The sequence below is a fragment of the Pseudophryne corroboree genome, chromosome 5 (genome assembly GCF_028390025.1).
Source record: "Pseudophryne corroboree isolate aPseCor3 chromosome 5, aPseCor3.hap2, whole genome shotgun sequence".
NCBI lineage: Eukaryota > Metazoa > Chordata > Amphibia > Anura > Myobatrachidae > Pseudophryne > Pseudophryne corroboree.
The window spans coordinates 730403714-730475802 of NC_086448.1; the positions used below are offsets into that span (position 1 = coordinate 730403714).

General features: G+C 47.3%; 1 long non-coding RNA gene across 1 annotated transcript; it reads right to left on the reverse strand.

Annotated features, from left to right (window-relative positions):
• Positions 1–1687: 1687 nt before the first annotated feature.
• Positions 1688–53957, reverse strand: LOC134929389 (uncharacterized). The gene is made up of 3 exons (XR_010178532.1): positions 52963–53957; positions 37487–37581; positions 1688–1893 (listed from the first exon to the last, which is right to left on the reverse strand). It is a non-coding gene; the product is annotated as an uncharacterized LOC134929389 (long non-coding RNA).
• Between the last annotated feature and the right edge of the window lie 18132 nt (positions 53958–72089).

The following is a 72089-nucleotide window of genomic DNA, read 5'->3' on the forward strand; positions in this document are numbered from 1 at the left end:
CGTCTATGTTTTGCACGACGATTCCCCCTCCCTTGTCGGCAGGTCTGATGGTAATGCTTTTTTCTGTTTTTAATTTATTGAGAGCCTGCCACTGTGCTTTGTTCAAATTGGAGTGTCTTTGAGGTGGAGTGGCCGTGTAACGGGTCATAGAATCATCCAGAAGTCTGGTGAAGGTTTTTATACTTGAATTCGTGGATACTGGATCAAAGTTGGAACTGGAGCGAGATTGAATGAATTTAGCCGACGGATGGGTCACTGGTGCAGATGACTTATCCTGAAAGAATTCTTTTAATCTTAGTTTTCTATTAAGACGGTGAACGTCCATTTGCCAGTTGAACTCATTATGGGACACTGTTGGCACAAAGGAGAGTCCATGATTTAATAGGTCCTCCTCGTTTTTCGTTAGAGGACGGTCTGAGAGATTAAAGACAAGATTTACTTTTTTGCTTTTGGCTTTATGGTTCCTTTCGTTTTGGCCTCCACGGCGGGTTCTGGAGTTTTTGGTGTTGCGGCCCGCCGTGTGGCAACCCCTAAAGGGGGTCTACGGCTGTTACCTGGACCATCAGAGTCAACTCCTGTGAAATCACTGTCGCTCTGGGATGATTGGGGTCCCGATAAATCGCGTTGTTTCCGCGACCGCCAGTGTGGTTTGGAATGTTTGTTATATTGTCTTGTCGGTTCGGTTCCTGTTAGCCAGCGGTACACACTATTAGTGTCGTAATCCTGCTGGACCACCTGCAGTTTATTTTTCTTAAATTTCTGTAATTCTCTTTTGTAAGCGTCCACTTGTGTTTGTAGCTTTTCCCACCAGTGATCGTGTTCGTGATCATTCAATACTGAAGAATTCGTTAAACGAAGATCTGCAATCTTAGTTTTTGTGGATTTAAGCTCTTTGCCAGATTCTTCAATTACAAGTAACATCAGGTCTAAACTGCACTTGTTCAGAATGGCAATCCATCTTCTGCAAAAATCTGGATTTTTTCTGCCAATAGTTGGAACGTTGCGCACTCGGAAACCTCGCGGAATGAGTTTGCGACGAAAGTAATCAGACAATGATTGTCCATGTAAGGTGTAATCGACCTCTTTTTTCTTGAAACGTAATAGCGTATGGTATACGTCTTCTGCTGAAGTGTCCTCAGGATCTTCCTCATCAAATAAGATGTTAGCAGCCTCTTCATCTGTAAAGCAGAGGGTTTCCCCGATAGGTGTTTGTAATGCTGCAAATCCGGTACCATCATTTGTAGTGGAGGAGGTCGTTGCCACGGGTGATTGCTTACTCATGGTGCTTCAAATGAAAAAATCGCAGAGATGTCTCACCAAAAAGAATAAAGAAAAAAAGAAAAGAAAAAAAGGAGGTGTGTAGAAACTGGATTGCACCAGTTGCTGCCGGATACGTAGATAATATCCCCTTGGAAAATTTATAGAGGTGCCTTAACCCTGGGGTGTCCTTAGCTCGGACAGTCCAATTCATAGGGATGCTGCTGGATCGGCACTCTACATGATAGTGATAACAAGTACCTGCGTGCCCTTGTGTAAATAAATAGTCCTCTAGATACTCTCCTGGCAGAGAGAGCAAAACACGGCACTGCAGGGTTTTCAAATAGCTGAAGTTTAATTCAACGTTTCGGGACCCAAAGTCCCGTCGTCAGGAAAATATCATACAAACAGTGACATGTGAAGGGCTTACCTTATATCCCTGAATCGTCCATATCTCCCCCTCCTCCTCATTTCCAGATGCACGCCGAAGCCGGGGCGCCGTCAGCGGGACGGAAGGGGCGTGTCGCATATGTGTGACGTCAGCTCCACATGTCCCTGCGGTTGCTAGGCAACCCCCATACACATCCTATGGTTGCTAGGCGCCGCTCTGATGCGAGTCCCTGTGATCGGCGTGTTCTGTAAGAGACATTGGTGGGGAGAATAGACATAAACATACACCCAGTGACAATAGAAAAACATTTAAAACTACATAAAACACAACATGAAAAAACGTGACATGAGTAGCAAAGGCCAGTGGATATTATGACCGCCAATGATTCCTAGGGAGAAAAGTAATTATGTATTCATGCACTGAGGAAAAAAGCTCACATCTATTTGAAACCCACAGGTGTATCCAACAAGATTATAAGGCGTGTATTAAAATTAATATAGGGGAGCACCCCCTCGCTGGACCGTGACCTGTGGGTAACGAGCTAAGTGTGCAAACTATGGTAATGAAATAACATCAATACATTTATGTTAAAGAGTTCCACATAATTCTTTCATTTAGGCCGTTGGGGGCTACCGTGTTGAGACGGAAAATCCACGAGGCTTCACGACGTAAAAGTGTCTTGGTACGGTCCCCTCCCCTGTTGGGTGGAGGGATTTGATCGATGATCATATATGTTAGGCTTGACAAAGGATGATGATGATCTCTGAAGTGAGTAGCAACAGGTTGATCGTTAGGCTTGCCATTTATAGCGGCTTTAATGGCAGAACGGTGTAAAGCCATTCGCTCCTTGAATTTACGTGTAGTCATACCTACGTAGTATAGCTTACACGGACAAATAAGCACATAAACTACAAACCGAGAATCACAGGACAAATGGTGTCTGATTCTGTATTCTGTAGAATTATGCGGGTGTTTAAAGATGGAACCTGTAAGGAGAAATTTACATGTTTCACACTTTGGACATCTAAAGCAGCCCATTTTGCCATAATTGGAGCGTTTGGGAGAACTGGTTATGTCGGTATGGACCAAAATTTTCCAAGGGGATATTATCTACGTATCCGGCAGCAACTGGTGCAATCCAGTTTCTACACACCTCCTTTTTTTCTTTTCTTTTTTTCTTTATTCTTTTTGGTGAGACATCTCTGCGATTTTTTCATTTGAAGCACCATGAGTAAGCAATCACCCGTGGCAACGACCTCCTCCACTACAAATGATGGTACCGGATTTGCAGCATTACAAACACCTATCGGGGAAACCCTCTGCTTTACAGATGAAGAGGCTGCTAACATCTTATTTGATGAGGAAGATCCTGAGGACACTTCAGCAGAAGACGTATACCATACGCTATTACGTTTCAAGAAAAAAGAGGTCGATTACACCTTACATGGACAATCATTGTCTGATTACTTTCGTCGCAAACTCATTCCGCGAGGTTTCCGAGTGCGCAACGTTCCAACTATTGGCAGAAAAAATCCAGATTTTTGCAGAAGATGGATTGCCATTCTGAACAAGTGCAGTTTAGACCTGATGTTACTTGTAATTGAAGAATCTGGCAAAGAGCTTAAATCCACAAAAACTAAGATTGCAGATCTTCGTTTAACGAATTCTTCAGTATTGAATGATCACGAACACGATCACTGGTGGGAAAAGCTACAAACACAAGTGGACGCTTACAAAAGAGAATTACAGAAATTTAAGAAAAATAAACTGCAGGTGGTCCAGCAGGATTACGACACTAATAGTGTGTACCGCTGGCTAACAGGAACCGAACCGACAAGACAATATAACAAACATTCCAAACCACACTGGCGGTCGCGGAAACAACGCGATTTATCGGGACCCCAATCATCCCAGAGCGACAGTGATTTCACAGGAGTTGACTCTGATGGTCCAGGTAACAGCCGTAGACCCCCTTTAGGGGTTGCCACACGGCGGGCCGCAACACCAAAAACTCCAGAACCCGCCGTGGAGGCCAAAACGAAAGGAACCATAAAGCCAAAAGCAAAAAAGTAAATCTTGTCTTTAATCTCTCAGACCGTCCTCTAACGAAAAACGAGGAGGACCTATTAAATCATGGACTCTCCTTTGTGCCAACAGTGTCCCATAATGAGTTCAACTGGCAAATGGACGTTCACCGTCTTAATAGAAAACTAAGATTAAAAGAATTCTTTCAGGATAAGTCATCTGCACCAGTGACCCATCCGTCGGCTAAATTCATTCAATCTCGCTCCAGTTCCAACTTTGATCCAGTATCCACGAATTCAAGTATAAAAACCTTCACCAGACTTCTGGATGATTCTATGACCCGTTACACGGCCACTCCACCTCAAAGACACTCCAATTTGAACAAAGCACAGTGGCAGGCTCTCAATAAATTAAAAACAGAAAAAAGCATTACCATCAGACCTGCCGACAAGGGAGGGGGAATCGTCGTGCAAAACATAGACGATTACCGGAAAGAAGTACAGCGGCAACTCTCTGATCAAAACACATACAAAAAGTTGACTTTTGACCCCACCACTAAATTTCAAAAAGAACTTGGAGTCGTGCTACAAGAAGCTGTTAATTCAAAATTGATTGATCAACCCCTACAGGCAGCCTTAACACAAGCGGATCCTATCATCCCAATATTATATACAATTCCAAAGATTCATAAACGCTTGGTGGACCCGCCTGGGCGCCCAATAATATCAGCACGGGGCAGCCTATACCAACCGGTCTCTCAATATTTGGACATGTTACTCCAACCACTCATTGTCAATCAACCTACACACTTGAAAGACACCACAAATTTCCTCAATTTACTTCTTAACTTCAAAGACATTTCGGAAGACACCATTATGTGTGTGATGGATGTGGAGAGTTTGTATACCTCCATACCCCACGATGATGGCCTATTGGCAATGAGAGAATTCCTGGCACAATATATTTCAGAATTAGAAATGGATGTTGATTTGTTTCTGAGACTATTGGAACTTATTTTAAATCGGAATTATTTTATGTTTGACGGCTACTTCTATTTACAACAAGCCGGCTGTGCCATGGGATCAGCGGTCTCTCCGTCATATGCCAACATTTACATGTTTAAACAAGAGAATCGTATGTTTTTCTCCGGGCAGTATGCAAACAACATTCGGTTATTTTGCCGGTACATAGATGATCTGTTCATGCTGTGGGATGGGGGCCCTGAATTGTTCATCTCCATGATGCAAGAGATCAATAAGATGGCTAATCCGATTAAATTTACATACAGATGGAACAATCAAACTATCTCCTTCCTGGATGTAACAGTTAAGATCATTAACAAACAGATATCTACCACAGTTCACAGTAAAGATACTGATCGCAACACCCTTCTTCTAGCCAGCAGCCACCATCCGCCTCCTCTAAAAAATGGTCTTCCATACTCGCAGATGTTGCGAATTGCACGTATTTGCAGCGATACCCAAGAACTTTCACAACAATTAGATCAAGTCCTCTACAAGTTCCGGGATAGAGGATACAACTTGAATAAACTCCAACAGACCAAGAATCGAGTTATGGCTCTCAATAGATCTGATTTATTACAAAGCACCATGAAAGAACCAAGAACAGACGTTTTTCCATGGATCACCACATTCGATACAGCAAGTGCCCTTATTCCAAAAGCCTGCAAAGCGCTTTGGCCTATTGTATCCACGGATCAAACGTTAAGAACCTTCAAAGAAGTACGACCGATGACCTGCTATCGCAGGGGACGCAATTTACGGGACCTTTTGGTCCATACCGACATAACCAGTTCTCCCAAACGCTCCAATTATGGCAAAATGGGCTGCTTTAGATGTCCAAAGTGTGAAACATGTAAATTTCTCCTTACAGGTTCCATCTTTAAACACCCGCATAATTCTACAGAATACAGAATCAGACACCATTTGTCCTGTGATTCTCGGTTTGTAGTTTATGTGCTTATTTGTCCGTGTAAGCTATACTACGTAGGTATGACTACACGTAAATTCAAGGAGCGAATGGCTTTACACCGTTCTGCCATTAAAGCCGCTATAAATGGCAAGCCTAACGATCAACCTGTTGCTACTCACTTCAGAGATCATCATCATCCTTTGTCAAGCCTAACATATATGATCATCGATCAAATCCCTCCACCCAACAGGGGAGGGGACCGTACCAAGACACTTTTACGTCGTGAAGCCTCGTGGATTTTCCGTCTCAACACGGTAGCCCCCAACGGCCTAAATGAAAGAATTATGTGGAACTCTTTAACATAAATGTATTGATGTTATTTCATTACCATAGTTTGCACACTTAGCTCGTTACCCACAGGTCACGGTCCAGCGAGGGGGTGCTCCCCTATATTAATTTTAATACACGCCTTATAATCTTGTTGGATACACCTGTGGGTTTCAAATAGATGTGAGCTTTTTTCCTCAGTGCATGAATACATAATTACTTTTCTCCCTAGGAATCATTGGCGGTCATAATATCCACTGGCCTTTGCTACTCATGTCACGTTTTTTCATGTTGTGTTTTATGTAGTTTTAAATGTTTTTCTATTGTCACTGGGTGTATGTTTATGTCTATTCTCCCCACCAATGTCTCTTACAGAACACGCCGATCACAGGGACTCGCATCAGAGCGGCGCCTAGCAACCATAGGATGTGTATGGGGGTTGCCTAGCAACCGCAGGGACATGTGGAGCTGACGTCACACATATGCGACACGCCCCTTCCGTCCCGCTGACGGCGCCCCGGCTTCGGCGTGCATCTGGAAATGAGGAGGAGGGGGAGATATGGACGATTCAGGGATATAAGGTAAGCCCTTCACATGTCACTGTTTGTATGATATTTTCCTGACGACGGGACTTTGGGTCCCGAAACGTTGAATTAAACTTCAGCTATTTGAAAACCCTGCAGTGCCGTGTTTTGCTCTCTCTGCCAGGAGAGTATCTAGAGGACTATTTATTTACACAAGGGCACGCAGGTACTTGTTATCACTATCATGTAGAGTGCCGATCCAGCAGCATCCCTATATATATATATATATATTAGTTATTGCCACCAATTGGTTGTGCATAATGGTTTTCAGTTTTTATTAATTTCCTTTTTGTATTATTTATTGTTTGTTACATCGAAACTTAGAAATATAGAATTTGGCAGCAGGTAAGAACCACTTGGCCCATCTAGTCTGCCCATGTACACTCACAAACTTACACACTAGGGATATTTTTTTTGTTGGGAACCAATTAACCTATCGGTATATTTTTGGACTGTAGGAGGAAACCTTAGTACCCGGAGGAAACACACGCAAGCACATGGAGAATATACACATTCCGCACAGATAGGGCAATGGTGAGAATCGAACCCATGACCTCAGTGCTGTGATTGAGACAGATAAATATTTGATTCTATTATGAATTAAAACATTTTATATTAGTTGAGCTCACTTCTTTTTAATGGACTGTTTCCTCCAGGTCTTATGTCGCTTTTTTTTTTTATCGCTGCTGACCTCCCTATAGAGGTCTATGGGGACAGAGGCATTCCGCAATTTGGCAAGCAATACAATGGTTTACTTTTCATCACAGGATAACGCCATTCAGGTTACTTTCAGTAAATTCCCTCTGTTCAATGCTGAATACGTGCAAGTGGCTAGGCATGCACATACGCCGGAACCCCTTCGCTGGCTGCATTAAGATGCCGGTGAAGAGCAGAGAACCCTCCCATAGCAGGGGGGAGCTCGCCTGTAGTCCCAGATTGCTAAATACTGTACAGCAGAAATCACTAACACCTGTCATTTTATTGAGAAAAGTGCAAGATTTTACAAGTAGACCTGTAGGTAGGTAATAAGTTAGTTCCTGAATTTTAAATTGGACCTAACACCTTAACCACTACTATACCGATCGATTATGATTATTATATTGATATCACAATTAATAACATATATTTTTATAGCATGATGCTCAGCAATGCTCTACAATTAGGAACAAATACAGGGGGTGATTCAGACCTGATCACTGGGCTGCTAACTTTGCAGTCCTGCATTCAGATAGTTGCCACCTCCAGGGGCAGTGTAAATTCACCGTGTAAGTGTGCGATCGCATGTGTACGCCGAGCTGCAAAAATGCACTGTGTGCCGTCTCTGCGCAGCCCAGGACTTACTCCTACAGTGTGATGAGAACAGGCTGATCGGGGCCGAAGCTGACGTCAGACACTCTCCCTGAAAACGCTTGGGCACGCCTGCGTTTTTCTGGACACTACCAATAAAAGCTCAGTTACCACCCACAAACGACCTTCTCCTGTCAATCACCTTGCGAACGGCCGTGCAGTCGGATTTTTCGCACCATCCCATTGCTGACCGGCGATGCCCTTTGTTGTTGTCTGACGCGCGTACGCATTGCGGTGCATACGCATGCGCAGTTATGACCTGATCGTCCGCTGTGCAAAAACGCATAGCAGCAATCAGGAATGAATCAGGACCACAGTAATAAGTTAATTCTTGTGATTCCTATATGCCATACAGAACACTAAATCAAACAGAGGTGTGATAAAAAAGTAGTAATGAAAGGGGTGGCTGTAATGTAAAACAATAGACTTCGATGTGATGTTTACACTTTTGCACAGCAATTGTACATTGAGCGTCTAAAATTAGCTTCTCTCTGTTCACATAGATCATCTTTACTTAGTATAGTGACACAGGTGCCAGGAATTTTGGCTTTAGTGACAAAGCTTAACTTGGCAAATACGCTGCTGACAGATGGCTGCATGGTGGGGAACAATCAAATGTATATACTGTGTGCTACTTTTCATAGAACAATAATAAACAACATCCTTCTGTACTGTACAGTATGTGGTGGGCAATGATGCTAAAATTCATCCCTTAATCATACCTCCCAACTTTGAGACTTCGTGGAGCGGGACACTTGCGCGGCGAAGTCGCACGCGTTCCCGAAAAAGGGGCGTGGCCTACGAAAAGGGGGCGTGGCTTCGTGGGAGGACCCGCGATCGCGAGCCACGCCTCCCATTTTCGTCACTGAGGGGGCATGCCCAGCGCTCTGTGAGCCGCTGGCATGTCCCCTCTCCCTCTGTCTCCAGTGAATAGACGCTGTGCGCATGCGCACAGCGTCTATTCACGCAGCGATTGACAGAGCCTCCCAACTGCCCCCCCCCCACCGCGGGACACTGTGGCCCGCGGGTGGGACAGCGGGACAGTCCCCAAAAAACGGGACTGTCCCGCGAAAATCGGGACAGTTGGGAGGTATGCCTTAATTACTGTACTTGTTTGTCAGACTAAGGGGTCTATTTACTAATCCTTAGATGGAGATAAAGTGGATGGAGATAAAGTACCAGCCAATCAGCTCCTAACTGCCATGTCACAGGCTGGGTTTTAAAAAATGACAGTTAGGGGTAAATTTACTAAAGTGGGAGTTTCTTTAGAAATGGTGATGTTTCCCATAGCAACCAATCAGATTCTATGTATTATCTTCTAGAAGCAGTTAGATAAAATGTTTTTATGAGTGAATTAGTTGTAGAATATGTATTTAACCTTATTCAAAATGATTTTAGTTAAAAAAAATAAAATAATATATATATTTTTTTGGGGATATTTGAAAAAAAAAAAGTTTTCCCCAAAAACATCGGAACATCGGTCACACACATCAGGACATCGTGACCATCGGAAACATCGCGACCATCACGGCTTTCAATTTGAAAGCAGGAACAGCCACCAGGTACACAGGGGGGGCCTGAGGGGGTTCATTTACACTTCACCAGCAGCAGCTATTGTCTGCAGCCGCTGGGTGGGTGGGTGGGGGGGGGGGGGGGGGGCTGTGGTGCTGACCGATCAGCAGTGATCAGCAGCAAGGCAATCAGTGGGGGAGAGTGCAGGGAGGCAGAGGGACCTTCCGGTCCCTCTGACAGCAGCAGCAGAGGGAAGTTTCCCTTCTCTGCCGCTGCTAACACTCTCTATCTGACTGGTCGCATCCTGTGCGACCAGGTTAGATAAGACACTTGCTGGTATGGTCGCATCTAATGCAACCATGCCAGGCAAGTGATTAATAGACATAAATTCTACTGAGCAAAATCATGGCTGTGCTTTTCTGCAATTAATGGAATATGGTCTAATCATTAGAAACACTCAGATTGGTTTCAAAGGAGTTCTAGAAATTGTTCATAAAACTGTCTCTTAAATGAAACTTTTTTTTTTTTGTGTATTAACTCTGATTGAAAACTATGAAGAAGGGTAAGAGGAGAAGAAGTGATGGGCGTTCCTGGCAGGTGATTGGAAAGTGTCCTGAAGTGAACGCAATAAAAGTTTGTGTTATGGGACTGTTGCAGGTATATTAGTGATACGGCTGCATTCCCAGACACACAGCCGCAGTCACAGGAGGCCAGACTTAGACGGTAAAACTGCACCTGCCATAGGGCTGGTGCAAATGCTCATTGTTGCTAATGATGGTGCGCTAATGGTGGCATCTAAAGCATCACCAGTGGTATTGCAGTGTGCAGAGATGTGAAAAGTGGGTATCTCAGGCCCATAATGTGCACTCACAATCCCAGTCTCTTTGTTATATACTCTGTTCACATAGCAACACCCTCCCCCCTGGCTCATCCATCTCCATATTGCGGTCCATCGCCATAGTGGTTAACTGGCCTCATTCCATCCTCTCATGCTCCTTTGTCTCTGGACCATTCCTCAAGACTCCTTCAGCCTCCATCAGTGATGAGTGGTCAGGGTAGACAGTGCATCACCTCTCATACCTCATAGTTTTGGCTATAAAAATGATTAGAATAATACAAAGAAGATATTTATAATTTATACATATCATCTTTCTATTATTCTATTCATATTTATACAGTAGTTCAAACTCACCAAATTTTTTTGCGCTCCGCTGCAAATACAGGGGCTGTCAGGGAGCGAGTAGAGGTGAGTTAGCCAATCCATACCCATCTCTAATACCCTAACCCAAACCCCTAAACTATCCCTAACCCAAACCACTACACCAACCCTAATACATACCCTGTCCCTTATACCCTAACCAAAACCCTTAAACTAATCCTAGTACCCTAGCCCAAACTAATACCGTATCCCTAATACCTTAAACCCTAAACTATCCCTAATCCAAACTGCTACACTAACCCTAACATCCATCCATAATACTGTTACCCAAACTGCTACACCAACGCTATCATCCATCCATACTACCCTTACCCAAACTGCTACACCAACCCTAACATCCATCCATACTACCCTTACCCAAACTGCTACACCAACCCTAACATCCATCCATACTACCCTTACCCAAACTGCTACACCAACCCTAACATCCATCCATACTACCCTTACCCAAACTGCTACACCAACCCTAACATCCATCCATACTACCCTTACCCAAACTGCTATACCAACCCTAACATCCATCCATACTACCCTTACCCAAACTGCTACACCAACCCTAACATCCATCCATAATACCCTTACCCAAACTGCTACACCAACCCTAACATCCATCCATAATACCCTTACCCAAACTGCTACACCAACCCTAACATCCATCCATAATACCCTTACCCAAACTGCTACACCAACCCTAACATCCATCCATAATACCCTTACCCAAACTGCTACACCAACCCTAACATCCTTCCATAATACCCTTACCCAAACTGCTACACCAACCCTAACATCCATCCATACTACCCTTACCCAAACTGCTACACCAACCCTAACATCCATCCATAATACCCTTACCCAAACTGCTACACCAACTCTAATACCCTCACCTAAACCGCTACAGTACCTGGGCACAGTAATTATTGGTAAATTAATCATTGTGTAGTAATATATGCAGTTTGTTTACCTGCCTGCAGTGCTTCTGCTGCTTGCCTTGTTACCTGACCACTCCTCCTCTGATCCTCAGTCTGAGTCTCTCTTGCCCCTCTGCTCCTCTTACTTAACTTACTGCATGCTGACAGCTGCTGTGCTGGGCGGCGGGACCTTATCGATGCATTGAGGTGGGACTCTGGGAGTGGGATGTGGGTCAGCGTGATGTAATGACATCACACATGGCTGTGCAGTGCTCCTCTGGGAACAGTAATGGAGCCCAGTGATATCAGTTATATCAATACTGTCCTGAGCCCCATTACTGTGCTTTTGTTAAAATTTTTATAACATACTGTAAATAATCTAGAATATGTGTATACAACTGTGATGGCAGCCTGTGTTAACGAAAAGAAGCCTCCACCGTTCTCTCTAAATACAAAATATTCAAAAGATATGTTTCATTATGGCACTAATAAAATAGAGTCCAAATCACCAAAAAAGAGTCCAAATCAGCAAAGAAAAAAATTAAGGGGTCTATTTACTAAGCCTTGGATGGAGATAAAGTCAACGGAGATAAAGTACCAGCCAATCCACTCCTAACTACCATGTCACAGGCTGGGTTTGAAAAATGACAGTTAGGAGCTGACTGGCTGGTACTCTATCTCCGTCAACTTAATCTCCACCCAAGGCTTAGTAAATATCAATTTTTTTTTCAAAAACAAGGAAATAGACTTTAGGCTAGATGCATCATCACTTGGAAAGTGATAGAAACATAGAAATATAGAATTTGACGGCAGATAAGAACCACTTGGCCCATCTAGTCTGCCCATATTTTGTATCTCAAACCTTATTTGATCCTTATTTCTTTGTAAGGGTATCCTTATGTCTAAGAATGGAAAGTGATAAACTACCAGCCAACCAGCTCATGTCATTTTTCAAACAGGGCCTGTGACATGGCAGTTGATTGGCTGGTACCTTTTTTCTTTCCATTTTATCACTCACCAAGCAATGATGCATCTAGTCCTTTGTCTCCTTCCATATCTGGTGATATCGGATAGATACTCTTTGTGTAACATGGCGTTTTCAGTATAGACTTCCCAAAGGCTTTCTGGTTCCAACTTCCCAGTCAGGCAGCCGTTTGTGGTCTTCCCAAGGATACAGATGTCACCTGCTTAACGTGTTTCAGGCCAAAGGTCTTTCGTCAGAAGTACCCACCAGATACTGAAGAGGAGACAAAGTCGATTTCTGTGTTTTTGAAATAACCAACGAGTAAGGGGGAATTGCAGGTGGGAAATGTCAAAAAAAAAAAACATGGCGCAGCGTTCTTCCTGCAGCCACAGGGTTTTGGTATTCAATTACAGGACAGAAAATGGGATGCGGTGAAAATCAACACGTCTTTTTTCTTGCACCTCCAGAGGAAGTCTAATTCTTCCTAAAATCGTTAATTTTAGCAAAAACAACTTAGCAAAAACAACTAATTAAGCAATTGGACATTTCCAATGAGCAGTAGCGGATCTTGCCACGGGCAAGCAGGACTTTTTCCTGGGGCACCGCCTTCCGGAGGGCGCCGGCGCCGTCCGGAAGGCGACGCACCATGGCAAGATCTGCTACTGTGCTCCCCGCTGTGAAGGGAACTACACACTACCAGTCTAGTTTCCCTTCGTGGAGAGGACCTTTGCTGTGCGGTGCGCGATGATGTCATTGCGCACCGCACAGCATTGTGGGACTGACACAGGCGCTAGGGGTCATAATTGACCTCTAGTGTCTATATGTCCCATAGATCCGAGGAGAGGAGCGGCACCGGCGGCGGTCTGCAGTGGTCGGGAATCAGGAGCGGGGATAGTAAGTATTAATTTATTTTTTTGGGTGTAAGCGGCGCTACTCCTACATGGGGCACAAATGGGGGCACAACTCTACAGGGGGCGTAACTGGCCATGCCCCCTGTATGAAGCCACACCCCTATTTTCCACCTGGGGCACCAAAAGGGCTAGAACTGGCCCTGCCAATGAGGTTAATTAGTTAGTAATTACTCACCTTCTGAAGTGGGGTCTTATTCTTCCAGCATCGGGATCCGGCCCTCTGTAGCAGTGATGAGTATGTAGTGTGTGTATGAGTGTTTACAAGTGTGTGTGAGTTTGTGTAAGTGTGCATGAGTGTGTGAGTGTATGTATGTGAGTGACCTCCGGTGACAACCCCTCCCCCCCACCTGTAAAGTAATCCCCCTGGAGCTGGCCAATGGGAGAACAACATCTTCCAGCAGCCACTGTGCCTCACACCAGCCCCCGGGGACTCCCAGCAGCATACCTCACCAGTGGCATGATGGATCGGAGAACACCGGGAGCCCAGGTGAGCACCGGATAGGTGAGTATGTTTTTTTAATTTTATTTCTTTCACTGGTCTCCATTCACTAGCAGCGTTGCAGCATCACATTTGTGACACTGCCAGGAGCTGGGCCTGAGAATAGTTAGAGCCGGCAAGTGGGGACTGGCAATACAAATAATAAAATTATCCTGCGCTTGAAATGTTAAACAGCAGCTCCCATTAAAATAGTACAATTTATAAAGAAAAGTTGGGCTGCTTTCTTTGTGTAAAAATGAATGATTAGCAAACAGCTGTAAAAAGAATAAATTAGTGAAATGTTTACAGCACTTTTCTGTGCCTGTGCAGATGTCCGTGGGTGGGTTCCGTATATGAGCCGTGTCCCGCAAGGCGTCGGTGGTGAGGCGCTGGCTGACTGACTTTCCCTGTTGCTGCCTACCTTTAAACGGAGTCTTTAACGGTTCAAACCAGTCCGATTGGAGGAACTGCAGTACCAAATTGAGATCCCAAGGTGCCGTGGGAGGCACAAAGGGAGGTTGGATGTGCAGAACACCTTTCAAGAACGTCTGGACCTCAGGGAGAGAAGCCAGTTGTTTCTGAAAGAAATTAGACAAAGCCAAAATCTGGACCTTTATGGAGCCTAGACGTAGGCCCACATCCACTCCCGACTGCAGAAAAAGCAGGAAACGTCCCAGATGAAATTCCACCGCAGAATATTGTCTGCTCTCACACCAAGAGACATATTTCCTCCAGATATGGTGGTAATGTTTAGATATTACCCCCTTCCTGTCTTGGATCATAGTCAGGATGACCTTTTCTGGAATCCCTCTCCTGGCCAGGATCAGCCGTTCAACTTCCATGCCGTTAAAAGTAGCAGCGGTAAGTCTTGATAGATGAACAGGCCCTGTTGCAGAGGATCCTTGCGACGAGGTAGAGGCTACGGATCTTCGATCAGCATCTCGAGAAGATCCGCATACCAGGCCCTTCGTGGCCAGTCCGGAGCAATGAGGATTGCTTGAACCTTTTCTCTTTTTATTCTTTTAAGAATTCTTGGGATCAGAGGAAGCGGATGAAACACGTTCACCAGCTGGTAGACCCACTGAGTTGTCAGAGCGTCAACCGCCACTGCTTGTGAGTCCCTCGACCTGGAACAATACCGTTTGAGCTTCTTGTTGAGTCGAGGGGCCATCATGTCAATTTGTGGATATCCCCACCGACGTGTCAACCAACGGAATACCTCCGGTTGAAGGCCCCACTCGCACGGGTGCAGTTTGTGTCTACTGAGGAAGTCTGCTTCCCAGTTGTCTACTCCCGGAACAAATACCGCTGACAACGCCAAGGCGTGTTTTTCAGCCCAGTGGAGAATTCTTGACACCTCTGACATTGCTGCTCTGCTTTTTGTTCTGCCCTGTCGGTTTATGTACGTCACTGCCGTCACATAGTCCGACAAGACTTGAATGGCCTTATTCCAAAGTAGAGATGAGGCCTGCAGAAGGGCGTTGTAGATATCCCTGAGTTGAGGGACGTTTATTGGAAGGACAACTTCTTGACTTGACCATCTTCCCTGAAACTGCACCCCCTGGGTGACTGCTCCCCAACCTCTGAGGCTTGCATCTGTGGTTAGCAGAATACAATTCTGAATCCCGAACTTCCGACCCTCGACGAGGTGAGAAGTCTGTAGCCACCACAGAAGGGAGATCCTGGCTCTTGGTGACAAACGGATCCTCTGGTGCATGTGAAGATGCCATCTGGACCATTTGTCCAATAGATCTAGTTGGAAGGGCTTTGCATGAAACCTTCTGTACTGAATCGCCTCGTAAGAGGCCACCATTTTCCCCAGAAGATGAATGCACAGATGCACCGAGATCCATGTTGGCTTTAGGACAGCCCGAACTATCGACTGGATTCCCATAGCCTTTTCCACGGGAAGGAACACTCTCTGAGACTCTGTGTCCAGTATCATTCCCAGGAAAGGAAGCCTCTGTGTCAGTTCCAGGTGAGATTTTGGTAGGTTCAGAATCCACCTGTGATCCAGGAGTAGTCTGGTTGAGGGCCCAGTGCTGCCCAACAACCTTGCCCTGGATGGTGCCTTTGTCCAGATACGGAATTATGTTCACTCCCTGTTTGCGGAGTAGAAACATCATCTCTGCCATCACTTTGGTGAACACTCTCAGTGCCGTGGAGAGACCAAATGGCAGGGCCTGGAATTGGTAGTGACAGGCCTGCAGTGAAAATCGTAGATAAGCCTGATGAGGTGGCCAGATCGGAATGTGAAGGTACGCATCCTTGATATCCAGAGACACTAGGAATTCCCATTCCTCCAGACCTGAGATCACCGCTCTTAGAGACTCCATCTTAAATTTGAACACTCGTAAGAATGGGTTCAACGACTTGAGGTTCAGAATCATCCGGTTTCGGTACTACAAACAAGTTAGAATAGTACCCCTTATTTTGCAGATGAGGTGGAACTGGAACAATGACCAGGGTCTGTACCAGTTTTTGAATGGCGTTTTGTAAAGTTATACTTGCCTCTTGTGAAACTGGTGAGCCTGATTTGAAGAATCTGTGAGGTGGGAGCTCCTGGAACTCCAGTCTGTAGCCCTGGGAAATAAGATATATGACCCAGGGATCCTGGCACGATGTTGTCCAGATGTGACTAAACAATTTTAGCCGGGCTCCCACCTTCCAGTCTTCCAGGCATCTCGGTCCACCGTCATGCTGAAGGTTTTGAGGCAGCAGAGCTAGAGCCCTGTTCCTGTGAACCGGCAGTTGCTGGTTTGTGTGGTTTACCTCTAGCGCCTCTGGTAGCGTTAGAAGAACTCCTGGGCTTGCCCCTAAACTTGGCAGTCCGAAAGAATTGTAAATTGGGTCCAGAGTAGGCCTTTTTAGATGGGGGAGCTGCAGATGGAAGGTATGTGGACTTACCCCACAGTAGCTTAGGAAATCCATTTGTCTAGTTTCTAGTTCATCTCCAAATAAGGCCTTTCCTGTGAAATGTAAGCCTTCCACACCTTTCCTGGGGTCCGCATCCACTGTCCACTGGCGTAGCCATAGACCCCCGCATGCAGACACTGCCATAGCTGTAGCCTGCGTCCAGACACTGCCATAGCTGTAGTGCGTGCATTAAGCAAGCCTATTTCTTTTATGGCTTCCACCATAAAGTTTGCAGAGTCCTGTATATGTTGCAGGAGCAATACAATCTCCTCTTGAGGTAAGGTATCTAACCCCTCAATTAAGTTACCTGACCATTTAGCAATGGCTCGCGTAATCCACCCACATGCTATAGTGGGTCTCTGGGCCACCCCCGCAGCTGTATATAAAGATTTGAGTGTAGTCTCAATCTTGCGGTCAGCCGCGTCTTTCAGGGAGGCTGCACCCGGGACAGGCAATACAATTTTCCGTGGGAGCCTGGATACTGATGCATCCACTATTGGTGGATTTTCCCATTTTCTTCCTATCCTCAGGAGGAATAGGAAAGGATGATAATAACCGTTTAGGGATCTGAAATTTCCTATCAGGATTAACCCATTGTTCTTCAAACTGGGTATTTAATTCCTTTGACATAGGAAAGGTGGCTGAGGATTTCTTTTTTATATTGAAATAAGATTCATCACTCTACTTTTGTCACCTTAGGGATATTCAGAACTTCTCTGATAGATTCTATAAGAGCCTCTATTCTCTGCGACAGAGTACCCGCCTCCACCTATGAGTACACTCACCCTCCTCCATGTCTGACCCTTCATCATAAGAGTCTGACTGCAGGATATGGGCCAAAGTGCGTTTTTGCGGACAAATGGCAAGGGAATGAGACACTGGTTTGGGAACTGAGTCTCTTTTCATAAACTCAGTCATAGATTGTCTTAAGTATTGCGTCATCATCCTGCTGTAGGATTCTCGCGGGGTTTGGATTCCATATAAGGAGCTGCGCGTCACCTCCATTTTCACTCCGGCATTGGAGAGCGTAGCGAGAGGACGTGTCTCCGTCCTCAGTTTCTATGCGGGAGGGAAAGTGAGGTGGCGACTCCAGTGCTGTCTTGTGCTGCTCAGTCCAGTGTAATGTCTTATGCTCCATCAGTCCAGTCACAGTGGTGGTGTCCTCTGCTGCCATATGTCCAGTGCTGCTGTATAAGTCCAGTCCAGTGGTGCTGTGTTGTGCTGAATGAGTCCAGAGGAGTCCAGAGGTGGTGTCTTGTGCTGCATCAGTCCAGTCACAGTGGTGGTGTCCTCTGCTGCCATATGTCCAGTGCTGCTGTATAAGTCCAGTCCATTGCAGCGGTGCTGTGTTGTCCTGCATCAGTCCAGTGGTGGTGTCCCTGTGCTGCTGTATAAGTCCAGTGATACTGCCGTATATATGTCCAGTGACACTGCCGTATATGTCCAGTGATACTGCCATATAAATCCAGTCCAGTGGTACTGCCATATAAGTCCAATGGTACTGTTGTATATGTCCAGTGGTACTGCCGTATAAATCCAGTCCAGTGATACTGCCATATAGATCCAGTGGTACTGGCGTATAAATCCAGTCCAGTGATACTGCCATATAAGTCCAGTGATACTGCCGTATATGCAGGGCCGGCTCCAGGCCTACTAGCGCCCTGAGCGAAAACATGTAAAAGCGCGCCCCCCCCCCTCCAGGGAAAGTGGGCGTGGCCTCATAACTTCATATTATTAGACTATAAATAAATATGTTTTCACACCCCCTCTACGCACACAATTAGCAGCCTTACACATAACAGCCACAGTAGTGTTCCTTACACACAATGTCTCCAGTATAGTGTCAGATACGCATAATGTCTCCAGTATAGTGCCAGATACACAATGTGCAGTGCCAGATAGACATGATATGCCCCCCAGCAGTGCCAGCTACACACAATATGCCCCCCAGCAGTGCCAGCTACACGATAGTGTTCACTTTTTAGGGCAGGGAGGGCACATTTTTAAGTTAGAATGGCAAAATGATGTACATACTGTAATGCTTGTTGCTCATCTACCTACATGGTAAAGCATGGACAGTGCGCGGCGAAGGCGCGCAGCAAAAATGTAGGGGCGTTGCTTCGTGGAGAAGGTGCGTGGCCACATAATAGTGGCAATTCGCTTTACACCACACAGTAGTGCAGTTAATACACACTGCACCAGGTAGAACCTCCTAGACACTTTGCGCCAGGCAGAGCACGTTAGACACTTTGCGCCAGGCAGAGCACGTTAGACACTTTGCGCCAGGCAGAGCACGTTAGACACTTTGCGCCAGGCAGAGCACGTTAGACACTTTGCGCCAGGCAGAGCACGTTACACACTTTGCGCCAGGCAGAGCACGTTAGACACTTTGCGCCAGGCAGAGCACGTTAGACACATTGCCTAGCCACAGACGCCTAGCGGGAACACTACATGATATGCTCCCCAGCCGTGTCAGCTACACATGACATGCCCCCCAGCAGTGCCAGCAACACATGACATGCCCCCCAGCAATGCCAGATACATAAATGGCCACACAGTGCCAGATATGTAGATACAGAAAAGCCCCCACAGTGCCAGATAAATGCCCCCACAGTGCCAGATAAATGCCCCCACAGTGCTACATAAATGCCCCCACAGTGCCAGATATGACCCCACAGTGCTACATAAATGCCCCCAGTGCCAGATAAATGCCCACAGTGCCAGATAAATGCCCCCACAGTGCCAGATAAATGTCCCCACAGTGCCAGATAAATGTCCCCACAGTGCCAGATAAATGCCCCCAGTGCCAGATAAATGCCCCCACAGTGCCAGATAAATGTCCCCACAGTGCCAGATAAATGTCCCCACAGTGCCAGATAAATGCCCCCACAGTGCCAGATAAATGCCCCCACAGTGCCAGATAAATGTCCCCACAGTGCCAGATAAATGTCCCCACAGTGCCAGATAAATGCCCCCACAGTGCCATAAATTCACTCACCCCCCCCCCCAAATACCTGCGGCGTTGGAGGGGGAGGAGTACTGCTGTGCGGGGGTGCAGGCGTGCGGGCGGGTGCAGTGCAGGTCTGGGTGCGGGCGGGCAGCCGGGAAGCCTCTTGAGTGCGCTGTGCGCGCTGCACGGCGCCGGCGTCTGACGTTAGACACCGGCGCCGCTCAGCGCGTATAGCGCACTCAAGTCACACACGTGCTGCAGTGCACAGGGCCGGCTCCATGTTCGAATATGGTGGCGCCAGCGCGCGGCGCCCCTTAAGGGTGGCGCCCTGCGCGGCCGCTCTATGCGAACATGCCTAGAGCCGGCCCTGCGTATATGTTCAATGGTACTACCATGTATATGTCCAGTTGTACTGCCGTATAAATCCAGTGGTACTGGCGTATAAATCCAGTCCAATGATACTGCTGTATATGTCCAGCGATACTGCCATATATGTCCAGTGGTACTGCCATATAATTCCAGTGATACTGCTATATATGTCCAGTGGTACTTCCGTATAAATCCAGTGGTACTTCCGTATAAATCCAGTGGTAATGGCGTATAAATCCAGTCCAGTGATACTGCCGTATAAGTCCAGTGATACTGCCGTATACTGTATGTCCAGTGGTACTACCATATAATTCCAGTGGTACTGGCATATAAGTCCAGTGATACTGCCATATAAATCCAGTCCAGTGTTACTGCCATATAAGTCCAGTGGTACTGCCGTATATGTCCAATGGTACTGCCGTATAAATCCAGTCCAGTGAAACTGCCGTATAGATCCAGTGGTACTGGCGTATAAATCCAGTCCAGTGATACAGCCGTATAAGTCCAGTGATACTGCCATATATGATCAGTGGTACTGCCGTATAAATCCAGTGGTACTGGCGTGTAAATCCAGTGGTACTGGCGTGTAAATCCAGTCCAGTGATACTGCCATATAAGTCCAGTGATACTGCCGTATATATGTCCAGTGGTACTACCATATAATTCCAGTGATACTGCCGTATATATGTCCAGTTGTACTGCCGTATAAATCCAGTGTTACTGGCGTATAAATCCAGTCCAGTGATAATGCCATATATGTCCAGTGATCAGGCCCGACGCTATCCTCCTGTCAGAGCCCTCCCCCTTCCCTCTCCCCCTTGCTCCTCCCGCTGCACATGTCAAACAGAGAGACTGGCAGCAGTGTCGCCCCCTCCCTCCACTGTGACTCGGTGGTGAAGTCAGGGGGAGGGCACTGCCTCCAATACACAGAAAGGCACGTGCACTGGTCTGGAGGAGTCAGCAGCCCTGAGGAGCAGCCAGCCACACTGAGGGAGGAGCAGAGACTCAGGTAAATAGACTGCTGCAGATAAACGTGTGCTGGGGGAGTGTCAAATTAATGTGTACTGGGGGGGTAGTTAATGTGTGCTGGGGTGGGGGAGTGTCATTAATGTGTGCTGGAGAGGTGGGGGTCATTAATGTGTACTGGGGAGGGGGTCATTAATGTGTGCTGGGGGTGTGTGTAATTAATGTGTGCTGGGGAGGGGGGGTCATTAATGTGTGCTGGGGAGGGGGGTTATTAATGTGTGCTGGGGAGGGGGGTCATTAATGTGTGCTGGGGAGGGGGGGTCATTAATCTGTGCTGGGGAGGGGGTCATTAATGTGTGCTGGGGAGGGGAGGTCATTAATGTGTGCAGGGGAGGGGGGGCATTGTGTGCTGGGTAGGGGGGTTATTAATGTGTGCTGGGGAGGGGGGTCATTAATGTGTGCAGGGGAGGGGGGGCATTAATGTGTGCTGGGGAGGGGGGGGTTATTAATGTGTGCTGGGGAGGGGGTGTGTGTGCTGGGGGTTGTGTCATATTAACATGCTGGGGAGTTGCAAATTAACAATGTGTGCCTATTAATGTGTGCTGGAGAAGGGGGGGTCATATTAATGTGTGCTGGGAAGAGGGGTGTCATGTTAATGTGTGCTGGGGTGGGGAAATGGCATGTGTAAAAGGGTGCTGTACCTGGTGCAAAGTGTAAAAGGGTGCTCTACCTGGCTCTGTTTAAAGGGGAACTTTACCTGGCTCTGTGTAAAAGGGGCTCTACCTGGCACAATGTGTAAAAGTGGGCTCTATCTGGCACTATGTGTAAAAGTGGGCTCTATCTGGCATTGTAAAAGGAGACTATACCTTGTGCAATGTGTAAAAGGGGGCTCTACCTGGAATAATGTGTGACTGGCTCTACCTGGTCCAATATGTAAAAGGGGGCTCTACCTGGCATAACGTATATAAGTGGTACTACTGTGTGGCGTAATTTTGAATAAGGGAGACTATTGTACATCATTATTTAACGCCTCTATATTTTTGTGCCATGCCTTTGTGCACGCACTGTCCATTTTATAAATGTGGGGGGGAGGGGGGCACCAAAATGTCTAGTTACAGCTCTGAGGATGAGATCAGTCACATTTGTATTTGTAGACAGGTGCAAAATTGATAGTTTGCAGGAGGGCGCCGAACACCCTTACACCAGCCCTGCCAGTGATACTGCCATATATGTCCAGTGGTACTGCCATATAATTCCAGTGATACTGCCATATATGTCCAGTGGTACTGCTGTATAATTACAGTAATACTGCCATATATGTCCAGTGGTACTGCCGTATAAATCCAGTGGTATTGCCGTATAAATCCAGTCCAGTGGTACTGCTGTATAAGTCCATTGATACTGCAGTATAAATCCAGTCCAGTGGTACTGCCATATAAGTCCAGTGATACTGCCGTATAATTCCAGTGGTATTGGCATATAAGTCCAGTGATACTGCTTTATAAGTCCAGTGGTACTGACGTATAATTCCAGTGGTACTGCCGTATAATTACAGTGATACTGTCGTATAAATCCTTAAAGCTAAGCTTATAAAGCTTAGTCATACAGCTACCTCATTGCACCTCTTTTTCTTCTTTGCATGATGTGCTGTTTGTGGTCTCGTTTTTGAATAGTGCCATCCTGTCTGACACTGCAGTGCCACTCCTAGATGGGCCAGGTGTTTGTGCCGCATACTTGTGTCGCTTAGCTTAGTCATACAGCAACCTCGTGCAACCTTTTGGCCTAAAAACAATGGGGGTCATTCCGAGTTGTTCGCACGCAAGCTGCTTTTAGCAGCTTTGCACACGCTAAGCCGCCGCCTACTGGGAGTGAATCTTAGCATATTAAAATTGCGAACGAAAGATTAGCAGAATTGCGAATAGACACTTCTTAGCAGTTTCTGAGTAGCTCCAGACTTACTCGGCATCTGCGATCAGTTCAGTGCTTGTCGTTCCTGGTTTGACGTCACAAACACACCCAGCGTTCGCCCGGACACTCCTCCGTTTCTCCAGCCACTCCCGCGTTTTTCCCAGAAACGGTAGCGTTTTTTTCACACACTCCCATAAAACGGCCAGTTTCCGCCCAGAAACACCCACTTCCTGTCAATCACATTACGATCACCAGAACGAAGAAAAAACCTCGTAATGCCGTGAGTAAAATTCCTAACTGCATAGCAAATTTACTTGGCGCAGTCGCACTGCGGACATTGCGCATGCGCATTAGCGACTAATCGCTCCGTTGCAACAAAAAAATAACGAGCGAACAACTCGGAATGACCCCCAATATTGTGAGGTGTTCAGAATAGACTGGAAATGAGTGGAAATGAATGTTATTGAGGTCAATAATACCGTAGGATCAAAATTACCCCCCATATTCTGGGATTTAAACGGTTTTTATGTTTTTTCAAAAATCATCCAGATCCAAAACCAAAACACGAAAGAGTGGTTTTGGCAAAACCAATCCAGATCCAAAACATGAGCATGGAACCAGAACTAAAACCAAAACACAAAACACGAAAAGTGCTCGCCGCACATCTCTAGTGACAGCACACACACACAGGAAAAGGTTAAATGCTCAATTAACCTACAAAGAGTCCTTCCAGGGAGACACAGAGGGATTTTGGAACCAGCACACGGCGCTCTTAACGCTAATGCCAAGCTTAGCTGGGTCGCAGACTAAGGTGGTCATTCCGAGTTGATCGCTAGCTGCATTCGTTCGCTGTGCAGCGATGAGGCAAAAAATCGCCACTTCTGCGCATGCATATGCGGCGCAATGCACACGCGCGACGTACTATTACAACGAACGATGTAGTTTCACACAGGGTCTAGCGAAGCTTTTCAGTCGCACTGCTGGCCGCAGTGATTGACAAGAAGTGGGCGTTTCTGGGTGTCAACTGACCGTTTTCAGGGAGTGTTCAAAAAAAGCAGGAGTGCCAGGAAAAACGCAGGCGTGGCTGGGCGAACGCAGGGCGTGTTTGTGACGTCAAAACAGGAACTGAACAGTCTGAAGTGACCGCAAGCGCTGAGTAGGTTTTGAGCTACTCTAAAACTGCACAAAAAAACTTTGCAGCCGATATGCGATCCTTTCGTTCGCACTTCTGCTAAGCTAAAATACACTCCCAGTGGGAGGCGGCATAGCGTTTGCACGGCTGCTAAAAACAGCTAGCGAGCAATCAACTCGGAATGACCACCTAAGTACCTAGATTAGGGACTTAGTACACTAACAATCGTTCCCCCCTGCTATGACCCCGGTACTGCTGAGGTTATCTGGAGTCTCTCCGGAGGAGCTGCGCGTCCCTGTCAGTCAGCGTCTGTGTCAGCTGCAGAGGGAAAATGGCGCTGATGAGCTGCTGCATCCGCTCATAGTGAAGCCCCACCCCATCAATAGTGCGCGGTCTTCCCGCACTTTTTTATACTGGCTGTATGTGTCTTGTGCATAAAATGGAGACAGACTCCTTTTATGGCTATGTTGCCAGTCTGGGTACCATGTCTGCGGTTCAGCGTCTGCGTCCGTACACAGCGGGAGACGCAGTCCGCCCTGTTTAGAAGCCGTGCGTCTCTGTACCCTCATGCCACCATAATGGCCGGCGACCCGCTAACCGGGATGCTGGCTTAGTACTCACCCCTCTTCATTCTTCTGGCTCAGTTAGGGGTGGCGGCGTGTTGGGGTATTTGCCCTATCCCGTCCGATCTTGGAAGCAATACAGTGTTGAGCCTTGTCAGTACCTGGCTGAGAGACCACCAGGGAATACACGGTGCTGTAGAATAAAAAGGGACTCACTGCATGGCTTCATTCCATGCCAGGTGTCAGGACATACTGATCAATCACAGCGAGCCATCAGTGGTTGTTTGATGTATCCCCACAGTGTGTTACATCGTCTTAAATACTCTGTGCTACCAATAATATACCACTTTTATTCCATTGTCTGGTTTTTCTCTCAAGCTTTTCTCATTGAACTCTCATCACGAAGGACTCCCTAGTCTCCCGTGCACTGGTTTCTACCATCAGTGGTTACTGAGGAGATACCCGAGTGAAAGCAGATTCAATCTGTCTTCCTTCTCCTGGAGACCTGTTCCCATAGTCTGGCATTCTCGACCAGCCGTTCACTACCTCAGATAAACAGCTGGTAAGTAGAAGCCGAACAAAACATTAAGGTTCTCGGTCAACTTATCATATTTTCCTCTCTCCCTTCTTTCTGTCTTAACCCTGCTGAGTGTCTTGTAAGCAGGAAGACACAACACTGTGTTTAGTTTCTTTACCAGGTACATGTTGTTAATGATATTTTTACCATAGATCAATGCTGATCAGTGTAATCTCTTGATGGTTATTTGAACCTTGTGTAGTAACATATACAATAGGCTAACTCTGATCTGCAGATATATATATTTTTTCCAATAAATGTTTATTGATTTGTAAAGTAATAACAGGTTATAGAAGGCAGCATACATAGTTCAACTGATAATACAGGAAAACACAATCCGATAGGTATGGGCAATGACAATTAACATAGCTATCATGGCCAGTTGTATATAAACTCCGTGTCCAGGTCAATACCTCTAATTCGAGGTCAAATCCGGCCTCTCTAGGATAAAGCTGTCTTGACAACACATTTCTTAACACTAAAACAAATAAAGAAGAAGGGACAGAGAAGAATACAGGGTGGAAAATAGAGATTCAAGAAAAGAGGGGGGGGGGGGGGGGGAGACAGTGTGGACTTTCCAGGTCCAGTCAGGTCAGGAAGCTGAAATAATAACCTCTATCTCCAATTGTCAATAATAAAATAATTAGGAATCGGAAGTAGAGGGCAACGTGAAGGGCTCAAGTTAGAGCATCAGTGTCGGGTAAGCTTGTGAGGATTTAAATTCCAACCAAGGGGACCAAGGGGTCGTGAATCTCCGATGGGTCTCCGGTGTCACCAGCAAGTCCTCCATAGTCATATACCAATCTACTCTAGAAACCCATTCCCTCATAGTAGGAGGTTCAATAGATCGCCAGCGAACCGGAATAACCGCTTTGGCCGCGCTATTAAGAAACTTTAGTAAGGAATTTTTGTAGGTCGACAAGGGCCATGTAACACAGTTGAGAAGCCAGAAGGCTATCAATTTTGAGGTTGCAATGACTTTATCCCAAAAGGGACGAAGTATGGAGCAATCCCACCAGATATGCATCGGGGAGCCCATTTGAGTATTACATCTACAACACATGTCTGGTACATTAGAAAACATTTTAGCCAGTGTTTGGGGACATCTGTACCACCGAGATAAAACTTTGAAATGTGTTTCGAGGACTGAATAACTTGAGGAAGTTACAAAGGTGGCTTGGAAACTCTTCTCCCAGTCCTCCTCTGACAAATCTATCTGTATGTCATAGCCCCAGTCCCTGGCATATTTAGGGAGATCTGGGAATTTGTTCACAATCAAAAATCTATAACATTTTGAGAGGAAGTGCAGTGGACGAGAGGGTTCTGAGCATAAATTCTCAAAAACCGTTAATGGTCTAGCCAGGCTTGGACGGACATTACTCCCCAGGGCAAAGTGTTTCAGTTGAAGGTACTTCCAAATCTCCGAAGGTGAGAGATTCCACTTTGATTGCATCAAGGGGAAGGGGATCATCTCTCCACGCTCCACCAGCTGGCCAACACGCGTCACCCCCTCCCGTTGCCATGAATCAAATCCCCGGCCTGAGACCGCCGGCGGAAAATCTGGGTTATAAAACAAAGGGGTCAGGGGAGAGTATTTAGAAGAAATATACGGGAGAACCCTAAGTCTACCCCAGCGTGAAAGTGTAGGGCCAATAGTAGGGTGATCTATGTGTGGTATCTTAGAGCACCAAGGGTAGTAAGCAATGGGGGCGGGTAGCACTGCTTCCTCGATATGGACCCACTGTTTTGTGTCACATGGGCGTGACCATTCCAAGATTCTATGGAGAATAATAGCCTCATAGTACAGTGTGAAATGCGGTAGCTGAAGACCGCCCTTATGTTTAGGACGAAAAAGAATGGCATGTTGAAAGCGGGGCCGTTTGCCCCCCCATACAAAGTCCCTAACTAAATTATGTAGATCTCTGAACCAAGTTCTGGGAATGGAAACCGGGAGCGCCTGGAGGAGATAGAGGACTCTCGGTAAAACGTTCATTTTAATAGCACTGAGCCTCCCCAACCAGGATAACTGCCTGGTACCCCAGTCCCGGAACTCGGAGCGAAGTGAGATAAGTAATTGTTTGAAGTTTACCTCAAAAAGACGTGATAAATCTTTATGTAAAGTGACCCCCAGGTATTTAAAGCTAGAGGGGTGCCAGTGAAAGGGGAAAGATTGTTTGAGGCCATCGAGAGCTTGGGAGGGCATTGATACAGTCACTGCCACTGACTTAGAAAGGTTAATCTTAAAATTTGACAGGGAGCCATATCTATCAAGTTCGGACATCAGGTTAGGGACAGAAACCACCGGGTTCGATATAATAGCTAGCAGATCGTCCGCGAACAGCGCAAGTTTGTACTCTCTGCCCCCCACTGTAATGTCTGGATTAAGCCTAATGGAACTCGCCAAGGCCTCCATGCAAAGGACGAAGATGAGGGGCGAAAGAGGACATCCCTGTCTAGTGCCGTTCCTAATCAGAACTGGGTGGGACAGGTCTCCATTAATTTTGATTCTTGCAGTTGGGAAATTATAAAGTGCCAGAATGCGGTTCAAGCTGACAGGCCCCAACCCCAAGTGACGCAGGACCCCCTCCATGAACACCCAATCTACTCGATCAAATGCCTTCTCGGCATCAGTAGAGAGCACCACTATTGGGTTATGACTATGTGAAGCTAAATGCATCAAATCGATAATTTTGGTCGTATTATCCCGGTCCTCCCTACCAGGGATGAACCCCACCTGATCCGAATGCACAATATTGGGGAGTAGCAGCTTCAATCTGTTTGCTATAAGTTTAGCAAACAGCTTGATGTCTGTGTTGAGGAGGGAGATCGGGCGATAACTGACACATTGAGCCGGGTCTTTCCCCTCCTTTGGTATAACCGTGATGAAGGCCTCTAGTGATTGAGGGGAGAAACCACAATTATCGGAGACCTCATTGAACGCCAATAGCATTTTAGGCAAGAGAGAATATTTAAAAAGCTTATAATAAGAGATGGTATAGCCATCGGGGCCCTGACTCTTCCCGGAAGGAGCCTCCTTAAGAGCTTGTTCCAGTTCCGGGAGAGAGAAGGGGGAATCTAGCCAAGCGCTATCGTCTTCTGATATTCTAGGGAGTCCTGCGTCACGGAGGTACCCCGCCACCAATTCCCTGGTTACCGATAATGACCTCGGGGTTCTAGGTTCCTGAAGATTATATAATTTAGTGTAATAAGAGTGGAAAGCCTCAGCAATATCCTTGGTGAGGGTGTGGCGGGTCCCCACCGCATCCTGTATCGACTGGATAAATAGAGTGGCTCTCTGCGGGCGGAGCGCCCTGGCCAGAAGCTACCCCGGTTTGTTACCCCATTGATAAAAGTGATTTCTTCAAAGCCTATAATCCCTTTTGATGTCTGAAAACAAAAGGGTATTGAGAGCTGCTCTCGTCTCGGTCAGTGTGTTCAGCACCGAAGAAGATGAGCCCGTCTTATGCGTTGTCTCTAAATCCCTCAGCCGCTGAAGTAAAGCATTCTTTTCCCCCAGTCTTTCCTTTTTCAGCATGGAAGCTAGCTGGATGAGCTTCCCCAGCAAAACACACTTGTGGGCTTCCCACACCGTGACCCGGGAGACATCCGGCATTTCGTTTGTTATAAAATAATTTTCCATTGTCTCAAGTATCTGGGGCTGAAATCTCGTGTCCATTAAGAGTTGTTCGTTCAACCGCCAGGTATATTGTTTGGAGTGTGGGTAGGACGTCCCCAGGGTCAGGGAGATAGGAGCATTATCCGACCAGGTAATCAAGCCGATGTCAGTATCCCTAACTAGATGCAGAAATCTGTGGGGCAAGAGAAAATAATCTAACCTAGAGTAGGTGTCGTGGGGTCTGGAATAGAACGTGTAGTCCCTGTCCCAGGGGTGTTGGAGCCTCCAGGTGTCAACCAGCTGGTGGTCATGGAGAGAACGGCGCACTCTACGGTGCGATGCTACGGAGGATCTGGCCGGCGCCCCGGAGATGTCCACCTCCAGCTGGAGAGTCCAGTTAAGATCACCTCCAATAACTGGGATACCTGTAATCAAGGGGGCAATGCGATTGAGAACCTTCCCTAAGAAACTAGGTTGTGATTGGTTGGGGACATATATGTTAATGAATGTATAGAGCTGATCAAACAATTTACATTTCACCAGGAGTGTCCTGCCCTCCTCTAAAGACACAGATGTAATTTCCCGAAAAGGCAAGCGTTTGGACAGCAAAATAGCAACACCCAAAGACTTGCCATTGCTGTTGTTGTTATAAAAGGAGTATGGGTAATTACGGTCCTTAAGGACCGGGGCCGCTCCCACTTTGAAATGCGTTTCCTGTAAAAAGGCAACATCAGCCCGGAATGCAAAAAGGTCCCTAAGCACCCTTGAGCATTTCTCCGGGACATTAAGGCACTTAACATTAAGGGAAACCAATTTTATGGCCGTCGCTTTGGGGTCAACCGCCATCATCTAGAAACCAGAGTGAAATGCTGAGTCTGGCAAGGAGGGCAGAACAACTCTCGAAACAGAGAACCACACATCAGGGAGTGGGAGAGAAAAGAGAGAAAGAATGAAACAGAAGTAAGGAACACATAAGGAGGGAAGTTCAAGGAACCTAACCCAAGCAAAAATCAGCAAATGAAATCAGGAACTTAGAAAAAAAAACACACTACCGCCTCTCGGGAGCACGGATGCGTTAGTCGCATCGGAGGCCGAGAATACTCGGGCGGTGTAGGGGCGAACTGGGGGTCAGTGCCGGCCCCAGCCCCAACAGGAATGTTGATATCACAATCAGAAATATAACTAACAGTTCGATCACACAACTATAGAGCACTTTAGAGAAACATCATATAACCAAAAACAAATACCTCCAACCCGGTCGGGTCAGATGGGTACCTGTCGGGTCAAGTACGATCCCGATGCCTCGGTCACGTCTCCAAAAGGGAGTATGAGCCATAGAGCAAAGAAATCCCTCGAATCGGCAAGAAACCTGTTAAACTAAATTAGGGTCTCTTGAAAATACTAAAGTAAATGTTCCGAATCATGTAGAGACCCTCATTTCTTCATCGACTGCGTGAGGGAGCGCTGCTCTCTAGGGAGTTTCGGGTTACGGTTGACAAGGTGCCAGTCATTGTCAGGGTGAGAGAGTTCTGGGGGTACACCACATGTCAGATGCTCCTGCCAATCTGGGAGAGAGACCTGCGGTACACCCAACGCTTGGCAGAAAAGGGGCAAGTCGGAGGGGTCCTTAAAGGAGTGCAGTTTCCCATTTTGCGAGACCTGGAGTCTGAAAGGAAAGCCCCATTTATACTTAATACCCAGCTTCCGGAGTTCTGCGGTGAGCGGGTGTAGGGCTCTTGGCTTCTGAAGGGTCGACCACGATAGGTCCTGAAAGATCTGAATTCTATGAGATGCAGTATCTATAACATCCATGCGACGAGTCTTGCGGAAGATCTCCTCAGTTTCTGTGTAATAATGTAGGCGGCAGATGATGTCGTGGGGGCGGTCAGACGGTGTACCTCTGGGTCTCAGGGCTCGGTGGGCCCTATCGAACTCGATGGTCGAGGCAGGATTGCGGCCCAGGAGTTTGTTGAATACCGTCGTAAGGAAGCCTATAAGACAATCGGGTGAGATGTCCTCGGAGACCCCCCGGATCCTCAAATTATTTCTCCTTCCACGGTTATCTAAATCTTCTACACGGTCTTGGAGCTGTTGAAGGCTTGATGCCTGCTTAAGAACTGTGGCTCTAAGAGCATTGTGTGCCGCTGCCGTGTCTGAAGAGAAGCCTTCCAGCAAAGACAGGCGGGAACCAATATGCGTTATTTCTGCCTGAACCACCGCGATCTCCGAGCGGACAGTTTCTCTGACCCTACCCTCCAAATGCTCAAAGTCCTGCTTCGTTGGGAGGGCCTGAAGAAGGTTCAGAATCTGAGAGAGGCTTCCCGGATCCGTCGTGGTGTGTGGGTCTGCCAGTTGGGGCCGAGTCTGAAGCAGGCGAGAGACGTGGGTTCGAAGGCAAAGAGGCATCTATCGTGGGGGTGGAGCCCTGGGGAAGGAGAAATTGTCTCATACCGGCTGAAGTCGGAGTATCCATTGCACGCGTTGGAGTGATCTTTTGCGACTTCCTTCCTCTCCCTTGCGATCCTTTCTTACCTCTCACCATGAGGCACCTTAGTTACTTCAATAGGACATCAGGACTAGTGTTGTGTGATTAGAGCAGCATCCCGTCGGGACCAGTGCCCGCACGCCACCCCAGAATCTAAGTGGCTAGCCGGACATCAGTGCGGAAGTAAACTTGCAGAGAAGAAACAGTAAGCTTGCTTAGCCACAGGATGTCGACACAGCAACACACGTTATGAGCAAATGGTAAAATGACAAAAATCCAGGCTCCACTATTTCACAAGTATGGCAGTAGAGTGGTTCAGTGGGAGCTGGACATGGGGGTATTTTTTAAGTAGGTAACGGTGGCTGCAGCATTCATCCCGGACCACAAATCTGGTAAAGCTCGGGAAGGAGAGGTGTCCCTTAACACTGTAGAGGGCCCACTGGGGACAGGTTGCATATATGAGGGCTGTGGGTAAACAGTGTCAGGGGAGGAAGCTGCAGGAGGCTCTATACACTCCGTCACCAGAGGCTGCCCGTCCTGGAGGAGAGTGAGGATGATGCCAGCCACAAGATCGCCGCCGTCTAGCCGTCAGATCGGGCCTCCCCGCGGGCTATCCAGCCGTCAGCTGCCGCCAGGTAAAGGGGGTCAGCCCAGTGGGGGTGTAGGGGGTGAGGGCTGTGGGTCCAGGAGCTCCGGGAGTCCGCTCTGTATGTGCAGTGGGCCGCGGGAGCTGAGCAGCGCCAACCGCAAGATGGCCACCGCCCGCCCGCAACACGCGCCCCAACCGTTACCTCAAGCGGGTCCCACTGTCCTCAGATTCCGGGAGGGATCGCAGCTCGTCGGGCGGCGTGTCTTGCAGTGGGGAACGGAGCCCAGACGGAGGAGAGGGCTTGCGGTGCAGGCGGGTCCATCGCCGATCGTCCTCAACAGCCTGCTTCCATAATTGAGGTTCCGGCTCCCACGACAGAGGTAGGCCGCAATACACAGGGGGCAGCGCCGGTCCCCCCCGATTCCGCAGCACTAACCTCCCAAAGCAGGGCAGTTCTATTGGCCCAGGCAAATATAATATGGCCAGAAGTCACCTTAACTTCAGGTTAGGGCACACTTTTAGGGAGATGCAGGCTGGAGCTCCACTGAATCACAGCCTTCCCTAATGCCGGCCAGGCCACGCCCTGCAGATATATTTTGCCAGATTGTAATCGCTTCATACTGTGACTACAATTCAACAGATGTATTTTAATTGTCTTTTTTTCTTTCATTTTGTGATTTGACAAAGACAGCTGATTACTACAATGATTTGCAGGATATTCTGACATCCACATAACATTGCAACCACTAATACCCCTTTCAGACTGACAGAGCCGGGTCACATCCGGGAATGTGTTCCGGGACGCATCCCAGGATTGACTCCTTTCAGGCTGCACTTAAACCTGGGATCGACCCAAAACAGCCCCATTCACACTGATCCCGGGAAATCCCTGCAAATGCATATGTATGTCATTAGAAATGGACATTTTTCTGGCCTGGCTCACATAGATGAGGTCACAATAGGAAAGCAAAGGTAGAGGTGGGGCCTGCTCATTGCTGTTGTGTACGTATAATGGGGGTCATTCCGAGTTGTTCGCTCGTTATATTTTTGTCGCAACGGAGCGATTAGTCGCTAATGCGCATGCGCAATGTCCGCAGTGCGACTGCGCCAAGTAAATTTGCTATGCAGTTAGGTATTTTACTCACGGCATTACGAGGTTTTTTCTTCGTTCTGGTGATCGTAATGTGATTGACAGGAAGTGGGTGTTTCTGGGCGGAAACTGGCCGTTTTATGGGTGTGTGCGAAAAAACGCTACCGTTTCTGGGAAAAACGCGGGAGTGGCTGGAGAAACGGAGGAGTGTCTGGCCGAACGCTGGGAGTGTTTGTGACGTCAAACCAGGAACGAAACTGACTGAACTGATCGCAGTTGCCGAGTAAGTGTGGAGCTACTCAGAAACTGCTAAGAAGTGTCTATTCGCAATTTTGCTAATCTTTCGTTCGCATTTTTGATAAGCTAAGATTCACTCCCAGTAGGCGGCGGCTTAGCGTGTGCAAAGCTGCTAAAAGCAGCTTGCGAGCGAACAACTCGGAATGAGGGCCAATGCCTCTTGCTTCAAGCAGCTTTGCAATATTTTTATAAATGACTGCATCCTTCACCGTGCCTGTGATCTGTGTTTTTTTCTTTTCCAAAATATTTTTATTGAGGTCCAGAAAATACAATAAACAACAGCAAGTAGGGACATATAGTCCAACTGTATGTAGGATCACATTGGTCATCTAGACAGACATATACAAAAAAGGTAGGGATCCAATAGAAAAACCTCATATTTTCCATTTTCTATTTAGGAACATCTAGATACATGTAACAAGGTAACACACGACAAGTGGGAAAAAAAATAAAACCGGTGGTATATTAGAGCAACAAGCATGTACCTGACATGGAGAAAATTTGAAAAAAACAATAAAACATACTAATGCGCCTCCCCCTTTGGGGGGAGCTGAATCCAAAACTAACAAACCAACAGAAAAGTAATAACAGTAATAATAACAACAATAGTACCTGCCAGGGCTAGGGGATCGCCGACCCATCCACGGAGATGTCAACAGAGCAAGAAAAGGTATGTAGACGATAGAGATCCAGAATTAAGTAGTAGGAGAGAAAAAGGGGCGCAGCGGTCTGGTGTTGGCGTTTGTGATCAAGGTGGTAGAGAAGAGAGAGAAGAGAGAGAGGGAGAACGGAGAGGAAGGAGAAGGGGGGTAGTTATGGGAAAGATATGGGGGGGTTGTCTGCAAGAGTTTGGTGTCCATACCAGGTGGTGCAATGAAAGCTTTGTTTAATAGCTGTTTTTGTCGGAGTGGGTAGTGTATTAATGAATCGTCGCCAGCAGTGAAACAAAGTGGGGGTTAAAATTTCCTTGTTAAGGGAAGTCTCTAGCCAGCCCATCGTAAATAGAAATAACAGTCTGGAGGTAGCTAAAGGTACTGTGGGGGGGCATCGGATATCCATTGCTGAAGAATAGCTTTCCTGCCCACCGCTGAGTGGATTACAACTAATTTCGCATCCTGAGAGGGGAGGTCACGTTGATCACGAACAAAACCAAAAATAGCCCAAGAGGCGGTGCATTGGAAGTGCAAGCCCAACTCGGAAGTTCCGTAGGCATGTAGCTCAGCCCAGAATTTTGGGATGTGGCGGCAGTGCCAGAAGCAGTGCATGAGGTCGGCCACTGGTGAAGAGCATTTTATACATTTTGCCGAGTCGGACAGGCCCATCAAATGGCTCCTCTTTGGTGATATATAGGCTCTGTGTAATATCTTATAGGACATTCCCTGGTATAAACTAGCTGGGATAAGTTTGAGGGAAGCCGCAAAGCTATCCATCACGGCCTCAGGGGACATAGAGGGAATTTGTGAGGACCATGTTCGTACTTGAGTTAAATCTGTGGTGGGTATGTGTTCTGTGCGTATATAGTTGAGATGGAACAAGTCCCCGAGCGTAAGAGTGTGTCCAGAGAATTAACAAAGTCCGAGGGAGTGAGTTGTGAAAGAATTAATTGTATATAGTGTGAAGCCTGAAAAAAATAAAAGTCGTGGCGGGGGTTAACCCCATATTTAGCTGACACCTCTGTGAAAGTGTGTATTTTTTTGTTAGAGTCAAGGAGATCCCCAATGCATGTAATGCCCCAAGCATGCCATTTAGTAAAGGGGAGGAGGGCCTGCCCTTTTTGAAATTGTAGGTTACCAACTAAAGGGAGAAACAGTGAGTGGGTATGTTGTAGCTTGAGAGATTTGCGGGATAGCCTCCACGCCGTGATAGTAGAGGTCAGGAGGATGTTATCCAGGTGGATGGTAGACATATCAGACTTGTTTGCATGGAGAATGTAACCAAGAGATAGAGGGGCACAAAGTTGGGAGTCAATCAATGAGTCAGTGAAGATAGACGTACCATGAAGCCAATCCATGGTGAAACGGAGGAGGCAAGCCTGGTTATACTGCTCTATATCCGGCAGATTCACTCCCCCGTTCTGTACTGTTTGGGATAGTTTAAAAAAACTTATCCTGGGACGTTTATTAGCCCATATAAATTTAGAGATCGAAGAGTTGAGGAGAGAGACATCAGACTTTGAGAGCATGATGGGTATCATCTGCAGCACGTAGAGCAGCTTGGGAAAACTAGCCATCTTTACTAGATTGCAACGTCCTAACAGATTAAGGGGTAAAGTTTGCCACAGCGTCAGTTCTGTCTGAATTTTACTGAGAATGGGGTGGACATTGTCAGAGTATAAATGGGCAGGGTCGGAAGGAAGAAGGACTCCAAGATAAGTGATGTGGGTGGGGGCCCAGCGAAATGGGAAGGGAGGGTCCCAGCCCACGGTAATCTGTGGAAATATGGCTAGTTCTTCTGATTTGTCAAAATTGATGAAGAAACCGGCGAAGGAGGAAAAGCGGTCAATGGCGTCTTGTAACGCCAGAACCGATTGTCGTGGGTTGGAGGTGAGCAGAAGGATGTCGTCTGCAAACACCATGAGCTTAATCTCCCTGTTGCCAATTTTAATGCCCCGAAAGGTGGGTAAATTGAGGATATATCGTATGAAGGGTTCTAGAGCAATATTAAAAAGAAGGGGAGTCCCTCTCTCAAGGAGAAAAAGAGGGGAGGGAATATTATTAACCATCACCTGCGCAGATGGGCTGGTATAGAGAGAATCAACCAGGCACCGGAAAGTCTCGCCAAATTGTTGGTAGAGTAAAACTCTAGCAAGGTGAGGCCAGGCGATCTTATCGAAAGCCTTTTAAGCGTCAAGGTTGATTAGGATGTTATCCGTAATATTGTTAGCACGGGAGTGGGTGATGCCCGCCAGTGCGGTTCTGATGCCTAGCACTATTGTCTATGTTTTAGGAAGCCCATCTGCGCAGGCGATATAATACGGGAAAGGCATAATTGTAGTCTATTGGCCATCAGTTTCATGAGAATTTGAAAGTCTTGATTGAGGAGGGAGACCGGCCTGTAGGACCCAGGCAAGGAAGGATCCTTACCCGGTTTTGGTATAACAATTATTGTAGCCTCATTAAATCTAATGGGGGTTTGTTTGGAGGTGAGAATATGATTATAGAGAGATGTGAGGGTGGGGGCGATCTCATCTCGCAGCATCTTGTAAAATTCCGCACCATAACCATCAGGGCCGGGACTTTTGTTGTTCGGTAGGGCTTTGATAACTTCAACAACCTCCTCAACCGTGACCGGATTATCTAGGGAGTCCCTCTCCTCTTGAGTTAAGATAGGGAGGGCAGATTCCTCCAGGAAAGAGTGGTTAGCAGCGGGGTCATCAGGGCCCCTGGCATACAAGGACTGGTAGAAATTCCTAAACTCAATGCAGATAAGGTCAGGGTTAGTGCTCAGCGTGCCGGAGCTAGTGATCGTATTAACCCAAGTACGGGATTTGGGGCCTTTAATTAGATTCGCCAGCAATTTGCCTGATTTGTTGCCCCACCTGTGGAGTCTATTCCTCTGATAATCGTAGGAGAGTTGGGCCCGTTCCGTGAGGAACGTATCATATATGAGCTTGGCCGAGAGGTAGGCTTCCCTGTGAGCAGGGGTGTCATGTTGGGTGTAGCTGCGGTATGCAGAGGTGAGAGTGGCGCTTAAAGTGTGCAATTGCGAGGAATTTTTTTTCCGTTTGGCATAGGTGTAGGACATAATGTGTCCTCTAAGGACGGCTTTAGCTGCCCCCAAAAAGATTAGCGAATCTAAGTGTTGGTCATCGTTATCCAAAGTATAATTAAGCCAGGACTGTTTGAGATGGAGTAAAAAGTCAGTGGAGTGGCGTAGGTAGGCAGGAAACCGCCAGCTCGGGGTAGTGCGAGGAGACAAGCCCAATTGGATATGAAGAGATATAGGGGCATGGTCAGAGATGATGATGCTGTCGATAAATGTGTAGGTAGCTTTGGGTAGGAGGTCGGTGCTAGTAAAAATATAGTCAATCCTAGAGTGAGAAGAGTGGGGATGGGAATAAAAGGAATAGTCTTTTTGGGTGGGGTGGAGTATTCTCCAGGGATCTAGGAGATTTAGTTGGGTACAGAAGGAGGAGAGCAGGTGAGTGAGAGGTGTGGAAGTAGTTGCACTTACCCTGGATCTGTCCATGGATGGGTTGACGACCAAATTGAAGTCCCCACCAACTATCAAATTCTGACCTCCCCAGGTGATATGGGTTGATAGAAGATCTGCAAAAAAGGAATCAGGTGAGGTATTGGGTGCATATAGGTTGAGGAGGGTGTAAACAGTGTTTTGAATACATATATCTACTAGCAAAAATCTACCCTCTGGGTCATGCTGATTCCTAAGGACTGAATGTTGTAAGTTGGCGTGAAGTAAAATTGCCACACCTCTAGATTTAGAATTATAAGGTGACGATATACAATTCCCTATCCACGGGGCACGGAGGGTGTGTCTAGGATCATCCAAACAGTGCGTCTCTTGCAAGAATGTAATCTGAGGAGACATGCGTTTCAGGTGAGATAGCACCTTTTTCCTTTTAACCGGGTGATTGAGGCCCTCTACGTTCCAGGATACAAAGCGGAGCAATGTAGCAGCTGGATCTACATCTACAAGGGGTTGCGAGTGGGTGTCAGAGGACATACTATCCCACTCCCATTGGGAAAAATATCATAAAAGAGACAGAAGAGGTAAAGTAGGGTCCCACCCCGACCCAGCGAGCGGGGTGGGAGCTCCCCAGTGGGGAGAAGGGATCCTGGCCCAGGCAAACACAGTTAACAAAACATAAAAATAACAACAAAGGTAATTGCAAACTGTAAAAACAAAAACAACAAGAGGCAGGCATGAGTGTGAAGTAATCACACTCTATACAGCCTGCACGTGAGACCCGAGTAGAGATTCGGGCAGTGTCTAGTAGAGATGTGCACTTGAAATTTTTCGGGTTTTGTGTTTTGGTTTTGGGTTCGGTTCCGCGGCCGTGTTTTGGGTTCGACCGCGTTTTGGCAAAACCTCACCGAATTTTTTTTGTCGGATTCGGGTGTGTTTTGGATTCGGGTGTTTTTTTCAAAAAACCCTAAAAACCAGCTTAAATCATAGAATTTGGGGGTCATTTTGATCCCAAAGTATTATTAACCTCAAAAACCATAATTTCCACGCATTTTCAGTCTATTCTGAACACCTCACACCTCACAATATTATTTTTAGTCCTAAAATTTGCACCGAGGTCGCTGGATGACTAAGCTAAGCTACCCAAGTGGCCGACACAAACACCTGGCCCATCTAGGAGTGGCACTGCAGTGTCACGCAGGATGGCCCTTCCAAAAAACACTCCCCAAACAGCAGCACATGACGCAAAGAAAAAAAGAGGCGCAATGAGGTAGCTGTGTGAGTAAGCTAAGCAACCCTAGTGGCCGACACAAACACCTGGCCCATCTAGGAGTGGCACTGCAGTGTCACGCAGGATGGCCCTTCCAAAAAACACTCCCCAAACAGCACATGACGCAAAGAAAAAAAGAGGCGCAATGAGGTAGCTGTGTGAGTAAGCTAAGCGACCCTAGTGGCCGACACAAACACCTGGCCCATCTAGGAGTGGCACTGCAGTGTCACGCAGGATGGCCCTTCCAAAAAACACTCCCCAAACAGCAGCACATGACGCAAAGAAAAAAAGAGGCGCAATGAGGTAGCTGTGTGAGTAAGCTAAGCAACCCTAGTGGCCGACACAAACACCTGGCCCATCTAGGAGTGGCACTGCAGTGTCACGCAGGATGGCCCTTCCAAAAAACACTCCCCAAACAGCACATGACGCAAAGAAAAAAAGAGGTGCAATGAGGTAGCTGTGTGAGTAAGCTAAGCGACCCTAGTGGCCGACACAAACACCTGGCCCATCTAGGAGTGGCACTGCAGTGTCACGCAGGATGGCCCTTCTAAAAAACACTCCCCAAACAGCACATGACGCAAAGAAAAAAAGAGGCGCAATGAGGTAGCTGTGTGAGTAAGCTAAGCGACCCTAGTGGCCGACACAAACACCTGGCCCATCTAGGAGTGGCACTGCAGTGTCACGCAGGATGACCCTTCCAAAAAACACTCCCCAAACAGCACATGACGCAAAGAAAAAAAGAGGCGCAATGAGGTAGCTGTGTGAGTAAGCTAAGCGACCCTAGTGGCCGACACAAACACCTGGCCCATCTAGGAGTGGCACTGCAGTGTCACGCAGGATGGCCCTTCCAAAAAACACTCCCCAAACAGCACATGATGCAAAGAAAAAAAGAGGCGCAATGAGGTAGCTGTGTGAGTAAGCTAAGCGACCCTAGTGGCCGACACAAACACCTGGCCCATCTAGGAGTGGCACTGCAGTGTCACGCAGGATGGCCCTTCCAAAAAACACTCCCCAAACAGCACATGACGCAAAGAAAAAAAGAGGCGCAATGAGGTAGCTGTGTGAGTAAGCTAAGCGACCCTAGTGGCCGACACAAACACCTGGCCCATCTAGGAGTGGCACTGCAGTGTCACGCAGGATGGCCCTTCCAAAAAACACTCCCCAAACAGCACATGACGCAAAGAAAAAAAGAGGCGCAATGAGGTAGCTGTGTGAGTAAGATAAGCGACCCTAGTGGCCGACACAAACACCTGGCCCATCTAGGAGTGGCACTGCAGTGTCACGCAGGATGGCCCTTCCAAAAAACACTCCCCAAACAGCACATGACGCAAAGAAAAAGAGGCGCAATGAGGTAGCTGTGTGAGTAAGATAAGCGACCGTAGTGGCCGACACAAACACCTGGCCCATCTAGGAGTGGCACTGCAGTGTCACGCAGGATGGCCCTTCCAAAAAACACTCCCCAAACAGCACATGACGCAAAGAAAAAAAGAGGCGCAATGAGGTAGCTGTGTGAGTAAGATAAGTGACCCTAGTGGCCGACACAAACACCTGACCCATCTAGGAGTGGCACTGCAGTGTCACGCAGGATGGCCCTTCCAAAAAACACTCCCCAAACAGCACATGACGCAAAGAAAAAAAGAGGCGCAATGAGGTAGCTGTGTGAGTAAGATAAGCGACCCTAGTGGCCGACACAAACACCTGGCCCATCTAGGAGTGGCACTGCAGTGTCACGCAGGATGGCCCTTCCAAAAAACACTCCCCAAACAGCACATGACGCAAAGAAAAAAAGAGGCGCAATGAGGTAGCTGTGTGAGTAAGATAAGCGACCCTAGTGGCCGACACAAACACCTGGCCCATCTAGGAGTGGCACTGCAGTGTCACGCAGGATGGCCCTTCCAAAAAACACTCCCCAAACAGCACATGACGCAAAGAAAAAGAGGCGCAATGAGGTAGCTGTGTGAGTAAGATAAGCGACCCTAGTGGCCGACACAAACACCTGGCCCATCTAGGAGTGGCACTGTAGTGTCACGCAGGATGGCCCTTCCAAAAAACACTCCCCAAACAGCACATGACGCAAAGAAAAAAAGAGGCGCAATGAGGTAGCTGTGTGAGTAAGATAAGTGACCCTAGTGGCCGACACAAACACCTGGCCCATCTAGGAGTGGCACTGCAGTGTCACGCAGGATGGCCCTTCCAAAAAACACTCCCCAAACAGCACATGATGCAAAGAAAAAAAGAGGCGCAATGAGGTAGCTGTGTGAGTAAGATAAGCGACCCTAGTGGCCGACACAAACACCTGGCCCATCTAGGAGTGGCACTGCAGTGTCACGCAGGATGGCCCTTCCAAAAAACACTCCCCAAACAGCACATGACGCAAAGAAAAAAAGAGGCGCAATGAAGTAGCTGTGTGAGTAAGCTAAGCGACCCTAGTGGCCGACACAAACACCTGGCCCATCTAGGAGTGGCACTGCAGTGTCACGCAGGATGGCCCTTCAAAAAAATACTCCCCAAACAGCACATGACGCAAAGAAAAATTAAAGAAAAAAGAGGTGCAAGATGGAATTGTCCTTTGGCCCTCCCACCCACCCTTATGTTGTATAAACAGGACATGCACACTTTAACCAACCCATCATTTCAGTGACAGGGTCTGCCACACGACTGTGACTGAAATGACGGGTTGGTTTGGACCCCCACCAAAAAAGAAGCAATTAATCTCTCCTTGCACAAACTGGCTCTACAGAGGCAAGATGTCCACCTCATCATCATCCTCCGATATATCACCGTGTACATCCCCCTCCTCACAGATTATCAATTCGTCCCCACTGGAATCCACCATCTCAGCTCCCTGTGTACTTTGTGGAGGCAATTGCTGCTGGTCAATGTCTCCACGGAGGAATTGATTATAATTCATTTTAATGAACATCATCTTCTCCACATTTTCTGGAAGTAACCTCGTACGCCGATTGCTGACAAGGTGAGCGGCGGCACTAAACACTCTTTCGGAGTACACACTTGTGGGAGGGCAACTTAGGTAGAATAAAGCCAGTTTGTGCAAGGGCCTCCAAATTGCCTCTTTTTCCTGCCAGTATAAGTACGGACTGTCTGACGTGCCTACTTGGATGCGGTCACTCATATAATCCTCCACCATTCTTTCAATGGGGAGAGAATCATATGCAGTGCCAGTAGACGACATGTCCGTAATCGTTGGCAGGTCCTTCAGTCCGGACCAGATGTCAGCATCAGCAGTCGCTCCAGACTGCCCTGCATCACCGCCAGCGGGTGGGCTCGGAATTCTGAGCCTTTTCCTCGCACCCCCAGTTGCGGGAGAATGTGAAGGAGGAGATGTTGACAGGTCGCGTTCCGCTTGACTTGACAATTTTCTCACCAGCAGGTCTTTGAACCCCAGCAGACTTGTGTCTGCCGGAAAGAGAGATCCAAGGTAGGTTTTAAATCTAGGATCGAGCACGGTGGCCAAAATGTAGTGCTCTGATTTCAACAGATTGACCACCCGTGAATCCTTGTTAAGCGAATTAAGGGCTCCATCCACAAGTCCCACATGCCTAGCGGAATCGCTCTTTGTTAGCTCCTCCTTCAATGTCTCCAGCTTCTTCTGCAAAAGCCTGATGAGGGGAATGACCTGACTCAGGCTGGCAGTGTCTGAACTGACTTCACGTGTGGCAAGTTCAAAGGGCAGCAGAACCTTGCACAACGTTGAAATCATTCTCCACTGCGCTTGAGACAGGTGCATTCCACCTCCTATATCGTGCTCAATTGTATAGGCTTGAATGGCCTTTTGCTGCTCCTCCAACCTCTGAAGTATATATAGGGTTGAATTCCACCTCATTACCACTTCTTGCTTCAGATGATGGCAGGGCAGGTTCAGGCGTTTTTGGTGGTGCTCCAGTCTTCTGTACGTGGTGCCTGTACGCCGAAAGTGTCCCGCAATTCTTCTGGCCACCGACAGCATCTCTTGCACGCCCCTCTCGTTTTTTAAATAATTCTGCACCACCAAATTCAAGGTATGTGCAAAACATGGGACGTGCTGGAATTTGCCCATATTTAATGCACACACAATATTGCTGGCGTTGTCCGATGCCACAAATCCACAGGAGAGTCCAATTGGGGTAAGCCATTCCGCGATGATCTTCCTCAGTTGCCGTAAGAGGTTTTCAGCTGTGTGCGTATTCTGGAAACCGGTGATACAAAGCGTAGCCTGCCTAGGAAAGAGTTGGCGTTTGCGAGATGCTGCTACTGGTGCCGCCGCTGCTGTTCTTGCGGCGGGAGTCCATACATCTACCCAGTGGGCTATCACAGTCATATAGTCCTGACCCTGCCCTGCTCCACTTGTCCACATGTCCGTGGTTAAGTGGACATTGGGTACAGCTGCATTTTTTAGGACACTGGTGACTCTTTTTCTGAGGTCTGTGTACATTTTCGGTATCGCCTGCCTAGAGAAATGGAACCTAGATGGTATTTGGTACCGGGGACACAGTACCTCCAACAAGTCTCTAGTTGCCTCTGCAGTAATGATGGATACCGGAACCACGTTTCTCACCACCCAGGATGCCAAGGCCTCAGTTATCCGCTTTGCAGCAGAATGACTGCTGTGATATTTCATCTTCCTCGCAAAGGACTGTTGGACAGTCAATTGCTTGGTGGAAGTAGTAAAAGTGGTCTTACGACTTCCCCTCTGGGATGACCATCGACTCCCAGCAGCAACAACAGCTGCGCCAGCAGCAGTAGGCGTTACACGCAAGGATGCATCGGAGGAATCCCAGGCAGGAGAGGACTCGTCAGAATTGCCAGTGACATGGCCTGCAGGACTATTGGCATTCCTGGGGAAGGAGGAAATTGACACTGAGGGAGTTGGTGGTGTGGTTTGCGTGAGCTTGGTTACAAGAGGAAGGGATTTACTGGTCAGTGGACTGCTTCCGCTGTCGCCCAAAGTTTTTGAACTTGTCACTGACTTATTATGAATGCGCTGCAGGTGACGTATAAGGGAGGATGTTCCGAGGTGGTTAACGTCCTTACCCCTACTTATTACAGCTTGACAAAGGCAACACACGGCTTGACAAATGTTGTCCGCATTTCTGTTGAAATACTTCCACACCGAAGAGCTGATTTTTTTGGTATTTTCACCAGGCATGTCAATGGCCCTATTCCTCCCACGGACAACAGGTGTCTCCCCGGGTGCCTGACTTAAACAAACCACCTCACCATCAGAATCCTCCTTGTCAATTTCCTCCCCAGCGCCAGCAACACCCATATCCTCCTCATCCTGGTGTACTTCAACACTGACATCTTCAGTCTGACTATCAGGAACTGGACTGCGGGTGCTCCTTCCAGCACTTGCAGGGGGCGTGCAAATGGTGGAAGGCGCATGCTCTTCACGTCTAGTGTTGGGAAGGTCAGGCATCGCAACCGACACAATTGGACTCTCCTTGTGGATTTGGGATTTCGAAGAACGCACAGTTCTTTGCTGTGCTTTTGCCAGCTTGAGTCTTTTCTTTTTTCTAGCGAGAGGCTGAGTGCTTCCATCCTCATGTGAAGCTGAACCACTAGCCATGAACATAGGCCAGGGCCTCAGCCGTTCCTTGCCACTCCGTGTGGTAAATGGCATATTGGCAAGTTTACGCTTCTCCTCCGACAATTTTATTTTAGATTTTTGAGTCCTTTTTTTACTGATATTTGGTGTTTGGATTTTACATGCTCTGTACTATGACATTGGGCATCGGCCTTGGCAGACGACGTTGCTGGCATTTCATCGTCTCGGCCATGACTAGTGGCAGCAGCTTCAGCACGAGGTGGAAGTCGATCTTGATCTTTCCCTATTTTTGGAACCTCAACATTTTTGTTCTCCATATTTTAATAGGCACAACTAAAAGGCACCTCAGGTAAACAATGGAGATGGATGGATACTAGTATACTTATGGATGGACGAGCGACTGCCGACACAGAGGTAGCTACAGCCGTGGACTACCGTACTGTGTCTGCTGCTAATATAGACTGGATGATAATGAGATAAAAATAAAATATATATATATATATATCACACTAGTACTGCAGCCGGACAGGTATATATATATTATGTAATGACGGACCTGCTGGACACTGTCTGTCAGCACTGCAGACTCCTAAAGTAAGCTACTAGTATCAAGAAGATAGAAAAATAAACCATGGGTAGGTGGTATACAATTATGGATGGACCAGCGACTGCCGACACAGAGGTAGCTACAGCCGTGGACTACCGTACTGTGTCTGCTGCTAATATAGACTGGATGATAATGAGATAAAAATAAAATATATATATATATCACACTAGTACTGCAGCCGGACAGGTATATATATATTATGTAATGACGGACCTGCTGGACACTGTCTGTCAGCACTGCAGACTCCTAAAGTAAGCTACTAGTATCAAGAAGATTGAAAAAAAAACCACGGGTAGGTGGTATACAATTATGGATGGACCAGCGACTGCCGACACAGAGGTAGCTACAGCCATGGACTACCGTACTGTGTCTGCTGCTAATATAGACTGGATGATAATGAGATAAAAATAAAATATATATATATATCACACTAGTACTGCAGCCGGACAGGTATATATATATTATGTAATGACGGACCTGCTGGACACTGTCTGTCAGCACTGCAGACTCCTAAAGTAAGCTACTAGTATCAAGAAGATAGAAAAAAAAACCACGGGTAGGTGGTATACAATTATGGATGGACCAGCGACTGCCGACACAGAGGTAGCTACAGCCATGGACTACCGTACTGTGTCTGCTGCTAATATAGACTGGATGATAATGAGATAAAAATAATATATATATATATATCACACTAGTACTGCAGCCGGACAGGTATATATATATTATGTAATGACGGACCTGCTGGACACTGTCTGTCAGCACTGCAGACTCCTAAAGTAAGCTACTAGTATCAAGAAGGTAGAAAAAAAACCACGGGTAGGTGGTATACAATTATGGATGGATCAGCGACTGCCGACACAGAGGTAGCTACAGCCGTGGACTACCGTACTGTGTCTGCTGCTAATATAGACTGGATGATAATGAGATAAAAATAAAATATATATATATATATATATCACACTAGTACTGCAGCCGGACAGGTATATATATATTATGTAATGACGGACCTGCTGGACACTGTCTGTCAGCACTGCAGACTCCTAAAGAAAGCTACTAGTATCAAGAAGATAGAAAAAAAAACCACGGGTAGGTGGTATACAATTATGGATGGACCAGCGACTGCCGACACAGAGGTAGCTACAGCCGTGGACTACCGTACTGTGTCTGCTGCTAATATAGACTGGATGATAATGAGATAAAAATAAAATATATATATATATATATCACACTAGTACTGCAGCCGGACAGGTATATATATATTATGTAATGACGGACCTGCTGGACACTGTCTGTCAGCACTGCAGACTCCTAAAGTAAGCTACTAGTATCAAGAAGATAGAAAAAAAAACCACGGGTAGGTGGTATACAATTATGGATGGACCAGCGACTGCCGACACAGAGGTAGCTACAGCCGTGGACTACCGTACTGTGTCTGCTGCTAATATAGACTGGATGATAATGAGATAAAAATAAAATATATATATATATCACACTAGTACTGCAGCCGGACAGGTATATATATATTATGTAATGACGGACCTGCTGGACACTGTCTGTCAGCACTGCAGACTCCTAAAGTAAGCTACTAGTATCAAGAAGATAGAAAAAAAAACCACGGGTAGGTGGTATACAATTATGGATGGACCAGCGACTGCCGACACAGAGGTAGCTACAGCCGTAGACTACCGTACTGTGTCTGCTGCTAATATAGACTGGATGATGAGATAAAAATAAAATATATATATATATATCACACTAGTACTGCAGCCGGACAGGTATATATATATTATGTAATGACGGACCTGCTGGACACTGTCTGCAGAATGCGTTTATAAAAACACCACACGACGAGTGTTTAACTTTTTCAGGCAGACAATCACAATATACTGGTGGTCAGCAGACAATCACAATCTACTGGTGGTCAGTGGTCAGTCACACTGGCAGTGGCACTCTGGCAGCAAAAGTGTGCACTGTACTTAAAATATGTACTCCTGCTATAACTGCTCCCCAGTCTCCCCCACAATTAAGCTGTGTGAGCAGTGAGCACTCAGCATAGTCAGATAATGATATACAGTATTACATATGATGCAGCACACTGGGCTGAGCACAGATATGGTATGTGACTGTGTCACACTGTGTATCGTTTTTTTTTCAGGCAGAGAACGGATTAATTAAACTGGTGGTGGTCACTGGTCACTGGTCACACTATCAGCAAGTAGTACTCCGTCCTAAGCAGACAATCACAATATACTGGTGGTCAGTGTGGTCACTGGTCAGTCACACTGGCAGTGTGGCACTCTGGCAGCAAAAGTGTGTACTGTACTTAAAATATATTATTTATTTATGTACTCCTGCTCTAACTGCTCCCCAGTCTCCCCCACAATTAAGCTGTGTGAGCAGTGAGCACTCAGCACAGTCAGATATACAGTATTACATATGATGATGCAGCACACTGAGGCTGAGCACAGATATGGTATGTGACTGTGTCACACTGTGTATCGTTTTTTTTCAGGCAGAGAACGGATTAATTAAACTGGTGGTCAATGGTCACACTATCAGCAAGTAGTAGTACTCCAGTCCTAATATGTTCCCCAAAATTAGTAAATACCAAATAGTGTCTCTAACTCTCTACTCTCTTCTCTATAAACGGAGAGGACGCCAGCCACGTCCTCTCCCTATCAATCTCAATGCACGTGTGAAAATGGCGGCGACGCGCGGCTCCTTATATAGAATCCGAGTCTCGCGATAGAATCCGAGCCTTGCGAGAATCCGACAGCGGGATGATGACGTTCGGGCGCGCTCGGGTTAGCCGAGCAAGGCGGGGAGGTTCGAACCTGCCTCGGACCTGTGTAAAAAGGCTGAAGTTCGGGGGGGTTCGGTTTCCGAGAAACCGAACCCGCTCATCACTAGTGTCTAGCCAATATTAGAAAGAGTAACATGACAATCAAGTAGAAGGAAGGGCGAAATGTAGTCTTGCCTCGTCTGGATCTTCAAAAAATCTCAGCCGACCATCTTCAAAGATTCTAAGACGTGCTGGATACAGCAGGGAGAATTTAACCTTTGCGTCAAAGAGATGCCTACAGATGGGGGCAAAGTCCTTGCTTTTCGATGCCACTAAAGCTGAGAAGTCTTGAAAGATGAGGAGACGCTCTCCGTTGATTGACAAACTAGCAGCCTTGCGGTAATGGTCTAGTAGTCTTGCTTTGTCCGCATAATTCAAGACTCTCATGATGACCGGGCGTGGGCGGCCTGATGGACTTTTTCGTTCCGGTCCCAGCCTGTGGGCTCTTTCGATGACGAGCGGGGATCCTTTTAGATTCATGGACAGCTGCTCCGGGATGCCCGACGAGAGGAGATCCAAGAGCTCATGACCTTTTATTGATTCTGGGATGCCGATGACCCGTAAGTTGTTATGAATGCTGCGATTTTCCAGGTCATCTAGTTTCTCCGAGAGGTCTGCGACTTCCAATTGTTTGGCGCTTAAGGAGCATTGGGTTTTACTCAGGTCATCTTCCAGAGCAGATATCCTTTGTTCTGCTTCATCAAGGCGGGTGGAATGTTGAGTAAGCAAAGTCGATGACGACTCAATAGCCTCTTTAATGCCCGCTAATTTCTCATCGAGAAGAGGTCGCAGTACCGCCAGCAGGTTTTTGTGCTTCATTTTAGGTTGTTTAGCGGGCGGTCCAGATTTGCGAGAGCTTCGGGAGAGTGATCGCGTAGTCGAGTGATCAGAGTCCGATGAATCGCCACCGGGGGTATCTTCTCCAGTTTGCTGGATTGTCCCTGCAGACATCACGGGCAGAGGTATCAGAAATGTTTCCATGCAGGGTCACCCAGGAGGGGAGGCAGAGTCCACAGACACTGAGGGTTCAGATAGTAAAGGATGTAGCGGATCTCACATGCTGGGTGGTCATTCACTGCCGGGCTACATCTGAATCGTAGCGGTCGCCCAATAGAAAAGGCATAGAACAAAATAAGATAAAAATAAAATAGGTGGAGATGTCCCCTGCCAGCGGTCAGGTAGGCCTTCAGAGGTAGATGTGAGGCCAGTGAGGGAGCATTCGATAGAATGCGGATCCGGGCCACAGCAGGGAAGGTGTAGAATGGGCCGCCGTCACAGTCCCCAGTCAGGCTGGTAGTTGAGAATGTGTTTCCAGTGGCGCTGCTCGGGCCGCCCTATGCGTGCGGCCACAGCACAGGGGTGGTGGGAGGTGTCCGCCGGGTCCAAGGGTAGGCAGGTTGGTTAAATGTCCTTCACCGTAGCACAGCGTGAGGAGGTCCACGGGCCGTCCGCAACCACAGACCACCGGCAAGGAAGGCCACGGAAGCAGCCAGAAGCAGCCCCAGGACAACGGCTCTCCCCGCTGCAATGCGGGATCCGGGATCAGACGAGCCAGGGGAGTTCCCTTTGATAGCGGAGGCCGCAGGGTCAGGTGTCACCGCCCTGGTAATCTGCTACAGCGGGCAGCGGGAGAGAGACGCAGCAGCCGCCGTCACAGTCTCCTCCGCAGTGCAGCGGTCCGGCGTTAGTGCTTCCGTCTCAGCCGCAGGGAAGGGTATCAGCGGCCAGCAGTAGGGCGATGCGGTGAGTCTTGTGGAGCCGCTAAGGAGCACATCGGGGGGGGGGTAAATACCGGCTGAAGGTCCGAGCGGCCAGCAGGCCGGCGCCAAAATCGAGGCCCCGGCTTCAGCGTGGAGACCAGGCCGCAATCCGCGGGAGCGTCCATAATGCTCCCCGATTCCGCAGCTCAGGTCTAATGAGAGCAGGGTGGCAGGGGAGGTTTAGTGGGTGAGGGTAACGTGAAGGAGCGGGTCTGGGCAGACCAGGAGGACAAATTAGGTGGTATTCAAGCAGGAGCTCATCCAGGCTGCAACTGCTCTCCGGTGCCAGGCCACGCCCCGTGATCTGTTTTTAATCTCCTCCTCGCCCCTTATGCTGAGCAGCTCTTTCACCTCCTGATCTGTCCAGGTCACCATGACTGTCTCCTCCGCTTCCTGGACGCTTCCCCTGGCTCTGGATGATGACATCATCTTTTCTGGCCAGGGGAAGCTCCAATGAGAGGCCTTTTACCAGTCCCGGGTACTGAATATCGGGTAGGGCCCATTCACACTACACTGCATCCCGGGACGATCCCGAATTCAACCCTGGTCGAGACCTGGGATGAAATCCCGGGACACTCGTCCCGGGATATCGTTCCTATACCCTTTCACACTGAGCAAATTCCCGGGTTGATGCGCGTTCATGTGCAATAACCCGGGAAATTTTTGTCAATCTGAAAGGGGTATAAATGACCGGCTGTGGCACACTCTATATTTTTGTGTAAGGAAAACAAAAATTCGCTTGTAATTGTGAAATTATATATTTAATTGAAAAAAGGACACCACTTCAGACTGGTCAAATCAGATGGCTATGACTAGATAATTTTTAATGCATACCAATAAAGTTTTAAAACTTTGAATCAGTTTTATTATAAACTTTCAATTAAGAGTGCCCCAGCACAAGAGTCTTCCCTCTTCTCCTTGTACATATACAGATGGAGCTGCGCTCATCTGAGGTGGTGGCATCGCAAACGAGCACTCCCGGCGTGTTTAGGCGATCTGTCCACCTAGTCACACTGGGAGTGCACAGAGACGCTCCCATTCAAAGCGCCTCTGTCCAGGCATGCGGGCTGAGACGCTCTCCATTCAAGTGATTGGGGTGTGTTTGTCACGGGCATGTTCGCCAAGGCGGATGGGGACACTATAGGCGACTAGCGTGGCTCCATCCGTACACAGTTTTTCTGACTCTTGGGAGCACCACCAACCATATTCACGCCCTTGAAAAAGGATGCATCTTACATATGTTGGTTATGACGATGCTACTTTCTAATATATAAATGGCATCATTTTCAGATTGGCACTGTGCAGAATCAAACCTTCTCCTTTCACATGGCAATATGTTACCAACAATGCACAACAATTTACATATAGACAAACAGAAATAATAAAATCATGTGATGCTAGAAAATGGCAGTGTGTACTGTAACAATACAATTACACCAATAAAATGTCTGTAAAAATTTGCAATAAGTAAATATTCAAAGTTCAAATGAACACATAAAAAGGACCCTCCTGAGAATAATCCACAGTAAAATAAACATATCCATATGAATGAGTCAGTGGAAAGTGGATTGGTAAAGCAGCTATTGTCTCACCATTAATATGAAATCCATATGGTGATAAAAAGGAAGTGGTGAATATAATTTTGCAGAGCTCTTCACAAAATACAAATTATCTGAACTGCCAATAAAGGCAAGTTACACACTATATGATTATTCGGCCGATTTGCTAATAATCCAGAGACTGTCCTGATTTATTGTATAGTGTGTATGAACGATAGTTTGGCCTTTCGCCAATAAATCAGACTACTCTTACCTACTAACACAACTGTACGATTATCCGATTGGTTGGTCAACACCAAAAATCTCGGCCTCAATCACCCGATATCGACCAGTGTGTGTGCATTCTCAATAATCAACCATATGTCTAGGTATAAAAATCAGGTACTTGGCAGTGGCGTGCGGTGAGGTCACTGGCTGGGGAGGCACTGAGAATATATATATATATATATATATATATATAGTGGTCGAAGTGGAAATTTTGAAGTGGGTGTATGGAAAAGACAAGGACGCAATTATGCACGCCGAAGGCACGCACGTGCTCCAGAAAAGGGGACGTGGTCACCCAAAAGGGGGCGTGTCCCTTTCACCTTATAGCACACAGTACGAGCTGAAATTCACATTATAGCACATGGTACGAGCCGAAATTCACATTATAGCACACTGAATGAGCCGAAACTCACATTCTAGCACACTGAATGAGCCAAAATTCACATTGTAGCACACTGAACGAGCCGAAATTCACATTGTAGCACACTAAATGAGCCGAAATTCACATTACAGCACACTGAATGAGCCGAAACTCACATTGTAGCACACTGAATGAGCCGAAATTCACATTACAGCACACTGAATGAGCCGAAATTCACCTTGTAGCACACTGAATGAGCCCAAATTCACATTGTAGCACACTGAATGAGCCGAAATTCACATTGTAGCACAAAGAATGAGCTGAAATTCATATTATAGCACACTGAATGAGCTGAAATTCACATTGTAGCACACTGAATGGGCCGAAATTCACATTGTAACATACTGAATGAGCCTAAATTAACATTGTAGCACACTGAATGAGCCGAAATTCACATTGTAGCACAAAGAATGACCTAAAATTCACATTATAGCACACTGAATGAGCCGAAATTCACATTGTAGCACACTGAATGAGCCGAAATTCCATTGTAGCACACTGAATGAGCCGAAATTCACATTGTAGCAAACTGAATGAGCCGAAATTCACATTGTAGCACACTGAATGAGCCGAAATTCACATTGTAGCACACTGAATGAGCCTAAATTAACATTGTAGCACACTGAATGAGCCTAAATTAATATTGTAGCACACTGAATGATCCGAAATTCACATTGTAGCACACGTTATGAGCCGAAATTCACATTGTAGAACACTGAATGAGCCGAAATTCACATTGTAGCACACTGAATGAGCCTAAATTAACATTGTAGCACACGTTATGAGCCGAAATTCACATTGTAGCATACTGAATGAGCTGAAATTCACATTGTAGCACACTGAATGAGCCGAAATTCACATTGTAGCACACTGAATGAGCTGAAATTGTGACAGCAGGGACAGCCAGAGTGACAGCAGGGACAGGGAGAGAGAGTGACCACAGGGAGAGAGTGAGTGACGACAGTGACAGCAGGGAGAGAGAGAGTGACGAGCGTAACAGCAGGGAGAGAGAGAGAGAGTGACGACAGTGACAGCAGGGAGAGAGAGAGTGATGACAGTGACAGCAGGGAGAGAGTGAGTGACGACAGTGACAGTAGGGAGAGAGAGAGTGACGACAGTGACAGCAGGGAGAGAGAGAGTGACGACAGTGACAGCAGGGAGAGAGAGAGTAACAATAGGGACAGGGACAGTAACGACAGGGAGAGAGGGTGACAGCAGGGGAACATTACCTGACTGTGGTCGGCGGAGGCACCCATGGGCAGCAGCGGTGAGGTCCCTCTGACTGCCATTTGTTGCGGGTGGCGACGGGCGGCGGTGAGCGGTGGGCGGCTGGCGGCGGTGAGCGGCACCTGCTCCAGTAGTGCAGCAGCGGGCAGCCATGGCCCCTTCAGGGTCCCCTTTTGCACATTGACACTGTGGGCTGGGGCTGGATTTCATGCACTGGTGGCACCGCGGGACCCTTCCCAGACGACAGTGGGGAGGGCAATCCACCACTGCCTCCACCAGTTCCCTGTCATCGCGGGAGGGCTGGGAGCAGGAGGTCACACCGCTGAAGGCACATTTCCCAGATGACAGGAGGGGGGGGGGGGGGGGGCGGCAATCCGCCACTGTCTCCCCCAGTTCCCTGTCATCGTGGGAGGGCTGGGAGCAGGAGGTCACACCGCTGAAGGCACATTTCCAACAGGAGGGGGGGGAGCGGCAATCCGCCACTGTCTCCCCCAGTTCCCTGTCATCGCAGGAGGGCTGGGAGCAGGAGGTCACACCGCTGAAGGCACATTTCCGACAGGAGGGGGGGAGCGGCAATCCGCCACTGTCTCCCCCAGTTCCCTGTCATCGCGGGAGGGCTGGGAGCGGGAGGTCACGCCGCTGAAGGCACATTTCCGACAGGAGGGGGGGGGAAGCGGCAATCCGCCACTGTCTTCCACAGTTCCCTAGCATCGCGGGAGGGCTGGGAGCAAGAGGACACCCGTCACCCATCGGCATCCAGACATAACGGGCGGCTGCGGCGATGTAGGTCCACAGCAGCACCCTCCTCGGTCTGCGCGGCCGGCCCTGGCTTCAACTCCGGGTCCCGCTGCCTCTTCACCCCGCTACTGTAACTGAGCTGGGCGCCGGGTCCTGCTGCCTCTTCGGGTGATTGGACGAGTGGATCCAGCACTGGATCCGCTGTCCAATCACATCTGCCTCGCTGACAGGGGCGGGTTTCCCCTGTCAACGAGGCACTTGGATAAGTGCCGCTTTCTGCTCCTGTTTTCAATGGGCTTTGACAGCCCAGTACTTGGCCCCGCCCCTCCAGCTTGAACCAGTTCCTACAGTTAACGGGAGGCACTGTTATCAGTACCTCCCAAACTACTTTATAGGCTTAAAATGATTAGGATAAGATAAAGAAATTACTTATGACACAGAATATGTGTCATAAGTATCTTCTTTATATTATTTTAATCATTAATGACAGGGGAGGCACTGCCTCCCCTGACTGCACGTCCCTGGTACTTGGCCCCTTGGCCAATGTCACCAGAAATTGTAAAAAAAAATTCCACAATAAAATAAAGTGTGCAGCAGAGATATTGGGTGCCTTCCTATAGGTGAATAATTGTCCCGACTGACTAAACCAGATAGTGTGTGTGTACTTGCTTTAGTTCAAGGGGCTAAATATGGTGCAGTAGATCCAAGTGTTAATTAACCTGTGCTTGACTAAAGAACTGGAATACAAAACCACCATTAGTCTTAATGGCTAAAAAGGGCCATGTAATCAGGATCTCCTTAATTAGCAAGAATCCAGGTCACAATGTAATCCCAAGCAGGGGTATAAAGACAGGAGACAATGGAAGGCAGTCACCTCCGGGCACCAGCCCTGAAGGTGACACATTGACCTCCTCCATTGCTCCAGGTTCTGCTTTATGTGCCCAAGAGCAGAAGTAAGCAGGGAACCTGGGGGGGAGCATGTGCCACAGATCTCCCTCTCCCTGACTGGGTGCTGTGCTGGGTGGTAGAAGTGAATGTGCAAGGTGAATGTAAGTGTGAGCTGCAAGAGGCAGAGCCCCTCGCACAGTAGCTGGCACCTATGGGGAGAGACCTACCCTTGAGTGCACACTCCCCTACCCTAATGTCTCTTCCTTGTCGCAGCTGCACAGGGGGACCCACCTTAGCAGATGACCCAGGCTGGGCCCTTCTAACAAGCCTGGACCCAGGTAATTAGTAAACCACCCCATTTTGGCACCCCAGGAGAGAGTGTATGTCAGGGTGCTGCTGAGACAGGGTGTTGGTAGTGAATGAGAGCTTGCACCAACAACTATCTCGCCTCCAGGCTCCTAGTATGAACTTACGCCCCTCGGTCCAAGAGCTTACTTGGCCCACCTGTGCTTATATCTTACTATAACGTATAGACAGGTGTCGTGCGGCATAATATTGATAGAACCGCAAGGTGCAGAGGCAGTGATTACCTGATAACAGTGTCAGAACAATACATCAGTGAGCAGAAATGGGAAGCCCAAAAGAGTATTCAGATAAAAGCAGCAGTGGCAGTACGTACAGGAGGGTTCCCAAAGGTATAGCTGGTATAGTCCCTTACACGTGTCTTCCAGTTACCAGGACTGCCCTCAAGGCCAGTCCCATTTTCAGTCCCTTAGGCCAGCTGTCACATGAGCCATGTGCTACCGATTGTCATTGTGAGGCTGCGCACGATTATTTCATTCCCATAGGCACAGTCTTTGTGCATCCCTGCCTTTACCTCTATGACCCTTCCATTGGGCAATGGAATTTGAATATCTTTTAATTACATGAGGATTCTATACCTGCAATGTTTTAAACTGGGTAGTGTAATACAATACAATTACGCCAATAAAAATTTGTAACATACAACTGACTACCTTAACCTCCACATAAGTGGCTATGTTTTTTTCTAACAATAAGTGTAAGATTTTAAGTTTAGTTCTATGTACATGTGAGAATGGAATGAAAGCATTACTGTATGCAAGGTGGATACAAGCATCAGACAGAGCTTAATGGTGTTCCCCTGAGAGAACTTTACCAGCGACAGGGAATCCATCCTTCCTTATAGACCAGAACTCTTCTGGGGGAAACAAGCAGGCGATTTACACTTATAATTTAATTTCAACATCTGACTTTGTAGAGGTGTAAAAATGTGTATCTCCAGAGACATTTGTGAAGTGATTTTAATTTACAGGCTTTAGAAATGAGAAAGATTACTGTATTGGCATTCAGAAAATGTGTTTTATTTGGAACAGTACTTTCAGATGGTTTTGCTGTAGACGGATTATTACTAGTGATGAGCGGGTTCGGTTTCTCGGAAACCGAACCCCCCCGAAGTTCACCCATTTTACACGGGTCCGAGGCAGGTTCGAACCTTCCCGCCTTGCTCGGCTAACCCGAGCGCGCCCGAATGTCATCATCCCGCTGTCGGATTCTCGCGAGATTCGTATTCTATATAAGCAGCCGCGCGTCGCCGCCATTTTCACTCGTGCATTGGAGATGATAGGGAGAGGACGTGGCTGGCGTCCTCTCCGTTTATTGTTGAAGTTGATTGCTTTATTGCTTAAGTGTGGGGAGGACTGGGGAGCAGCTGTTAGGAGGAGTGCAGTGCAGAGTTTTGCTGATAAGTGACCACCAGTTTTTATCCGTTCTCTGCCTGAAAAAAACGCTCCATACCATATCTGTGCTCAGTGTGCTGCATAATATATCTGTGCTGAGTGCTCACACTGCTTAATTGTGGGGACTGGGGAGCAGCATATAGCAGGAGTACAGTGCAGAGTTTTGCTGACAGTGACCACCAGTATACGTTGTCTGCCTGAAAAACACTCCATATCTGTGCTCAGTGTGCTGCTTTATTGTGGGGACTGGGGACCACCAGTATAATTAATATTATATAGGAGGAGTACAGTGCAGAGTGCACTGCTGTACCTACCTCTGTGTCGTCATCCATTAAGTATACTATCCATCTACAGTCTATACCTGTGGTGCATTTTAGTTTTGCAGTTTGCTGACACAGTGACCACCAGTATACTATATATAGGAGTACGGTAGGCCACTGCTGTACCTACCTCTGTGTCGTCATCCATTAAGTATACTATCCATCTACATTCTATACCTGTGGTGCATTTTAGTTTTGCAGTTTGCTGACACAGTGACCACCAGTATACTATATATAGCAGTACGGTAGGCCACTGCTGTACCTACCTCTGTGTCGTCATCCATTAAGTATACTATCCATCTACATTCTATACCTGTGGTGCATTTTAGTTTTGCAGTTTGCTGACACAGTGACCACTAGTATACTATATATAGCAGTACGGTAGGCCACTGCTGTACCTACCTCTGTGTCGTCATCCATTAAGTATACTATCCATCTACATTCTATACCTGTGGTGCATTTTAGTTTTGCAGTTTGCTGACACAGTGACCACCAGTATACTATATATAGCAGTACGGTAGGCCACTGCTGTACCTACCTCTGTGTCGTCATCCATTAAGTATACTATCCATCTACATTCTATACCTGTGGTGCATTTTAGTTTTGCAGTTTGCTGACATAGTGACCACCAGTATACTATATATAGCAGTACGGTAGGCCACTGCTGTACCTACCTCTGTGTCGTCAAGTATACTATCCATCCATACCTGTGGTGCATTTCAGTTGTGCGCAGTAAATATAGTAGTAGGCCATTGCTATTGATACTGGCATATAATTCCAAACATTCAAAATGGAGAACAAAAATGTGGAGGTTAAAATAGGGAAAGATCAAGATCCACTTCCACCTCGTGCTGAAGCTGCTGCCACTAGTCATGGCCGAGACGATGAAATGCCATCAACGTCGTCTGCCAAGGCCGATGCCCAATGTCATAGTAGAGAGCATGTAAAATCCAAAAAACAAAAGTTCAGTAAAATGACCCAAAAATCAAAATGAAAAGCGTCTGAGGAGAAGCGTAAACTTGCCAATATGCCATTTACGACACGGAGTGGCAAGGAACGGCTGAGGCCCTGGCCTATGTTCATGGCTAGTGGTTCAGCTTCACATGAGGATGGAAGCACTCATCCTCTCGCTAGAAAAATTAAAAGACTTAAGCTGGCAAAAGCACAGCAAAGAACTGTGCGTTTTTCTAAATCACAAATCCCCAAGGAGAGTCCAATTGTGTCGGTTGCGATGCCTGACCTTCCCAACACTGGGGGTCATTCCGAGTTGTTCGCTCGCAAGCTGCTTTTAGCAGTTTTGCACACGCTAAGCCGCCGCCTACTGGGAGTGAATCTTAGCTTATCAAAATTGCGAACGAAAGATTCGCAATATTGCGAAAAGACTTCTCTGTGCAGTTTCTGAGTAGCTCGAGACTTACTCTGCCAGTGCGATCAGTTCAGTGCTTGTCGTTCCTGGTTTGACGTCACAAACACACCCAGCGTTCGCCCAGACACTCCTCCGTTTCTCCAGCCACTCCCGCGTTTTTCCCAGAAACGGTAGCGTTTTATCACACACTCCCATAAAACGGCCAGTTTCCGCCCAGAAACACCCACTTCCTGTCAATCACATTACGATCACCAGAACGAAGAAAAAACCTCGTAATGCCGTGAGTAAAATACCTAACTGCATAGCAAATTTACTTGGTGCAGTCGCACTGCTGACATTGCGCATGCGCATTAGCGACTAATCGCTCCGTTGCGAGAAAAAAATAACGAGCGAACAACTCGGAATGACCCCCACTGGACGGGAAGAGCTTGCGCCTTCCACCATTTGCACGCCCCCTGCAAGTGCTGGAAGGAGCACCCGCAGTCCAGTTCCTGATAGTCAAATTGAAGATGTCACTGTTGAAGTACACCAGGATGAGGATATGGGTGTTGCTGGCGCTGGGAAGGAAATTGACAAAGAGGATTCTGATGGTGAGGTGGTTTGTTTAAGTCAGGCACCCGGGGAGACACCTGTTGTCCGTGGGACGAATATGGCCATTGACATGCCTGGTCAAAATACAAAAAAAAATCAGCTCTTCGGTGTGGAATTATTTCAACACAATTGCGGACAACGGGTGTCAAGCCGTGTGTTGCCTTTGTCAAGCTGTAATAAGTAGGGGTAAGGACGTTAACCACCTCGGAACATCCTTCCTTATACGTCACCTGCAGCGCATTCATCATAAGTCAGTGACAAGTTCAAAAACTTTGGGTGACAGCAGAAGCAGTCCACTGACCACTAAATCCCTTCCTCTTGTAACCAAGCTCCTGCAAACCACACCACCAACTCCCTCAGTGTCAATTTCCTCCTTACCCAGGAAAGCCAATAGTCCTGCAGGCCATGTCACTGTCAAGTCTGACGAGTCCTCTCCTGCCTGGGATTCCTCCGATGCATCCTTGAGTGTAACGCCTACTGCTGCTGGCGCTGCTGTTGTTGCTGCTGGGAGTCGATCGTCATCCCAGAGGGGAAGTCGGAAGACCACTTGTACTACTTCCAGTAAACAATTGACTGTCCAACAGTCCTTTGCGAGGAAGAAGAAATATCACAGCAGTCATCCTGCTGCAAAGCAGATAACTCAGGCCTTGGCAGCCTGGGCGGTGAGAAACGTGGTTCCGGTATCCATCGTTAATTCTGAGGCAACTATAGACTTGATTGAGATACTGTGTCCCCGGTACCAAATACCATCTAGGTTCCATTTCTCTAGGCAGGCGATACCGAAAATGTACACAGACCTCAGAAAAAGACTCACCAGTGTCCTAAAAAATGCAGTTGTACCCAATGTCCACTTAACCACGGACATGTGGACAAGTGGAGCAGGGCAGACTCAGGACTATATGACTGTGACAGCCCACTGGGTAGATGTATTGCCTCCCGCAGCAAGAACAGCAGCGGCGGCACCAGTAGCAGCATCTCGCAAACGCCAACTCGTTCCTAGGCAGGCTATGCTTTGTATCACCGCTTTCCAGAATAGGCACACAGCTGACAACCTCTTACGGCAACTGAGGAAGATCATCGCAGAATGGCTTACCCCAATTGGACTCTCCTGGGGATTTGTGACATCGGACAACGCCAGCAATATTGTGCGTGCATTACATCTGGGCAAATTCCAGCACGTCCCTTGTTTTGCACATACATTGAATTTGGTGGTGCAGAATTATTTAAAAAACGACAGGGGCGTGCAAGAGATGCTGTCGGTGGCCCGAAGAACTGCGGGCCACTTTCGGCATTCAGGCACCGCGTACAGAAGTCTGGAGCACTACCAAACATTCCTGAACCTGCCCTGCCATCATCTGAAGCAACAGGTGGTAACGAGGTGGAATTCAACCCTCTATATGCTTCAGAGGATGGAGGAGCAGCAAAAGGCCATTCAAGCCTATACATCTGCCCACAATATAGGCAAAGGAGGGGGAATGCACCTGACTCAAGCGCAGTGGAGAATGATTTCAACGTTGTGCAAGGTTCTGCAACCCTTTGAACTTGCCACATGTGAAGTCAGTTCAGATACTGCCAGCCTGAGTCAGGTCATTCCCCTCATCAGGCTTTTGCAGAAGAAGCTGGAGACATTGAAGGAGGAGCTAAAACAGAGCGATTCCGCTAGGCATGTGGGACTTGTGGATGGAGCCCTTAATTCGCTTAACCAGGATTCACGGGTGGTCAATCTGTTGAAATCAGAGCACTACATTTTGGCCACCGTGCTCGATCCTAGATTTAAAACCTACGTTGTATCTCTCTTTCTGGCAGACACAAGTCTGCAGAGGTTCAAAGACCTGCTGGTGAGAAAATTGTCAAGTCAAGCGGAACGTGACCCGTCAACATCTCCTCCTTCACATTCTCCCGCAACTGGGGGTGCGAGGAAAAGGCTAAGAATTCCGAGCCCACCCGCTGGCGGTGATGCAGGGCAGTCTGGAGCGAGTGCTGACATCTGGTCCGGACTGAAGGACCTGCCAATGATTACTGACATGTCGTCTACTATCACTGCATATGATTCTCTCACCATGGAAAGAATGGTGGAGGATTATATGAGTGACCGCATCCAAGTAGGCACGTCAGACAGTCCGTACGTATACTGGCAGGAAAAAGAGACAATTTGGAGGCCCTTGCACAAACTGGCTTTATTCTACCTAAGTTGCCCTCCCTCCAGTGTGTACTCCGAAAGAGTGTTTAGTGCAGCCGCTCACCTTGTCGGCGTACGAGGTTACTTCCAGAAAATGTGGAGAAGATGATGTTTATCAAAATGAATTGTAATCAATTCCTCCGTGGAGACATTCACCAGCAGCAATTGCCTCCAGAAAGTACACGGGGACCTGAGATGGTGGATTCCAGTGGGGACGAATTAATAATCTGTGAGGAGGGGGATGTACACAGTGAAAGGGGTGAGGAATCGGAGGATGATGATGAGGTGGACATCTTGCCTCTGTAGAGCCAGTTTGTGCAAGGAGAGATTGATTGCTTCTTTTTTGGTGGGGCCCAAACCAAACAGTCATTTCAGTCACAGTCGTGTGGCAGACCCTGTCGCTGAAATGATGGGTTCGTTAAAGTGTGCATGTCCTGTTTATACAACATAAGGGTGGGTGGGAGGGTCACAAGGACAATTCCATCTTGCACCTCTTTTTTCTTTCATTTTTCTTTGCATCATGTGCTGTTTGGGGACAATTTTTTTGAAGTGCCATCCTGCCTGACACTGCAGTGCCACTCCTAGATGGGCCAGGTGTTTGTGTCGGCCACTTGTGTCGCTTAGCTTAGTCACACAGCGACCTTGGTGCGCCTCTTTTTTTCTTTGAATCATGTGCTGTTTGGGGTCAATTTATTTGAAGTGCCATCCTGCCTGACACTGCAGTGCCACTCCTAGATGGGCCAGGTGTTTGTGTCGGCCACTTGTGTTGCTTAGCTTAGTCACACAGCGACCTTGGTGCGCCTCTTTTTTTCTTTGCATCATGTGCTGTTTGGGGACAATTTTTTTGAAGTGCCATCCTGCCTGACACTGCAGTGCCACTCCTAGATGGGCCAGGTGTTTGTGTCGGCCACTTGTGTCGCTTAGCTTAGTCACACAGCGACCTTGGTGCGCCTCTTTTTTTCTTTGCATCATGTGCTGTTTGGGGACAATTTTTTTGAAGTGCCATCCTGCCTGACACTGCAGTGCCACTCCTAGATGGGCCAGGTGTTTGTGTCGGCCACTTGTGTCGCTTAGCTTAGTCACACAGCGACCTTGGTGCGCCTATTTTTTTCTTTGCATCATGTGCTGTTTGGGGACAATTTTTTTGAAGTGTCATCCTGCCTGACACTGCAGTGCCACTCCTAGATGGGCCAAGTGTTTGTGTCGGCCACTTGTGTCGCTTAGCTTAGTCACACAGCCACCTTGGTGCGCCTCTTTTTTTCTTTGCATCATGTGCTGTTTGGGGACAATTTTTTTGAAGTGCCATCCTGCCTGACACTGCAGTGCCACTCCTAGATGGGCCAGGTGTTTGTGTCGGCCACTTGTGTCGCTTAGCTTAGTCACACAGCGACCTTGGTGCGCCTCTTTTTTTCTTTGCATCATGTTCTGTTTGGGGACTATTTTTTGAAGTGCCATCATGTCTGACACTGCAGTGCCACTCCTAGATGGGCCAGGTGTTTGTGTCGGCCACTTGTGTCGCTTAGCTTAGCCATCCAGCGACCTCGGTGCAAATTGTAGGACTAAAAATAATATTGTGAGGTGTGAGGTGTTCAGAATAGACTGGAAATGAGTGGAAATTATGGTAATTGAGGTTAATAATACTATGGGATCAAAATGACCCCTAAATTCTATGATTTAAGCTGTTTTTTAGGTTTTTTTGAAAAAAACACCCAAATCCAAAACACACCCGAATCCGACAAAAAAAATTCGGTGAGGTTTTGCCAAAACGCATCCGAATCCAAAACACGGCCGCGGAACCGAATCCAAAACCAAAACACAAAACCCGAAAAATGTCCGGTGCACATCACTAATTATTACCTGGTACTTTTCCAGTAATACAGAGGAAATAGAGTCTGACACTCACTGAGCTAGATTATAACTCCTGTATATTGTATTAGTAGTAGTGATGTGCACCAGAAATTTTTCGGGTTTTGTGTTTTGGTTTTGGATTCGGTTCCGCGGCCGTGTTTTGGATTCGGACGCGTTTTGTCAAAACCTCCCTGAAAATTTTTTGTCGGATTCGGGTGTGTTTTGGATTCGGGTGTTTTTTTACAAAAACCCCTCAAAAACTGCTTAAATCATAGAATTTGGGGGTCATTTTGATCCCATAGTATTATTAACCTCAATAACCATAGTTTACACTCATTTTCAGTCTATTCTGAACACCTCACACCTCACAATATTATTTGTAGTCCTAAAATTTGCACCGAGGTCGCTGGATGACTAAGCTAAGCGACCCAAGTGGCCGGCACAAACACCTGGCCCATCTAGGAGTGGCACTGCAGTGTCAGGCAGGATGGCACTTCTGAAAAATAGTCCCCAAACAGCACATGATGCAAAGAAAAAAAGAGGTGCACCAAGGTCGCTGGATGGCTAAGCTAAGCGACACAAGTGGCCGACACAAACACCTGGCCCATCTAGGAGTGGCACTGCAGTGTCAGGCAGGATGGCACTTCAAAAAAATAGTCCCCAAACAGCACATGATGCAAAGAAAAAAAGAGGTGCACCAAGGTCGCTGGATGGCTAAGCTAAGCGACACAAGTGGCCGACACAAACACCTGGCCCATCTAGGAGTGGCACTGCAGTATCAGGCAGGATGGCACTTCAAAAAAATAGTCCCCAAACAGCACATGATGCAAAGAAAAAAACAGGTGCACCAAGGTCGCTGGATGGCTAAGCTAAGCGACACAAGTGGCCGACACAAACACCTGGCCCATCTAGGAGTGGACTGCAGTGTCAGGCAGGATGGAACTTTAAAAAAATAGTCCCCAAACAGCACATGATGCAAAGAAAAAAAGAGGCGCAATGAGGTAGCTGTGTGACTAAGCTAAGCGACCCAAGTGGCAGACACAAACACCTGGCCCATCTAGGAGTGGCACTGCAGTGTCAGACAGGATGGCAGATTTAAAATATAGTCCCCAAACAGCACATGATGCAAAGAAAAAAAGAGGTGCACCAAGGTCGCTGGATGGCTAAGCTAAGCGACACAAGTGGCCGACACAAACACCTGGCCCATCTAGGAGTGGCACTGCAGTGTCAGGCAGGATGGAACTTCAAATAAATAGTCCCCAAACAGCACATGATGCAAAGAAAAAAAGAGGCGCAATGAGGTAGCTGTGTGACTAAGCTAGGCGACCCAAGTGGCCGACACAAACATCTGGCCCATCAAGGAGTGTCACTGCAGTGTCAGACAGGATGGCAGATTTAAAAAATAGTCCCCAAACAGCACATGATGCAAAGAAAAAAAGAGGCGCAATGAGGTAGCTGTGTGACTAAGCTAAGCGACCCAAGTGGCCGACACAAACACCTGGCCCATATAGGAGTGGCACTGCAGTTTTCTAGCGAGAGGATGAGTGCTTCCATCCTCATGTGAATCTGAACCACTAGCCATGAACATAGGCCAGGGCCTCAGCCGTTCCTTGCCACTCCGTGTCGTAAATGGCATATTGGCAAGTTTACGCTTCTCCTCAGACGCTTTTAATTTTTATTTTTGGGTCATTTTACTGAACTTTTGTTTTTTGGATTTTACATGCTCTCTACTATGACATTGGGCATCAGCCTTGGCAGACGACGTTGATGGCATTTCATCGTCTCGGCCATGACTAGTGGCAGCAGCTTCAGCACGAGGTGGAAGTGAATCTTGATCTTTCCCTATTTTAACCTCCACATTTTTGTTCTCCATTTTTTAATGTGTGAAATTATATGCCAGTATCAATAGCAATGGCCTACTACTATATATACTGCGCACAACTGAAATGCACCACAGGTATGGATGGATAGTATACTTGACGACACAGAGGTAGGTAGAGCAGTGGCCTACTGTACCGTACTGCTTTATACTATATACTGGTGGTCAGCAAACTGTGCAAAACTGAAATGCACCACAGGTATGGATGGATAGTATACTTGACGACACAGAGGTAGGTAGAGCAGTGGCCTTCTGTACCGTACTGCTATATATTATATACTGGTGGTCAGCAAAATTATGCACTGTACTCCTACTATATACTACAATGCAGCACTGATATGGAGCGTTTTTCAGGCAGAGAACGTATAAAACTGGTGGTCACTGGTCAGCAAAACTCTGCACTGTACTCCCCCTATATAATACTGGTGGTCCCCAGTCCCCACAATAAAGCAGTGTGAGCACAGATATATGCAGCACACTGAGCACAGATATGGAGCGTTTTTCAGGCAGAGAACGTATTATACTGGTGGTCACTGGTCAGCAAAACTCTGCACTGTACTCCCCCTATATAATACTGGTGGTCCCCAGTCCCCACAATAAAGCAGTGTGAGCACAGATATATGCAGCACACTGAGCATAGATATGGAACATTTTTCAGGCAGAGAACGTATAATACTGGTGGTCACTGGTCAGCAAAACTCTGCACTGTACTCCTCCTATATAATACTGGTGGTCCCCAGTCCCCACAATAAAGCAGTGTGAGCACAGGTATATGCTGCACACTGAGCACAGATATGGAGCGTTTTTCAGGCAGAGAACGTATAATACTGGTGGTCACTGGTCAGCAAAACTCTGCACTGTACCCCTCCTATATAATACTGGTGGTCCCCAGTCCCCACAATAAAGCAGTGTGAGCACAGATATATGCAGCACACTGAGCACAGATATGGAGCGTTTTTCAGGCAGAGAACGTATAATACTGGTGGTCACTGGTCAGCAAAACTCTGCACTGTACTCCTCCTATATAATACTGGTGGTCCCCAGTCCCCACAATAAAGCAGTGTGAGCACAGATATTTGCAGCCACCTGAATAAAACTAAGAGGACGCCAGCCACGTGCTCTCACTATCATTTCCAAAGCACGAGTGAAAAATGGCGGCGACGCGCGGCTCCTTATATAGAATACGAATCTCGCGAGAATCGACCACGGGATGATGACATTCGGGCGCGCTCGGGTTAACCGAGCAAGGCGGGAAGGTTCGAATCTGCCTCGAACCCGTGTAAAAAGGGTGAAGTTCGGGGGGTTCGGATTCCGAGGATCCGAACCCGCTCATCACTAATTAGTAGTATACCGCTTTTACATAAATGAAGAAGGAAAAAAAGTATAATAGTGAAGAAGACAAAATATGTGAGGTTATGTGTGGACTGTACAGAGGGGATGTAATTATAGAGGGAGGCATTGAAGGTTATTTGGGTGGGCCCAGAATTTGATGAGCTTGTCTGAAAAGGTGAACTTTCAGGGAAAGCTTGAAGGTTTGGAGACTAGAGGCGGGTGCAGCCTGGATAAAGTCCTGTAATTTTGAGTGGTAGCAAACAATGAGTGTGGATGAGAGATGCAGATCTTGTGCAGAGCAGAGAGGTCACGTTGGGAGATATTTTGAGATGAGAGAAGAGATGTGTGTTACATACAAGGCTAATAAACAAACTGCAGTTTGTTTATTAGCCTTGTATGTAGGTAAAAGTATTTTACCTTTAATACGGTAGAATACCGTTAGCCAATGGATGGACTGACAGAGTGGATCCGCAGGTGATGAGTGTCTTGTTGGCAGAGTGTACTGGGTTATCTGGTGCAGTGACGTCAGTCCACACACTTAGTGACTTAAACAGTAATGCAGGTTTATTTAGTGTACACATTTAGTGTAGTGATGTGCACCGTAAATTTTTCGGGTTTTGGTTTTGGATTCGGTTCCACAGCCGTGTTTTGGATTCGGACGCGTTTTGGTAAAACCTCCCTGAAATTTTTTTATCGGATTCTTGTGTGTTTTGGATTTTTTTTTTTTACAAAAAACCCTCAAAAACAGCTTAAATCATAGAATTTGGGGGTCATTTTGATCCCATAGTATTATTAACCTCAATAGCCATAATTTCCACTCATTTCCAGTCTATTCTGAACACCTCACACCTCACAATATTATTTTTAGTCCTAAAATTTGCAACGAGGTCGCTGGATGACTAAGCTAAGCGACCCAAGTGGCCGACACAAACACCTGGCCCATCTAGGAGTGGCACTGCAGTGTCAGACAGGATGGCACTTCAAAAAATAGTCCCCAAACAGCACATGATGCAAAGAAAAAAAGAGGTGCACCAAGGTCGCTGGATGGCTAAGCTAAGCGATCCAAGTGGCCGACACAAACACCTGGCCCATCTAGGAGTGGCACTGCAGTGTCAGACAGGATGGAACTTCAAAAAATTGTCCCCAAACAGCACATGATGCAAAGATAAATGAAAGAAAAAAGAGGTGCAAGATGGAATTGTCCTTGGGCCCTCCCACCCACCCTTATGTTGTATAAAAAGGACATGCACACTTTAACAAACCCATCATTTCAGCGACAGGGTCTGCCACACGACTGACTGAAATGACTGGTTGGTTTGGGCCCCAACCAAAAAAGAAGCAATCAATCTCTCCTTGCACAAACTGGCTCTACAGAGGCAAGATGTCCACCTCCTCCTCATCCTCCGATTCCTCACCCCTTTCACTGTGTACATTCCCCTCCTCACAGATTATTAATTCGTCCCCACTGGAATCCACCATCTCAGGTCCCTGTGCATTTTCTGGAAGCAATTGCTGGTGAATGTCTCGACGGATGAATTGATTATAATTCATTTTGATGAACATCATCTTCTCCACATTTTCTGGAAGTAACCTCGTACGCCGATTGCTGACAAGGTGAGTGGCTGCACTAAACACTCTTTCGAAGTACACACTGGAGGGTGGGCAACTTAGGTAAAATAAAGCAAGTTTCTGCAAGGGCCTACAAATTGCCTCTTTTTCCTGCCAGTATACGTACGGACTGTCTGACGTGCCTACTTGGATGCGGTCACTCATATAATCCTCCACCATTCTTTCAATGGTGACAGAATCATATGCAGTGACAGTAGACGGCATGTCAGTAATCGTTGGCAGGTCCTTCAGTCCGGACCAGATGTCAGCACTCGCTCCAGACTGCCCTGCATCACCGCCAGCGGGTGGGCTCGGAATTCTTAGCCTTTTCCTCGCAGCCCCAATTGCGGGAGAATGTGAAGGAGGAGCTGTTGACAGGTCACGTTCCGCTTGACTTGACAATTTTCTCACCAGCAGGTCTTTAAACCTCTGCAGACTTGTGTCTGCCGGAAAGAGAGATCCAACGTAGGTTTTAAATCTAGGATCGAGCACGGTGGCCAAAATGTAGTGCTCTGATTTCAACAGATTGACCACCCGTGAATCCTGGTTAAGCGAATTAAGGGCTCCATCCACAAGTCCCACATGCATAGCGGAATCGCTCTGTTTTAGCTCCTCCTTCAATCTCTCCAGCTTCTTCTGCAAAAGCCTGATGAGGGGAATGACCTGACTCAGGCTAGCAGTGTCTGAACTGACTTCACGTGTGGCAAGTTCAAAGGGTTGCAGAACCTTGCACAACGTTGAAATCATTCTCCACTGCGCATTCCCCCTCCTTTGCCTATATCGTAGGTAGCTGTATAGGCTTGAATGGCCTTTTGATACTCCTCCATCCTCTGAAGCATATAGAGGGTTGAATTCCACCTCGTTACCACCTCTTGCTTCAGATGATGGCAAGGCAGGTTCAGGAATGTTTGCTGGTGCTCCAGTCTTCGGCACGCGGTGGCTGAATGCCGAAAGTGGCCCGCAAATCTTCGGGCCACCGACAGCATCTCTTGCACGCCCCTGTCGTTTTTTAAATAATTCTGCACCACCAAATTCAATGTATGTGCAAAACATGGGACGTTCTGGAATTTGCCCACATGTAATGCATGCACAATATTGGTGGCGTTGTCCGATGTCACAAATCCCCAGGAGAGTCCAATTGGGGTAAGCCATTCTGCGATGATGTTCCTCAGTTTCCGTAAGAGGTTGTCAGCTGTGTGCCTCTTATGGAAAGCGGTGATACAAAGCGTAGCCTGCCTAGGAACGAGTTGGCGTTTGCGAGATGCTGCTACTGGTGCCGCCGCTGCTGTTCTTGCTGCGGGAGGCAATACATCTACCCAGTGGGCTGTCACAGTCATATAGTCCTGAGTCTGCCCTGCTCCACTTGTCCACATGTCCGTGGTTTAGTGGACATTGGGTACAACTGCATTTTTTAGGACACTGGTGACTCTTTTTCTGAGGTCTGTGTACATTCTCGGTATCACCTGCCAAGAGAAGTGGAACCTTGATGGTATTTGGTACCGGGAACACACTAACTCAATAAATTCTCTAATTCCCTGTGAATTAACGGTGGATACCGGACACACGTTTAACACCACCCAGGTTGCCAAGGCCTGAGTGTTATGCACACCAGTGCCAGCAGGAATGTACTGGTGTCTGAACGGAGAGGGATGCAAAACAAATGAACTCACAGACAGACTGGGGAATATGACATTACATACACAGAAGGTGATAGGGTAACAAAATAAACACAAAGTGAACAGAGAAGCCCAAAGGCTAAGAAACTGGGTGTCTCCCTAGTATTAGGAATGCTCAGATGGAAAGAAGCGAGATGTTGTGATTTAATACGTAGAGAACCCGAAATGCTGTTGCTAAGGGCAACAGCAAAACCCTAAAGGGTTACCAACGGTGTGGCAGTAAACTCCTTGGTCAGAGATGGAATAATAGACACAAGGAGAGTCTCCACAATCCTAGTCTTCACTTGCAGTGCACTGGTTCAGCTTACTGCCACTAAACTGACTCCTGAACACCTTGCACAGTGAGAAAGGATTTTGGCAGGCAAGTCTGAGAATACAGCCGCAAACTTGCTAGGTTCACAGAGTAGCAAAAGAACCCCAGCAGGTTAAACGACTGACTCCAGTCTTACTGCTAGGTCTGGATTGGAAGAGTGTAATACCAAATCCCAAGGCCTATTTGAGTAAGCAACAAATACAAAGTTTACACAGTACTAGCTAGCTTTCAGGAACTGACTAACCAACAAAGATTCAGCAGCATCTGCCTAACCTGAGAAGAGGGTTTATATAGCAGGTGCTGTCCATGCCCCACTCAGACCTCACAGACTGTGAGCACAAAAACCAGCACCGGATCCCCTGCCGTGCACAGAGCCTGTAACCACTGCACAGCAAAAGACCCGAACCGGAGTATCAGCTACGCTCAGGTTACTCCGCTAGCACTTGTCTCCCGGTTGCCATGACGACGTGGCAGCACAGAGCAGGAGACCCTAACAGTACCCCCCCTCTGACGAGGGGTCAAAGAACCCCTACCACCGGGTTTATCGGGGAACTGCGAGAAGAAAGAGCGTAACAGTCTGGGGGCATGAAGATCACAACTGCGCACCCACGACCGCTCCATCCTCATGTGAATCTGAACCACTAGCCATGAACATAGGCCAGGGCCTCAGCTGTTCCTTGCCACTCCGTGTCGTAAATGGCATATTGACAAGTTTACGCTTCTCCTCAGACGCTTTTAATTTTTATTTTTGGGTCATTTTACTGAACTTTTGTTTTTTGGATTTTACATGCTCTCTACTATGACATTGGGCATCAGCCTTGGCAGACGACGTTGATGGCATTTCATCGTCTCGGCCATGACTAGTGGCAGCAGCTTCAGCACGAGGTGGAAGTGAATCTTGATCTTTCCCTATTTTAACCTCCACATTTTTGTTCTCCATTTTTTAATGTGTGAAATTATATGCCAGTATCAATAGCAATGGCCTACTACTATATATACTGCGCACAACTGAAATGCACCACAGGTATGGATGGATAGTATACTTGACGACACAGAGGTAGGTAGAGCAGTGGCCTTCTGTACCGTACTGCTTTATACTATATACTGGTGGTCAGCAAAATTATGCACTGTACTCCTACTATATACTACAATGCAGCACTGATATGGAGCGTTTTTCAGGCAGAGAACGTATAAAACTGGTGGTCACTGGTCAGCAAAACTCTGCACTGTACTCCTCCTATATAATACTGGTGGTCCCCAGTCCCCACAATAAAGCAGTGTGAGCACAGATATATGCAGCACACTGAGCACAGATATGGAGCGTTTTTCAGGCAGAGAACGTATTATACTGGTGGTCACTGGTCAGCAAAACTCTGCACTGTACTCCCCCTATATAATACTGGTGGTCCCCAGTCCCCACAATAAAGCAGTGTGAGCACAGATATATGCAGCACACTGAGCATAGATATGGAACATTTTTCAGGCAGAGAACGTATAATACTGGTGGTCACTGGTCAGCAAAACTCTGCACTGTACTCCTCCTATATAATACTGGTGGTCCCCAGTCCCCACAATAAAGCAGTGTGAGCACAGGTATATGCTGCACACTGAGCACAGATATGGAGCGTTTTTCAGGCAGAGAACGTATAATACTGGTGGTCACTGGTCAGCAAAACTCTGCACTGTACCCCTCCTATATAATACTGGTGGTCCCCAGTCCCCACAATAAAGCAGTGTGAGCACAGATATATGCAGCACACTGAGCACAGATATGGAGCGTTTTTCAGGCAGAGAACGTATAATACTGGTGGTCACTGGTCAGCAAAACTCTGCACTGTACTCCTCCTATATAATACTGGTGGTCCCCAGTCCCCACAATAAAGCAGTGTGAGCACAGATATTTGCAGCCACCTGAATAAAACTAAGAGGACGCCAGCCACGTGCTCTCACTATCATTTCCAAAGCACGAGTGAAAAATGGCGGCGACGCGCGGCTCCTTATATAGAATACGAATCTCGCGAGAATCGACCACGGGATGATGACATTCGGGCGCGCTCGGGTTAACCGAGCAAGGCGGGAAGGTTCGAATCTGCCTCGAACCCGTGTAAAAAGGGTGAAGTTCGGGGGGTTCGGATTCCGAGGATCTGAACCCGCTCATCACTAATTAGTAGTATACCGCTTTTACATAAATGAAGAAGGAAAAAAAGTATAATAGTGAAGAAGACAAAATATGTGAGGTTATGTGTGGACTGTACAGAGGGGATGTAATTATAGAGGGAGGCATTGAAGGTTATTTGGGTGGGCCCAGAATTTGATGAGCTTGTCTGAAAAGGTGAACTTTCAGGGAAAGCTTGAAGGTTTGGAGACTAGAGGCGGGTGCAGCCTGGATAAAGTCCTGTAATTTTGAGTGGTAGCAAACAATGAGTGTGGATGAGAGATGCAGATCTTGTGCAGAGCAGAGAGGTCACGTTGGGAGATATTTTGAGATGAGAGAAGAGATGTGTGTTACATACAAGGCTAATAAACAAACTGCAGTTTGTTTATTAGCCTTGTATGTAGGTAAAAGTATTTTACCTTTAATACGGTAGAATACCGTTAGCCAATGGATGGACTGACAGAGTGGATCCGCAGGTG